Raw genomic sequence first — 71,421 nt, forward strand, 5'->3', positions numbered from 1 at the left:
TTTCTCTTTAATTTGCTCAGCACTACAGCAGCTCTATCCACCAAAGACAGCGGCATATTATATGTCAATTACAATTAGATAGATAGATAGATAGATAGATAGATAGATAGATAGATAGATAGATAGATAGATAGATGGATAGATAGATAGAATACAGTGTTTTTCAAATGATGGAAAGACAATGTCAGACCGATACACATGTTGCACAGCTGTTCCGCCTGTTGTCCTGTCTTTCGCGTTGGTTACAACATACGGGACTCAAAACACACTTGTCTCGGAGGTCCACTCTCATGGTTGAGAAGCACATGAGCACTTCGGGGCACATTGCAGAATGACCTCACTTGCGCATCCTTAATGTTGCCTTCACACGGAATGCGTGCTCAGTTTGGCGTGTCATCTGGGGCATCCCGTAGCACCAGAGTACTGCTTATTTTTCAGTGCCTGTGAGGGTAAAACGGGAACTGTGTTTGAAGCCCCCGGTCTGGCATTCTCACTTCCCCTGCTGGCCTGTCGTCTCTGTGGTGACAATCTTTCTCGTCTCCGGTGACCTGTCTGCTTCCCAGCCACATCAAAAGAGTCACTCCGTAGCCCTCGCCTCCTTTCCCTGTAAACAGACCCGACTCCGGTGCCTAATCGGACTCACATGCTGAGCTGCGCCGTTGTTTTTCGCTGGGTTTGCGGGAGAAACATCGCAAATGTTCACAATACAACAGCGGGGCATGGGGGCGGATTGAGCAAGCGGTCAAATTAAGATGTTTACCAAATTAAACACAGTGAGCTCGAAGATCTGAAGGATTCAAAGAATTGTGGTGTTTAGGGTTCCCTTTTCTCCATGAAATACCAGAAATAAAAAAATGTTAGGTCAACTTTTGAACATTTGGGGGCCCTAAGCAACATCTTACTTGCCCCACATACACTCCACCAGGCAATCAATACTTTAAGCAATGAACACTTTCCATCAGTTTTGACTGATGAAATCTTTTATTAAACAACAAGATAACTAGAGCAAAATTAATATATTACCAAAAAAACATAACCAATAACTATAATAATTCTTTGAACTTCTGAATAAATGCCATTAATTGAAAATAACTGAAAATCTTTTTTTTTTGAGCAGGAAAAATCTTTAGGGTTAGGGGTAGGGTAACTTTTGCCTGAACTATGTACTGAGCTGTGTTGTTTCGTGAAAAGGCAATAAGGAATATTACTGGGAAAAGAAAAAAAAATAATCAGGGGCCGCCTAGTGAATTCAGGGCCCCAAGCATCTGTTTACAGCATTCATAGCAAGAAAGATCCTAGTGCTGGCAGCTGACCATATGACCAAAACCTTGATGTGCTCCTGCTTAAAATGTCATCAAATGCCATAATGAGTCTTCATTTACAATTACATTTATTCATTTAGCCAAGGCTTTTCTCCAAAGCGATGTACATTTCAGAGAAAATACAACGCGTGCATTACATTAGGAGAAAGAGAGACGTAGTTGCATAGGTGTGATTCTTAAATAGCTGGTTTGTTTCTTTCCACCATATGCAGCAATGTTCATCACGCGAGTAGTTGCATAAAGCTCAGAATATCGACGATTCCTAATCACTTTCCTAGTGTTTTTTTTTTTTTTTTGAGATACACGAACATTAACATACAATACAGGAGTGGCTACGTAAAGGTTTATCTGGGCATGATCATAAAGTTATGGTGCATGAACATTTACACTGTACATGAGCTTGAGGGATCATGGGTGAAGTGAGTCTAGAAGAGGTGAGTTTTCAGACCCTTCTAAAATGTGGGCAGAGTTTCAGCAGTTCTGAGTGAGAGGGGGAGATCATTCCACCACAACGGGGCCAGAACTTAGAACCTCTGTGCTTTACCTTTTGTGCGTAGGACCACCAAGTGAGCAGAAGCAAACGAGTGAAGGGGTCTGGTTGGGGTTTAACGGTTGATCAAGTCTTGTGAATAGCTGGGAGCAGTTCTATCGATGCATTTGTAGGCGATAACTTGGGTCTTCAACTCCCAGATTAAGTTTTAGAGCACAAGCATTAGAGACGGAAACGTGACCTTCAGCACACTGACACATCGATTTGAACATATCTCTGTGCACAGTTTCATTTAAAATGAAGAGAAATGCCTGCAAACATGTCTACATCTGGCAAGGTGAGCAGCTGAAGAAATACAAACGTGGCAGCTGGATGGGAGAGACAGTTCTCCTCAAGAAGGGGTCACATGTCACTGGGTACAGATGTTACTTGTTAGTTTTTCTACTTGTGGCGCCCCATGAAAGAGAGATGCGGTCTCCAGGACTGTTTTCAGCATCTCCAAAACTTCTCATTTTCACGAAACACTAGAACCACTGCAATATACGTAGAAGGGGATGTGAATTAGTGCTTTCAAAGTGTACTATTAGCTTTGATGACTGCAGATCCTGTGGATTTAGATCAATGTGCAAGTTTTATTTTTCCACCATAAGACGCGGGGAGTCATTAAAGCAGGACAAAGAAATCAGACTCAGCGTTTTCAGACGCGCATTTGGAAAAAGAAGGCGGTTGGCCGCGTATCAGTGTGACCCTGATCAAATAAACGGGCTTTTAAATTGACCGCAGGAGATGATTCCATGTCCACCTCCACCCTGCACATCCTGCGCCCTGGATATGTTGCCTTCATTAAGTCCATGAATCATGTCATTAGGAGGGGACTTGGTCAATCTGGAGGAAATACCAAGTCAGCCTTAGAATAAGCAGAATTTCCCTGTTCCTCAAAGTATAAAACATCATGTTGACCAAGCGCCTGATGAGACGTTTGTCATTAACTGGCCCCAACGCAATATACTTCTCTTTTTGTTGTTTTAATGCTCCACACGCAAGGAGTGTGGTCTCTATAGCATCTGCGAGTAATTTGCCCCTTCAAATAATTGTGATTTGAAAAGATACAGATTCCATTTCATAACACTGGAGGCTGTTTTCAGAGAAACCTGAACACCGGTATTTAAGTGTTGTGTGTGTGTGCGTGTAAAAGCACTGTGTTTGGAAACAGTAACAGCTGGCTGAGGAATGTTGTGTTCGCACTGTCTGTCTGAACTCGGTCTGGACGCTTGTGTTACTTGTGTTACTAAACCCCCCCCCAACCCCCATTGTTTCCCAGAGTAGCTTGCCAGCTTTGAGTTACAAAAGAAATATGTTTACCCTAAAAAATGCAGCGCTGTTATGTTCTTCACAACAATTTTGCTGATTCCATGTGGAAAAAATGCTGAAAAACGAGGGCTGCAAAATAAGAGTTAGACCTCTAATCATATGCCTGTAAAAATAATACACATTCAGAGGATACAGCATTAAACTGTGACAGATCATGAAACTCCTTCCATGGACGGACTGCTATTTACTACCCTCCTTTCCTAACAGGGTCATTGCTCCTGGCACGACCTTCTGCAAAGTCCTCAGCACAATAAGCTTTTCTAGAGCGCTCATCGGGTACATATGTGGACCAATATGCGACCATATCCTGGTCTCACATCTTCATTCCTTTCAAAAGCTGGTCAAAAAAAGGTGTTGGACAAGGCCTGAAAGGTGTAATATTCTTTATTAAAATGTTCTTTTCACATTGGATTTCCTTCATATCTCACATGTGCATTTATATACAAAATCTGTATTAGAAAATAAGGGAAATGCATGCAGATAGACTTACATTTGAATTCTGGTCACTTCACTGAGACAGTAAAAGCTGCTCACTCCAGTGACCACACACAAGCACATATTCATTTGCAAACCAAATCCTGGCTTGATTTTAAATATGAAAATATTTAACCTTTTACAACAATGTAAAAAAAATGTACTTTTTGAGCAATACATTATATGAATATAAATCACATGAATGAACTATGCAACTCCATGTCACATTCATATAAGTAAGTCAAGAGGAAATATGGAGAAGATACAAAACAAGACAAATAAACATTTTATAAATAAACAGTTTGATCTGAACCCAGGCTGAAGTATTTTACAGCGGCCGGTCCTCAAAGAGTATCTGGGCATAGACTGTTCCTTTGCATGATGACTTTGTCTCAGGAAGCGGTTTGACCAGCTCCAACTCAGCATACGTCAGGCTTTCTTCTGCAATTTTTGGCTGAAGGTGTAAACAAAAAGGCACAATAACAAGGTGGTTAAGGATCTGAAGTGACACATGCTTTAAGCAACACATCAAAAAATTGAGATTGAAATTACCTCTTGTCATGTGTAAGGCACTGCTGGTATTACCGCAGTGTAAACGTGCAAAGCAATCATCACGAATGACAATGTTGACAGCTGATGGATCTGAATTATTACAGCTGATTGCTGTTTTGGTTTGTTCCTTCAGGTATGGATTCTGTTATTGCCAGGAAACTCACCAGAACTACTTTCCTGGGCTGGGTCTTTATTAGTTTGGGTCTTCGCAGCTTGTCTACGGCCAAAGATGAGAAATTAGCAAGTGCATATATGCAGCAAAGCACATTTATATTTCAAACGAAAGATGATTTTTGCTAAAACAATGTATATATTGTTTTGGAATATCGACAGCTGATAGTGTAGTGGTTAAAGTTACTGCCTTTGAATCCGCAGGTCTGAATTCCAGCTGTAGAACCCTTACGCAAGGTCTTTACCCTCTAATTGCTCCAGTAAAAATGACTAAGCTTTGTAAGTAGCTTAACATTACAAGTTGCTTTGGAGAAAAGCATCAGCTAAATGAATAAATGTAAGGTAAGTATATTTAACAGGCAGCCCTGTTGTACAATAAAATAAGGAAAAATAAATGACAGCTGTCCTGAACAAATGTACTATAGAGACTGAGTGTGGTACAGACCATACTGAAGTTGGCACCAGCAAATAAGCAACATTGCTTAACAGGTAAGATATGATAGTGTGCATCACTACAAACTTTGCTATATTTATTAATTTAACAGATGCTTTTGTCCAAAGTCAGAAATAATGATTACTGTGTAGAATACTACATACTATTATGTCATCAATTGTAGATTACTGTGTGGTATCTATATATAACAGTAACATGACACACATACTATGTACAATTTAGAGTCATCAATTCACCTGAACTGCATGCCTTCAGACTGTGGGAAGAAACCAGAGCACCAGGAGGAAACCCAGGTGAAGACAGGGAGAACATGCAAACTTCACACATATGGAGTTGAGCTCAACCCCACATCTGAACCCACAGCCCAGGTGCTGGGAGAGAGCAACGTGACCTACCGTGCCACTGCGCTGCCTTGTGGTGTTAAATATTTCAGTGGATTTTTTACAGTAATTTCAAGGCATATGAAAAATGAGCACTTCTAACACAATGTAGTCCTTATTTCCTTGAATGTGTTCTGAGCACGTCCAATAACACATTTGCATTGTGCTACATCCATCTGTTGTCACAGGGAGAATCAAATACCTTTGGCTGGTATTGCAGGGGGTACCTCTATGTCTCCTACACTCTTCTTCTTCAAGTATTTCTTCTCCTTCTTGGGCAATGCAGGAGACATGCTAACAACACTGGTTACCGTTTCCCCTGAACTGAAAGTGATCATGGTTGAAGGTTGATCATGGTTTCAGTCTATGTTGCTTACACATAGGTTTCAGTCTATGTTGCAGCATTTAACCCCCTGTTGGGTTTACATCGAAAGGCATCTCTGCCCCTGTGGATAATAAATCTGCCGTAGCATTAAATGGGCATGGTGCCGTGATCCGGACCATGAAAGATCCCAGTAGAGGAAAAGCATATTTTAGTCCCTATGAGAACAATTATTTACTTCCATCAGCTGACTAGTCACCAGCCCTCCTTCTCTTTAAATCTAAATAACACACACGTGTACTGCTACGTTCACTGAAGCTTCATTTATTGAAAGAAACCATAAAGAGCTAATGGAATACGTACCTGTTTTGAGGACACTTCACTAAATAGTAACTTGCTGCAAGAAACAAAACGAAACATCACTGTCCATTTATACAAAGTGATGGTGAACCGCAACTTTTAGCACATGGTACTTGTGCACATTTCAACCACATATACAGTTAAACTGATCAAGATGTTTTCATTCCGGGGCGAATAAAGATATAAAATAAGAAGGACCGGTTTGCTCTCTGGCTTGCCCTTTGACACGATTCACAGTGCAGGAACCCACCTTTGGAGCGCTGTCTCTTATGCAGGTACTGACAGGTGATGATCACGGTGAATAGACACATGCAGAGCAGTCCGACGGAGCAGATCAGCACAGCGCACAGGTACACGTCTGGAGCGCAGGGGAGTAAAATCTACATTACAAAGTGTCACCATGCGGCTCTGTCAGAAGCCACCCCCTTATGGTGTCCTATGCGCACAGTAAAATGTGACTGTCGTACAGTGGGCCATCACACACGGTCGCCCAAACCCCGACTCTTTGCTCGCAGCCTGTTTTTTTCCGATAACCAGAACAATACTAAGGGAACCGAGCTGCTGTGTGTCTTCGTATGCAAGGGAAATCTCAGAGTAAAGCGAAAGGCACAAAGTGCTTGTTGAAACTTTCTTTCTGCTTTGAAGGCCTTGACGCCTGCCGTAATTATGGCATGTTCCGGAGCACCCTCTGAGGTCTGGCCTTGCTTCTGGCCTGCAAGGCAGTGGTGCCTCACTGCTTCCAACCGGGTCAAGTTGGGCCCGTGTGACTCAGCAAATCCAGATTGTGCGAGTCGTTCCGACCGCAGCGGCTTGGGCTGGTTGAGACTGAGGTTAGGCCATATAATAGCACATGTGACTATTTCCAAGTCAGTGTCATTCTCAAAGGCTTCAGAGGTGGGGGGGGGGGGGGGGGGGCTCTGGGGGCAGCTTCAGGATCACAGTGGATCGCAAGCGGTCTACAGGTATTGCATGTCTTGCTTGCACGGTGCATTTCTGGCAATCATGCTACATTGCTACTACCTAGCTAGCTAGTTAGCTAGTTAGCTAGCAAGATCTGTGATGTAAATAAATTCTGTGAGGATTTTGGTAGATAGATATCTTCCAGATAAGTATCTTTGGATCCAAAGGTTGCGGGTCCGATCCCCACCTCCGACTGCAGTACCCTTGAGCACGGTACTTACCCTAAAATTGCTCCAGTAAAATTACCCAGCTGTGTAAAGGGCTAAATAATTGTAACCTTAATACTGTAAGTCACTTTGGAGAAAAGCATCAGCTAAGTGAATAAATGTAGATAGATGCATTATTAGAATGTCTACTAATTTTCTGCAAATATTTGTACTTGTTAAGGTGTTGTGTCACTTGCAGGAAGCAGAAGTTTACCCCCCCAGGAAGTGATTTGCCCAGGACTTACCTTGCCTTATTACTATAAGCCAGAACTTACCTTCAAAGAGCTGCCACACACCCTCCTGTGTGTGCGTTGCGGTCCGGACATGCACTAGAAGGGAGAGTGGGGAAAGACCTGATTACATGTGTCACGAGGAGTGAAAAAGAGACTATATTGCAGGTTGCCATTTATGGCACAATAACGCTGAGGTCAGGCTTAAAGACAGACCTCTTCCTGAAGCCCTGGCCCATGGCAGTTGACACCCACAGGGCCGGACAGAAATACCCAAACCACGGGCAGCCGAAGGCGTTGAGGTTGGGCGCTCCGAGGAACACAAACAATGCACAACTACCGACACCGCCTCCCCTGCTCTGCCCTCCCCAGTGTCCACCATCAAAGATATTCCCTGCTTCTGTTCCTGACCCCCCAGAGCGAACAGCTCCAGCTCGGTGAGCAGGGATCAGGGAACTCAGGCTTCCTTCTCGGTGGCTTGGTCTTCCCTTACCGGAAGAACGATTTTCTGAAAGTGCCTGTTGTTTCTTTTCAAACCCAGACCCTACAGTAATTCCACCCAGCCACTGCCATGGTTTGCCTTGGTAAGGGGACTGGAATAAAAATAATTTTTCTCTTCACACAAGTTTGAAGCAAAGGCCTGATACAAAAGCAGTGTTATTTTAATTGGTTTGCGCAATACGGGAAAACGTTATGACACATTTTGATGCTAGTCTATGCAATTGCAGATGCTGGGCCAGAGACTATCTGAGAGCAAACTGAGTATGGGGTGTGTGTCACATGTACAGTTCTGATTCTAAAAGTGCTTAAAGGCCCATCCTTGAACAGGTGGGCATTTCTTCTTGTGTGGGAGAACAAGCAGACAAGCAGATGGTAGACTTAAATTCTTCCTTAAGCCACTGTGGCTCTTCCTCATGTAAGCACACCCATATAAGTAATGCGAAACATTAAATTACCGTCTTTAAAAATACTCTTTGCTACAATAACCCTGCACCCCACATTTTTTCCACATGTCAGCATATTTCAGATGATATTTAAAAACAGTCGTGCTTATTTTTGACCAGCATTAAAAAGAAATGCAAAAATATGCAGCTTAACTATATAGTATAATTCATCCTAATAACAGCATTTACTTCTTTCCACATATAGACAAAAATTTCTCATTGTTTTTAGCAGTAAGACAGTTTCTCTCTGGACTTAAAAATTTATAAACTGTTCCAGGTAAATGTCAGTACTGTAAAAGTTAAACTGAAATTCAGCCTTTTCAACTATGACTCTCTCCCAGCAATAGTAGTTTATTATTAATAATAATAATAATAATAAGAATAATAATAATAAGAAGAAATTTATATGTATACATAATAATAATAATAATAATAAGAATAATAATAAGAAGAAGAAGAAGAAATTTATATGTATACATAATAATAATAAGAATAATAATAATAATAATAATAATAATAATAATAATAATACATTGGCTGCCACAGTGACTGTTATATTCAAAAGGTTCCAGTCTAAGAATCTCAAAGCCATAATTCTAGAAGACTAACCCACTACACTGTACACTGCTGGTCCCTGATAATGCACTTGCCAAGCAGAGGCAAGGGGAGGCCCTGAGTTCTTTCAACATCAACACCAGTGCAAGCAGCCGTCGTCTCGCCGTATTGCACATCCATGTGCTCTCAGGACAGATTGTTTGTGTTAACCATCTGAGCGTGATGGTTAATGACACTGTGGTGGAGAAAACAACTTCTGGGATATGGTGTAACTGAACTTCATTCACTTCCACCAGCTGTTTGTTCTGATCAGGGTTGCAGCAGTCTAGAGCCTGTCTCAGAATTACTGCAAACACAGCTGCCTGGGGTACACTCTGCACAGGACACCATTCTATTGCAGGGTACCCAAACACACAGTCACTCACCCACTCACATGTTATGGGCAATTTAGTATCACAATCCACCTGAACCGCATGTCTTTGAACTGTGGGAGGAAACCAGAGCACCTGGAGGAAACCCATGCAGACACAGGGAGAACATGTAAACTCCACAGATTCAAACCTACAACCAAACACCTCAAGCGCTGTGAGGCAGCAGTGCTGTGTGCTGTGCCCCCACGGCACCCATAATTGACATTCAGGACTATTTATTACACTGATGTTGTAAGTGTGTCTGACGGGTCCCTGCTGTACTATGTGGAACGCAAGCCATTTCCATCCATAGTTGTTGTTAGGGCTCTTCATTAATCATAATACAATAAGGTTTTGTGAAAGATGCTGCTGTTGAGGACACATGGCCTACAGTCATTTCCCACTCAAACTGTAGCAGCCTGATGTATTGATAATCGACCCTCCAGTGGTTCCTCTTTTGCCTGTAGCTCTTATTACCTCTGAGTTCCGTAGCGGCCGTGCCATTCGAGGCAGCCCTCCATCGGTCCTGGTGGTGCCTGATCTCCTGAACCCTGCAGACATACTGGCCTCGGTCCCCCTCGGATGCATTGAGGATGAGTAGGCTGTAGGACTGATCCTGCCTTTCCTCCAGGAGACGGAGTTTGGGCTGGCCGAAGCGTTTGGTATAGTTCCCGTAGTACTTGGCCCGCCGCACATTGAGCTTGACAATGAGCTGCTCTTCACTGCCCACAGCCTTCCCAACGAACATCCAGCGCACCACCAGCACACTGTCGGGGCTTCTCCGTGGGGACACGCGACACGACAGGGTAATGTTTTCGCCATCCATGGCAGTGGCCACGGGCCCTGGGGTAACTGTGACGTTGAGGGCCTTGCACACCTCTGGTGACGAAATACACAGTGTCCGCCGTGGCTTTTCAACACCCGCACAGCCAACTGGGAAGAAAGAACAATGAATCAGTGGTTACACAGCAGTGATACACTTGGATTTACACCCATCTATCAGTTCCACTGAAACCTCCAAAGAGCGGTTGGTGCCAGGCTACCCAATGGGGATCATTATCAGTTCCCATGAAGATGGAAGAAATTTTAGTAGAAACACCCTCCAATGGTGACTTTTTGGGAAAATGTAGGAAAAGACATGAGAATGTTATGGAAATTCTCGGAAATGACGTCAATGGAAATTTGACTGTTGGTGTACAATAGCATGCCTCATTTGTCAACTGAGCCACCCATTTGACCATGGTTCAAGAATGAAGGTAATGAAGCAGCAATGACATTCTTCAGGTGGACCTCATACATCTGCTGCTGTGGAGCCCAGAAAGTAGAAAGAAAATTGTAACCATCTGTTAGGAAACTTGTCCCTGCTTCGGTGGTGTTAATGTGTGTTTTGTTTCATATTCATCCCATTGTGTTCTCCTCTTGTCACTGTGTTTTCCATGCAATGACCACACCACTAGCAGACATTAACAGCCCATGGCCCCATGTAAAGATGAATTTACACAGTGTTGTATATGTTTTTTTCTTTAACTTCAACCATTTGAAGACATCCACACTGAAGAGTCTCAAGATATCCAAGGAAACTCAGAAGAACTTTGATGACAAATAACACACGTAGGTCCCTTTCTGCAGAAGAAACAAGTTGCATCTGAGATTATTACCCATTTTATGATACTTTTAATATGCTTTAAAATTTACATTTTTTTAAGATTCAAAAAGCATTCCAAGCAGGCTGTTCCATTTTTAACCTGTAACTTTGTAACGGTGCTGTCAAAGCAGCTCTTGGCCTAGAGTGTTGATGGGAGCCACAAAAGATTCTCATTTTTGGTGTAGTTCTAAGTTCAGACCTTTCTTTCCTTTCTGTTGATGTAGCCCTTTCTTTACCCTGGTGAGGACAAGATTCCAAGGCACTTCTCCAGATCAAATGTGCTCTTTCAGATCACATTTTACCAGTTGTGTTGACACATCTGGCCAACGGCAGCACTCCCCAGATCCTTAGTTCTCACTCATCTTTGTATTTCGTTCCATCCTCTACCCCAGCAGCCTGGCAGCGACTGACAGATCCGGCTACATTCAGACACATTGTTTACATTCAAATCTTCATTTGTCAGAAAGGTGTTCCTACCTCCAATGAGAGCTTCAATCAGGAGAATTGCGACCACTGCAGGGATTTTCATCTTTCAGACCCACTGACTCCATAAAACCAGTTAAGACCAACAAAGGCGCTCCAGAGTTCTTCTGTTTTTCTCTCTCTCTTTTTCCCTTGTTTCTGTGAAATATGACACGGGGCCCATCTAGTGTAGAGCCAGACACAACCTCTCCCTCCCTGAAACGCCCCTCCCTGAGTACTCTGGAAATGTGGTAAATGTCATTTCCTGTCGTGGAGTGCTCTGGGCTCCAGTGTGGAGCCTCTGAAAGGAACACTACGGTGGCTGGTCTCTGCTTCCACCCTGAGGATGGAGTGCCGAGACCCAACACTCACCCGGTCTCTCCTGCAGGATCACCTCCTTATGTGCCTCTATATCCAACTGTGTGGGAAGTCCTTTTAAAGAAGTAAAAGGACAACTCAGATGCAAATGAAAAAGAATCTAGAGAAACTTTCTGTTCCAATCACTTTAATAGGACAAAACAGCTAAAGTGTCCTTTGACAACTCAAAAAGTCATCGAAGAGTCTCTGTGTTTGCATACTAATAAGGAGATTATACTGTGGCCTGCTGAGTTAATCTACGCAAATATTATTCTTAATATATCCAGTACATTGTATATTAGTATTTCTGTAGTTACCTGATGCATTTATTCAAAGCATTATTGTTGCAAGATGATCAGTACCTTCATCAAGGATAAGACAGCAGGAATGGAGAGAAGATTTGACGGAACAGCCTCCAGGTTACAATGCCATGTCCTTAACATCTATGGCACGTATTGTATAAAACTCTACTCAGTGGGATTATTGTACAATATACCTGGTCAATTATGTAAATGAAAATAAATTGAATGGGCAGAAATTGAGATGTGTTACTTCCCAGAAAAACTATATACTTGGATTTCTTGCTCGTGCTTTTATATTTTTACATTAGATTTTAATATTCTCATCCTTCCAAAAGTAATCTTGAACCTTGGACTGTGAGGAGGAGAATACAGTGGGATTAAAATATTCATCTAAAAAAATTGCACTCAGTATAAACTTGAGCAATAAAGTACAACTGCAGACCATATGTTTTATGCAAAATATAAATGAATTACATCTTTACCCAAACATCACAAGACCCAACCCACATCTGATGCCAAAAAAAAAGTGTACTATATAAGCACAGGGTTGCAGATTCACAAATTACACGTTTGTGGTAAATGATGGGTTGTACTCAGGATGGAAGAGAAAGCGACCAGTTCTGCTGAAACATGTTTTCATTCTACTTGAAAGGATTTACTTACTAAATCTGAGGGACAGTGGGAGGGATGGGCTGACCTGGCCTGCCAGACATACTGGTTGTATCTGAAAGTCTGAAGTTATATGAGGGTAAGTGAATGTATATATATATACATATACAGTATATACTTGATACCATACCAGTGCAGTGCATAACATATTTAAACTGTGAGAGGTTCTGCCCAAATAATGCAACAGTGCCACCATGTGAAAGGAACTTAACATTAAAAACTTTTCTTGACAGTTGAACCCACCCCTCAGAAAACTCTTCCATATATCAGACACTTAACATAATTTATCTTAAAATATGCTTTCCACTCAGTAGAGCTATATAAACCTATCATTACTAAATCAGCTAATAATTAATATTATTAATGCACAACATGCAATAAAAAGGAGATGTTTTCCTTGTTTTTTTTCCACATGTTTATTGGTGAAATTTGCTGCTGTTTCAGCTCTTCTGGAAGTCTCTGCTCAAGCCCGGTTTGGCAAAGCAGGTGGAAAACACACAACGCATGGAAACGATGGAACTAAAAACAGACTTTTATTTGATTGCTGAGCAGGACACAATTGCTTGGCATCGGTGTACCATTCGCCCTCAGATGTTTACGTTACATTTAATCATTCAGCTTCAGCTAAATGAAGATGAGATTGCAAACTGTAACTTTTGGGCGCAAAAGCAGCAGCTCTAACCACTATGCTAAAAGCTACCAAAACAAAAGCAACATGAAACCGAGCTGCTCAGACGGCCCTGTCTTCCACCTCAGCAAGGCTTTCGTCCGAGATGATACCGTTCTCTGATTTCCCTCATCGCCATCCTCTACCGCAGATGCGGTGTCCATGCGCTTAAAGATTTTGAGAAGTGTAAAATAATAATTTAAAAAACACTTTGTCACCACTGTGAAAAAACTGGGTGGGAATTTTATTTGCATCCTTCATTTTGGATGATCTGTCGCACCATCCAGAAGGTCCATAAGTGTGTACACCGTAATGGGTTTGCAGGCACTCGGGAGACTCATGGTTCTGGATTCATGCTTTCAGTGCCCTCCTGCTGAGTTCAGTCTTTTTTTAATGTCCTGGAATTTCTCCTCATCTTTTCTTGTCTGGATGTGTCATGATGGACGTTAGCAAAGAAACCGTTCATGCCTGAAGCAGCTCTCCGTGCTTGGACATGGCCACCATGTCAGGACTTGTCCTCGCAGTCAGCTGGAAGCTTATCGTCCTATAATGACTGAAGAAATTACCAGACATCCCTGTCCCAGGAAGGTCCATATGTGGTCACACATGTTTTACTGGTGTCTCGGAGGTCACGTCCACAGCAGGGGAGGGATGGTCTCTATTTTGACCTTGCACAGTCTTGACTTGCTGCTTTCCTTAGCTGAGTTCCACTAAAGAATATGCAAAAATATGCCTTAACAGAAACGTTGCAATTGTGTTTGAGCCACCTAGTGCTGTTGGGTATAGGAGCTGGATATTTCACATATGAGAAAGTGTGATCTGCAGCCTCAGCCAGTACCCCTATAGATGTCGGCGAAGTTACCGTACAGCATTTCCTCAAGACACCAGTGGTGTTTCAAAATGCATGTCCACAGTGATTCTAACAAACACGCTTACCTCATAAATGAGGGTCTTTTATCTGAATCTGCATCTAAAAGAAGAACAAGAAACTGTCATGACCAGAGGGCTCTGCTTTGCATCTGCAGAAACACATTGAGAAGGGTGGGCATACTTTGCCATCTTTTACAATATCGCTGTGATGTATTTGAGCTCACATTGTAGACAAGGGGAGGCTTACTTTTATTGATTTGGTTTTTCTCCCAAGCCAGTTATTATGTTAAGGTTACAACTTTTTACCAATTTACACAGGTGGGTAATTACCTTACTCAAGGGTACTAGAGCCAGAGGGAAAGATCAAACCTGCAACCTTAGGAGCCAAAGGCAGTAACTCTAACCACTGCACTACCAACTATTCCTAAACCCAAACACACAAACCTTTCTTTTCAGCTGGACTGATAGAAAACACCCGGCAAAGAAACACAAAAACACACCTACCATGGAACTGCTACCGAAACAAATACTGGCAGTGCAAGTCTCACAAACAAAAAATCAGAAGCACACACACACACACACACACACACGACAGTCCGAGGTGTTGTCTTACCTGATAGTTCATTGTCGAGCATGTGCTTTTTAAGCATGTAGAACTTTATGGCAACAAAACATAGAGAGAAAAACACTCCAATCCCCACTCCTATGATGGCATATTTCACTTCTACTGGGGAGAAAGAAGACATGTATTGGAAACACTATAAAACACCTGCCAAACAGGCAATAAATTGTATTTCTTGCATGTTATTGTATTTCTCTAAACTGCCTTTCCAGCTAAATAGATTTGTATTATTTTGTATTTTCAACATACAACATGAATTTATTGAGCATGAAAACATTAAGATTGGGTTGCACGGCACATACAAACCTAATATACCTGGTTCATCTTTGCTATTTGGGTCATCTCCCTGGACTTTAGTTAGTAAGGAATCTGCAAAATATTTATATTAATTAGGAAAAACATTTAAGCTTAAAATAAGTTTAAAAATATTCAAAAAAATTCCAAGATATATAGTACTGTGCAAAAGTCTTAGTCACTTAGATGTTTCACCAAAATATTTGTTTTAGATGGTTATTTAATATGTTCTGCATTAGTGTCAATGGGAGAGAACATATTTTACATTTCCAAGCATTCCTGGCCTAGAGTGTCGAGTCTGAGACCATTTATCCTGAGCGAGGTGACGGCGAACCGGAGCCTGACCCAGCAACACAGGGCGCAAAACTGGAGGACACACCCAGGACGGGACGCCAATCCATCACAAGGCACCCCAAGCAGGACTTGAACCCCAGACCTGCCAGAGAGCAGGACCTGGCCAAACCTGGCACAACCCCACTCGGGACAAGCAGTTGTTGACGATGAGTAGCTACTAAGCTTTGCAGGAAGTTTATTAATTGAGACCATTATTTTTGGAAGCATTCTCACTATACAGAATTTTTCCCCAAGTGCCTAAAACTTTTGCACAGTACTGTATAAAACTAAGGACACATATCAACTAACTACAGTACTTCACAGATTAAGGCATTTGTAGCAGGGTCTTTATTGATTTTCTAGGTAAATGGGGGGTGAAATGTAGTGATGACTATTTGTACACTTGAAATGGTACTACACAGATTGGGTTTTGACTTGATGCTCTATATTGTTATCATTGCTGCCTAAAGAACAGTTTTTGTGCAAGATGGGAAATTCCAGTCCTCAGGGGCTTTCAGTGACTGTAACTAACATTATTATTATTATTATTATTATTATTATTATTGTTGTTGTTGTTGTTGTTGTTGTTATTCACAAAAAAATAAAGTAGAGATTTTAAAATCTATGCTTGCAATCATCTAGAGCAGGTGCACTTGAATAACAGGTGTTCAGCTGGATAAGAATCTCTTGTTTAGGCCAAAACGCACCAATTGCAACCCAATCACACTTTGAAATAAGTCTGCAAGAAAGTAGACAAAGTTAAGGGCTGCACTGTAATTTCCGGCACAGATCAAATTGACAAGATTGAGACGGGAAATGCTATGACCCACCCACAAGGTTGACGAATTAGATTAACCAAGATACCGCTCCGAATTTGAACAAAATCATACGTTTTTAATCTCTGTGCACACACTGACCTACATAACTGCAAAGTGCTGCACATCAAAAGAAGGTGACTAAACTCAATATGACAAATTTAGGAGACTTAGAATCCTTCTCAGCAAGTGTGAAATATATTAATATTTTTTGCTGGACTGTGGTTTGCATTGTCTGTAACTGACAAGTATTAAGCAATCAGCAACAGAACTCAGTCAACTGAAGACTGCAGGCCATTACATTACATTTACAATACGTTATTTTATTTATTTAATAGGCACTTTTCTCCAAAGCGACTTCCAATGAACACTATGCAGTATTATCAGCCCACACACCTTATTCACCAAGGTGACTTACACTGCTAGACACACTACTTACTCTGGGTTACTCAACCAAGTATGTGTTTAGCCCATAAAAACTTATGAATTATGCAGAACCATTTTTGAAAACCTCATGATACAGATTTCAGTGATGCAAACACATTTGTAAGGACAAGTTTGCTTTTTTACAGTATAAGGGACCTAATCACTATGCAATTTCCAACATTTCATATGTTATTTTCTAGCTATTGAAGCAGCAAAAAAATTAAGTAATCACATTTTAATTACACACGAGTTGATTGCAGTTAACTTTTAAAACTTTTATTTTTAGAATGCTGTGGAAGTATAAATAAGATGAAGGGATATGAGCTCAGATTTGCACTTTGATGGTGTATGCACTGTACAGGCATTCAGCAGGTGTGGTTCCACCTAGCACTGGATGTCAATAATCTGTTGATGATAAATAGCGAAATATCGTCATGGGGACCGCTGACCTTACACACACAGATAGCGATTTAGGCACGAGACCCAAAAGCATGAAATAATTTTGGCTCGGTTAATTTTTTGCCATTAAGGCATGTGAAACCTTTGCATTTTTTCAGATAACACCACTACACTCATCCTCAGCTCTACCGCTGAGACGTCCCTAGCAGAACCTGGCATCACCCCTGTATTAATTACAGTTTTCAAAGAAACAAGTAAGACGAGATTCTTACCAATGAGGTAAACGATGGCCACCACTGAAAAAAGTCCCATGCCTTTAATCATTGTTGTATTTTTGGATTGGGTTCTCCACCGTTATGCCAGCATAGTTCCCACTGAAGCTGCACAGTATAGACTAATTCTAGGCTCTGCTCTTAAATGGAGCAATTTCCTGCATCTGAGCCACAGAACAGCAAGCAGCAGATAAGATCAAGGCAGACAGGGCTGCAAAGAGCTTCGCGTTGTCAAATGCACAGTTTAAAGGGCAATCTCTCAACACACACGTCCTAATTAAATGCATATCATAATGCATTGTTTTAAAAGCTATTACGGTTTTGTGTCTCATAAAGTGCGTCCAAGGAACAACTCTGTCAGTGAGTGAGTGCTCAAATTTTTCTAAAATTATTGCATTTCTACAGTAACTGTAATGGAGTGTTGTAAGTAAGGGTTAATTTCACTCAGTTGCCTGTCAACAAGGGGGGTGCGGTGGCATGGTGGGTTTGGCTTGTGCCTGCTGTGTTGGGGGGGCTGGAGTTTGAGCCCCACTTCAGGTGCCTTGCAGTGGACTGGAGTCCCGTCCCTCCTTGGCCCTACACCCTGCATTGCCAGGTAGGCTCCAGATCACTGTGACCCTGCTTGGAACAAGTGGTTGTAGACATTGCCTTGCCTGTCAACAATACCAAAAGCCAGCTTTCATTGTAATATATTCAACACACAAAGCAGCCAGCATGTAAAACGCTGATGAGCTTTTCATTTCTTGTAGAGGTTCATGATAACCAAATTTCATCAAGGGAATAATAGAGGTTTGCCTCTAGCTATTTAAATGAAGCTTCTGGTCACAAAGCCAACTTCTTATCAACTATGCATTTACATTTATTCATTTGGCTGACACTTTCCTCCAAAGCAACTTACAATGTTAAGGTCACAATTATTACACACTTGCAGTCATTTACCCATTTATACAGCTGGGTAATTTCACTGGAGCAATTTAGGGTAAGTACTGTGCTCAAGGGTACTACAACCAGAGGTGGGGATTAAACATGCAACGTTTGGGTCCAAAGGCAGTAGTGCTAACCATTACACTACCAGCTGTCCCTACAACCCCATTTGTGTGTTTCCTAACAAAGACCCCATGTCTGATTGCACAGTGGTGCCCTGTATGGCAAATAAGTTAAGGGCATGATCTAACCCTATTTCAAGTATCCATCCATCCATCCATCCATCCATCCATCCAATATCATCAACCACTTGCTTAATGCAGGGTCATGGTGGTCTAGTAGAGTCTAACCCAAAACAGAAGGTGTGAGACAGGGTATACATTCTATGTTGAAAACCATCATGGAAAACCCAACTGGGGCCCAGTAAGTCTTGTGACCAGCACTGACAAAGCTTGGCTAACACATAGATCAAAAGGGGTTACAGAAGGCTCTTGTGGTCAAAGCTTTTTAAACAACAGGTCCCACACAGACTCTTGATTGCTTCACATTTCTCATGTAGCTTGAAATGTAACAGAAATACAGTCGAACCCCAAAAGTTAGTTCCAGTATTTCCAGTAATTGTCACATATGACTATTCTGATAAAATAAAAATAGTACAAAATATGAACAATTTAAATAATGTTTGGCAAGAAAATCATTTAATTTAACAATCTGTCATAGCAAATAATTTAAATATTATGTAGTTAATTGATAATGTTTGTAAATCAGTGATGTTTCCAATCTTCTAAGAAAGGTTTAAGGTGAGTACATTAGGTGATGTAACAAACTGCAACTCTGCTGCAAGAAAAGCCAGTCTAAGGGTGGCCTATTTGAATCTATTTCTAAAAATCAAGCCTTTTGTTTGTTGTACACCTTTTTTTTTCTCCAACTTAAACGGCTCGTGGTCAAAAACGCAGGTGTTTGTTTGCTTGTTTTGTATATGGACACCACGTGATTCACCAGATGGACTCTAAGAGCCCTCAACTTGTTCTTGAGTCATCATTAGGAGAGCTACACAAAGGAGGAATCAGGGTGAAACCGTGGTTGCTGTGGGCAGAAGTGGTGGGAGGGGGATGTGAAATTCACAACTGTCCTTCCCTTGGCTGTTCCAACTTGCATTGTTTCCCCCGTCGATAGCTTTGTCTCCGCATTAGTAGCAGAGGGCTCTCAATGTGTGGCTCCCTGAGTTATTCTCAGGCACTCTCTCCGTGTGCTGAGGAGGGGTAGGAAGGTGGTCACGTGGTCCAGCTGCCTGGCACGGTTCCTCGATACTTTGCAGATAAACGGAGCTGCTGCACAGACAGGCAAAGGGTCCCAAAATAGCAGAAGGCTGATCTATGAGGGCAGGCAGGAAAGATAAGGAAAGGAAAACATTAGCACATGATTCTGGGCTGGACAGGCAGTACGAAACAGAACAGTGGTTGACAGATGGGCCGCTTCGTTGGGAGGAGGGCTTCATCAGAATAAAACAAAACAAAATGCACAATTAGACAATTTCACCTTTCCACACTGAGGTGCACACATGTCCAAAAATACCACTTTTTCAGCTTTTTCAAAATTTGCACAAAAATAAATATCAAAATTATTTCAGATTTAACGCTATGGCAAGAGGTATTCAACACGAATCCATGTTCACAACGTGGTTTTGGAAGAGGGTTTGCAAAAACCTCGACAGAGCCATAGAAGACTTGGCGATTACAGATAAAATAATGCAGCACCAGTTATCATTACTGGGTGAAAAGAATCAGTGGCTGTTAAAAATCATCAGTGGATGTAGAGTTACCCCGATCCTTTAACACCAGGCTTAGCGCTGAAACTGAGTGGCCATATTTAGGGTAACGTGACAACACATGAGAGACTGAGTCTGGCAGCTTGTTTTGATTCCCTTAAAAAACATCAGTTGTCCAAGGGACTTGAGCTTTCAAGGGTCCGTTGGGTGAATTCTGCTGTGAATTTTCCAGAAAATGTCCAGTAGACGTTCACAGCTCAGTAATAATGATCCTTCTCAATGATTTGACAGGGAACTAACAATGCAAAACACTCAAGCGTATTGCAGCCAAGCAATGCACCCACCATGCGACAGGCTCCATGTATGTGATGTGGTGTTTATGGCCCATGCTTGTATAAACACTGTAAAGCATCTGTACTCACAGAGCACCATTAAGCAGGTTTTGTAAGCAATCTTGTGATATATAGAATTGCAAGAACAGTTATCCAGCATCTGATTTCCTAGAATAACTTCTCCCTGGCTTCTCCCTCACTGCACTTGTGACCGTGGCTCTTGGCCCCAGAACTAGATCGTGTGATGTCTGTCACTATGGCTAGGAGAGGATTATCTTACGTTGTACACAAACTCGTCTAAGAGTAGTAGTTGGGATTTTTTACCGTCCACTGAACAATAACACTGGAGATCCAAGGGCCCACTGGGTTGCTAGTGATGAGAAATTGGAGTTTTTTTGGGGACAATGAAGTAGCTGGAGTGCAGCTGTAAAATGGGCTGGAGAAGAATTAAAACACTGGGGTTCCATACAAGAAAAACCAGTAGCCTTTACTTTTTGAGGAGGTTCAGGTCTTTTGAAGAATACAGGTCACTGTTGCAGATGTTCCACCTGTCTGTGGTACCAGGTGCAGTCTTCTGTGCAGTTTTATGTTGGGACAGGAGATTTGTAGAGGTCATGCCAACAGACTGAATGAACTCATCTGGAAGCATGGCTCAGTCCTGGGAACTAAGCGGCACTCTCTGCAGGACGTAATATTGAGAAGGAACCTAAACAATCTCCTTTGGAGAAACTGCACACTCAAAACTCCTATCCATTATGGAGAGTGACTCTCACCCTCTGCATGCCAGCCCAATGTTTTTGTTAGTTATTGATGGAAAGAAGAATAAAATCAGTAAATACACCCATCAACGTCTCATACCGGGGTCACCGTAAGACCCCAGGGTGTCACAAAAGCAGGCCACCATAGCTTAGTTTGAAGAAAGCGAGACCACACTGTGACACTCAGCTACTTTGGTGTCCTCAGGTCACCCTTGCTGACCGTCTCCGACCTGACAGTTGACTTTGCCAAGTTTGTCCTTCACTCTGGCACACGGGAGACAGAGAGAGGTCCTGAAAAAGTGTCTGGTTAAGTGAAGTCCCAGCTGTTTCAGCGCGGTTCGAGAACTTGGAACGACAGGCACGCCACCGGCAGTATGTAGCGCTTCAGCCAGCAGAACGGAATCAGCTGCTGTTACCACGGACGTAAAGCGGAGAATGATGATCGACCCCCTCCGTTGCTTTCCAGCCCATGTGTGGGTGTCCATCATTAGCAACAGGCTCGACTCCACGACAGCCAGAGCCTCTTGAGAAGGTGCCTGCTGGACCTATGTCCTATTATAGCACTGTCATCCTGCAGAATAAGGTGATGTGGTTCCTGCTTGACATGAAAGCCTTTTGGAAATACTGTACCACCATCAGGCCACTTCGAAGGCCCTCTCCGAACATTATGAGGCTCTTCCTCAAAGGTAAGTGCATTCAGATGATAAAATAAAAATACACTCAAATTTGTTACCAGCTTTCAATTGTCCTAAGTGCTGATGCACTAATATACATCTAAAGCTAACAGATTAATTTTAAAGTAATATGGAAGTTTTGCAGAAGTGCCTGTTGAATTTATTAAGAGAAAGTATATTTTTTATTGGGTTCTCTGAAAATAGTTTCCAGACTTTTGTTGACAAAAACTCATGCATTGTAAAAGAATACTTCAGCTGAAATTAAAAAAAAAAAAAAACAAAAAAATGTGTGTATTGTGACTAAAGAAATTCATTCACCCTACATAGATTTAATATTTAAAAAAAATTCTTTATAACATTTTCTTTTTAAAATTTACTAAACATTTTTCCTATGATTTTTTTCACTTTCCTGTAGAAAAAAAAGTGCTTAAATGTTTATTTCCCTGATACGTGCGACCTGGGCCTGCTGGATTCGTCCCAGGGGGTCTGTCATGTGACCATGTGGCTGAGATATGGATGATGTGACCAGTGGAGACGGACAGGCCATTACAACATGAAATACAAGGGGACAGAAATAGCACTACATTATAAGTGCACTTGGGCCCTGTGTGAAAAATGCTCACTAGTTAAAGCAAGGTCAACAATATGATTCGAAGTTCATGTTCATAAATATTCTGCCAGTGAACCATTCTTATGCACACCATGAAACTTGGAAACAGCTCATATTTATTTCTGCACCTTTCGGAATGAGGCAGAACACGGTAGTGCCAAGGTGTCACTTTGAGTTCTGTCTTGAATTTGCACCTCCTGGGTGACGAAATTCTCATAGTCGCCTATAAAAAAGTTTCGCAGTTTATTCAGGCTCAGCTGAAAACATAAAAAGAAGAAATAAATCAGATCAAAACGCACCATCACCCCACTTCTGTTTTGGTCTGAAAACGCTTACAACTGGCATGTTCGACAGTGAGCATGAATTATTATTAGCCATTCCATCATAATAAATGATGGTATTCAGATGACATTAATTAGCATAGTTGAAGTCCTCTGCTAAAATGAGTGGGTGACACTTGGGTGGGTGATGCAATGGGTTATTTTTAAGCGTGGGCACCTGTTCTCCAAAACACAAATGAGTCATGGGCTCAAATGCAGGACCCAGCAGACCACCATCGGCAGCCTGTCAGAGGCAAAGGATGTTTCCTTTGGTCGCCTGTGCGCTTCTGGATTGTCCTTATAGTCTGTGTCGGTGCTAAGAAGGTAACATGGCCATTCTGCCCGGGTTGGTTAAAAATATCCCATGAGTATCATCTTAGTTTCATCCACCGTTCGCTGGGTACTAAGCGTGAGGCATCGGCGTGCTCTGTGTCTCCGCATCTCCGTGTCTACCATTCCTCCAACATTTCCCTGCCTTTTTTCTCATCAAGCTGGAAAGGTCTGACCGCTTCTCTTCACCTTTCGTTTCCACATTATCGGCTGTTGTCCCAATTTTAACTAACAGAACAAATCCAACTTTCAAATGTCCTCTCAGCTCTTCTCTTGCTTGGTTGACAGAGACAGGAGCTCATTGCTGACTAATTCCTTGAAAAGGGTTCCTACACAGAATGGAATACGCCATAAAAAGGTAAGCGATATATACAAAAATTCATTAGAATGCTGTTAACTTTACGGTGCTGATTTTTTTTTTTTTTTTTTTTTATCTCTACTGTGAACGGAAGGTTTACAAATTGAACAATAAAAATATTTGCATGCTCTTCTGTACAAGAGTTCTCAATGGATGGATCAAAACAAGGAAAGTGGGATTCAGAATATGTTTTTTTATTACCAAACTGGTGGCTGTAACCATCATTTCAGGCCTTGCCTAAATGCTCCTGGGAATTCCTCTACGTTGCTGTTGAATTTTCAGTATCTGTCTAATTCTGGCATTAACTCATTTGACTATTATATTGATAGAGACAGGTGTCAGTCACCTTCCTCAACAAAACATTTACTGTCAGGGAGATTGTGAGAATGATGGCTACTGTACTATTCATCTTAACCTGGTATAAATAAACCTGGCACGAAGGCAGATGCAGGGAAATTGCCTAAACCGAGACGGGTGTCGAATTATTATGAGCATTGGAAATTTTCTTAAAGGTTGCCAAGTTTTCTTGAAGACTGAGCACATTTTTTATTTATGCCCTTTTCTTTTATTAGGGATATTTGCCTGTATCAGCACAACATGGTGAGAAAACGCACGTACTTCAGTATTTGGGTTTTTGCAAGAATTGTTCTGCGCAAAATAAAATACCTAGAAAGAAACTGTCATACTGCATTGTATTGTAAATATTTCCCTGAAGAAAATTAAGGATTTTATAAATTGTCATGCTTTAGAAATGTGAGAGAGGGTAGAGCACTTTCTTGGTGATTGGTGGCAAAGTTTTCATAAGCTATCAAACTGCTTTCTCTTCTATTCTTGGCTTCAGCAAAGAGATTTTGGCACTGAGATAAAATTAACTGCACGCGATGCTATATTTCGCCTGCATTCTCGAAAGTAAGAGAGCCTTGCAAAAGGCTGCTGTACTTTGTCCGAATTTTTTTCTGTCTTAACACTTGGTTTGGTCACTTACTGTATTGATAAGTTCTCATCTAAATGTCACGGGTCACTCCTCGACAGAACAAAACCTGTCCATATTTTCCACTGTAATTTTTACGTGTCATTTGGAGTTTTTTCGTCCAACACTAAATCAGAGAAACAAGGAAATAAAAAGCTTTCTAAAAATATCCAGGCGTCAGAAAACAGACGGATTTCGTAACGTAACCAGTTTCTGCAGAAGATATTTCTTTCGTAAGTTGGTGTAGCATTTCGACAACTGACCTGAAGACTGGATGGCAGCCAGTTACTGCCAGTCACAAACAAATAAACAGGGGAAACATTGCATTTACAGCCACTAAACATATGACAGCTGTACTTTCTTACTGACAGGTGATCTTCACAGCATAAAGGGATTTATGTTTGTGCTTCCATATTTGTAGTACCATGGTAGTTCATTTGTGCACGATGTTTTTTAAAAAAATTATGTTCACCGCTGGAATATATCACCATATATTGGGGTGAAGGACTTGGCGTGGATGACTTGGCTTGCTTTTAGGAGACTAATTTCTTTCATAGTGCCCGTTCGCTGTACATGTCCACCATTGTTGCAAACGGCACTTGTGATCAGCGTGCAAGAAGTGATCAAGTTCAAAACTGGTTTCTAAGGTCTTCGGGCAGAATCTTGATTACATCCTTCCAGTTAGCACAGGGTGGGGTAAACACACAAGTTTCCTCACTCCTGTACGATTTAAGGGTCAGGAGCAGGTTGTCAGAAGACAGAGGTCTTTTCCGAGGGCATGTCAGACTGTGGAAAGTGGGGTTACATCTGAGGTGCAAGGGTCAATCATGCTCGGGCCCTTACAAGCACCCTGTGATTCTTCCATGTTTGTCATGTTTGACAGGAAGACTGCTGCTCTAACCTAAAATTAGATAGTGTCTGACATGAAGCATTTTGTGATAAGCAGCAGAATTGACCACTTGTTAGTCATTGGAGGGTCTGCTTAACCTCTCTTTAGCAAGATTCATATTATTTTCAAAGGTTTTCACTTAACAAACTTTCTTAAGATATATTTAATAAAATCATTTAAATTTTGCACAAAGTGCACTCATAAATATACTTTGCCATTTCACCTTTGTTAATATTATTGACATGTTTTTTGCCTTTGCTTCCCTTCCAGGAAAGAAATGAGATCATGTCACCTTTTGGAAGGTGATTTAGCTGAAGTCAAGACAGCATAGAGGAATGCATCGTGGAGACAGACTGGAACAGCTGGTCCCACGCAAGGGAAAAGTGCTCAAAATGAGCTGCCTTAACAAGCGTCATGGGGTCAACAGAGGGAATAAGCGTGGGTCCTACAAATACACAGAGGGCTTCAAGGACACGTCTAGCGTTGGTAGTCTCATGGATGAGACGGACCGAGAAGTCAGCAGCCTCACCGACCGTGCCTTCAAGAGTCTGTGCATTGACGAGGAGCCCATCTACAGCGACTCTGAGGTCATCTCCTCCCCCAGTGGACGCAAGCAAGCTTTCACAGAGGATACCCAGAGCAAGGAGGTGGGTGGAGTAACGTTCAGTCATTCATTTGTGAACACTGCCAAGCAGGAGCACATCAGCTGGAATGACCATGTCCATCATCTGAACAATGGTGCTATTGAATCTGGCTGGTTGCAGAACAGGGGCAAGTCCAAAGTTTCCTCTCTGGTTAAAGCTTTCACTACAATGAGGAATGACATCAAAGGAGGTCTTATTGCAGATCGTGACATGAGTGAAAGTGTCACTGGTCGTAAACAAACTGATGCAAACTTTGACTCATGGGACAAGACTGCCCTCTTAAGCATCCAAAGAGAGTTGTCTGAATTCTCCACAGTACCAGATCCTCAGAACTTCAAAATGGGAAATTCATCAACTAAAGGGAGATCTGGTACCTCTAAAGCCCAGAAAACAAACAAAGATTTGACATTTCCTTCTTCAAAATCCTCAAAAAATAAAAGTCGCAAGCCCAGCAAGCATAAGAAGCTGAACTCCAATAACTTCTTCCTCCACAGTGAATTCAGCCCATTCCAGGCATGGAGGGAATGTTGCAGATTCCCGTTTGAACAACAGAACATGTCTAACCTGTCATCAGCAAACGACTTCCCAGAATGGTACGACTCTCCTCTCTACAAGGAGTTAACTGCAGCAACCAGATTGACCCAGACTGGGGACAGCAAGAAACACAGAAAATCCACTGACAACGTTTCCCTTCCTGCACTAACTTTTCCTAAAAATCTACACAAAGCCTTAGATGCAGAAAAGCCATGCTCTTCTCCAGAAGAGCAACAGAAAATTGTTGAACTTGAAAAGCAGGTTCTTTCTTCGAAAGAGCTAAACAAAACTTTAATAAGTGAAAATAGCTGCACTTCTCCAAAAGACCCACCTAATGCTATAGGGCTTGTAGAGCAAAACCTTTCCCCTAATGACCTGGACATAGCTTTGACTGTTGAGAAGGGAAGTGGATCAGAAGCGGGAGCACCCTGTCCCCCGTGGAGAAGGAACAGAAGCCATGTGAGAAAAGCTCCCATCACCACTCATTCAAGCACAGTCCCCCCCAGCCATCCGCAGTCAAGGACCGGTGAAGAGGCATTGGCCACCACAAGTCAGGACCCTACAACAGCAGATGAGTCGACATCAGGGAACATTACTCCGTTCAGCATCTCTCAGCTACTGACACCCATCATCTATGTGGGACAGAAAGTGGAAAGTTCTGGAAAACCAAAAGAGATGCTTTCTCCATCTGAACTCATGCTCCCAGAACTGCCTGAGTCAGAGATTAGACCCACCCCTGAGGTCAAACTCACTGACAGCTATAAAGCTATTGCCTCCAGTTTGCTTTTTAACATCAAAGACAACCGGAAACGGGTGAAAAGTACGTACAGCCCTCAAAAATTTAAAGGCCTGAATCCAAAAGATCCCCGTAGACTGCTGCCTGTGCAGGAAACCACCGGTCCCAAAAACGTTCTGGCTATTTCAGAGGCTTCAATTGCTGTGGTCAGCGCAGCTGCACATCCAAAAGCAGGACACGTCAAATCTGTTAGCAGTCATGCTCTGGAACCAAAGAGTGAGCGCACTGGTGATCGTAAAAAACTCGCTGACACCCGTATATCAGATGACTATTTGACATTAACCTCACCCCGAAGTGTAAAAGAAGCTGCCGGTTGCAGAAGCTTCCCTGGTGGGATGCAGGAAGATGCAGGCCGAGCACATCTTGCTGAGGTTCTGAATGCCAGATCACTTCCAACATCAAACGAGCCATCCAAACTAAGGGTGGGTTACTTGGCATTTGACCCACCCCGAACAGCCAGGCAATCAGGGAAACAAACTGAAAATGTCCCTCTAAAATTCATTGCCCCTCAACACTTTGCTGTTGCAAAACACAAAAAAGCACATGTAGGAAGAAAGGGACCCCTTATGAATGGAATAATCTCTGTCAAAGGACCAGAACATTCTGGTGAAGAAGTGAGACAATCAAAACAGGGCTTGCATGTAAACAGACATGGAATGATTATCAACAGAGGGGTACATGCTATGAGAGATGAGGACAACATTAAAACAGCGGGAGACCGAGAGGTCATTTCATCAGAACCCAAAGACATTTGCTTGCTTTCATTAGCAGAACAAGAAGAAGACAATGGATTTGTGAGAACCGGAGACCAGGAACCAAAAAGTAAAGTAGAAGCTAGTGAAGACATGGAGAAAGTAAAAAAAGAATTAAATAATGGCAAAGAGACTAGAAAGGAAGTCGGAGCTGAACACGTATTTTCAGCAAGGCAAAATCAGTATATTAAGAATGAAAGGTATGCAATGCAGGATGATGAGGTTGAAGAGGCAAGTACCCCAGAGCCTACAGCTAAAGGAGAAAATATTAAAATTACAACATCAGTTCAGGAGTACCAAAAAGCCAAAAGGGGTGTGGTCTCACAGAGGGTGAACAAACAAGCTGCGTGTGATGAACTGGCCCATTTGGATGTGCAACATGAAGCGGAAGGGGATGTACCTAGAAAAACAGAAGAAAGACTTCCTAGAAGCGATGTAGCCTCAGCAAACGGACAGAGGTATACTGGAAAGCATGGACCATTATCGAACGGGTGCATGCTTGACAGAGGTGGAGAGCTGGAGAATGAGGAAGTTAAACATGCTAAACTTGGCACATTTTCAGCTAAAGAGGCTAGCCATTTACTTGGAATAGAAAGAGAAGTATTTGCAACAAAAGGATATGGCACTAATGAGCAGAAATGTACGCAGAATGAACAAAGCAGAATTCATGATGCAGACCTGACTGAACAAGTTCTTGTTCGAACACCAAAAGACAAATGTGGTGAAAGTGATGATGCTAGAATAAATGGTCTTATCAAACAAAATGTACTTGCATCAACGGAAAGAAATCATGTCAATCAGGCAGCACTTGAAACCACAATAAGACCTGCTGGTAAGGTTCAGGACAAAGGTGGTGTCAATCCTATAAATGGAAAATATCTTACTGGAAAGGATAAGTGTGCTGTTGAAGGCAAAGAGCATGAGAAAAAAAGCAATAATGTTGACAGGGTAATGATGGCGAGAGGAAGCGTTAAGCAGAAAGTGCTATCATATATGAAAGAGAATATCCATGATAAATGCCAGAAGCTTGCTCCAAAGGGGAAAGAACTGTCGAGAAACTCTATACCCTCTACAGGTATATTAGAAGCAGTCAGACATGAAAAATTTCCAACAAAACAGAAAGAGCTCCTAAGAGATGAATATCTAGGGAAAATTCCACAAGACGGCAGTCTGACAGTTAGAGAGAGTGAACTGGATGAATGTGATCTGGTGACTATGAAAGAAAAAGTAGGTAGTACTTGGAAAGAAAACGCATCCAAAGGAAATGCAGAATGGGAGAAATTAGCTGTTCAAGAGAGAGATGGGGTCAGTATTAAAAAATATGTAGCCGAAGAGAAAGTTCACACCACAACTGAGGTTTCTGCAGCTGATGGACGTGCTGCTGCTGCTGTTCCTGCTGCTGCTGATGATGATGATTATCATCACCATGATCATGTAGTGAAGGAGACAGACAAGAAGGTACAAGAGAATGATGAGCAAATACAGGAGGGAAATGACCATAAGGGCCAAAATAGGCTTTCAGGTGTCACATTGCCTCTGCAGATAGACAATACAGTTGATGAGCACACAACTAAAGTCATGGGGCCTTCCATACCTCAAGAGAATTCACATCAGTGTGAGAATTTTCAATTACCAGGGCAAAATTTACTTCCTAAAGAGACTAAGAATGCCTCGGGTAAAGACAGGAAAGAACTGGAAAAGATGGAGTTGCAGTGTTACTCTAACATTAACCAAGAAAGTGAGCGGGAGGATAAAGACAGGCTGGTGACTTCACCGCAAACAGATGGGAGTGCTTCCTGGACTGAAGGAAGTGAGCGGTCTCCTAGTGAGATGGATGAAGGTGGCTGGGTGCGTTGCTTGATTGACTGCGCAAAAGTCCAGTCGCAGTCCCTGCAATCCAGCACTCCCTTGTCCCCAGTGGGGAAGCTCACCTTATTTAAAGTGAAAGACAACACTTTCCGAAATTCTCCCATCACAAAGACTGTGAAGCTAACGTTTCATCATTCGTTTCCAGAGGACTTTAGCCTGGGATCTCCGAGGGAGAGTCTGAGCGGGTCCGAGAGAGGTGAGGACGAGCGAGGTCTCACCAAAGGCACCACAGGAGCTTCTGTTCCTCGCAGCACCAGCCCAGATACACGGTCTAATGGAATGTACACACCTGGTACATTGAGGGGACGTCGAAGGAGCCACATCCAGCACACTTCCATTCCGGAGGAAGACGAAAGCCGTTCATTTGCAAGCGGTCAGTTGGAGGACATGGAGAGTTGTGCCTTGAGTGGGTCAGGCACAGAAGAGGCGGCCATTAGTGCTGCACCAGCAGAGGACACTGCATTTTCCAAAGAACCCAGTGAGCGGTCAGGATCAGCCTGTAGCGCCAATGACTCCCAGTCGCTGATCAAACCGCCAGCAGTTCCGCCCAAGACAGAGAAAGCACTACGGCGTGCTCAGAAGCTCACCAGCAGAAGAATGAGGAAGGAAGAAGCCCAAAGCAAAGCACAGGAAAGTAGCCGGTCTGATCTTAATCCCAGCCATGCGGCTCAGAACACAGCGTCACCACCCAGCAAATCCCTGGTTGCCCAACAAACTGCACCGGCTCCAGAGCCGGCACCCATTCCCAGTGCAGAGCCCCAGATTATTCCACCTCCTGCTGCGGACATCAGCGTGCCATCGTATGCGATAACTCAAAGGAAACTCTTGCAAGACCCAGATTCAGGTCAGTACTTTGTGGTCGACATGCCTGTCCAAGTGAAAACAAAGACTTTCTTTGACCCGGAACTGGGGACTTACGTACAGCTTCCCGTGCAATCGCCTAAGGAGGCCTCGTCGACCGTAGCAGAGGCGGCAGCAGCTCCTTACATGCTCTGTCACGGATTCGTGCCCATACCGGTCTCGTCATTGCCGCAGCAGGGGCCAACCGCCAAGGCTCTGGGACCGGTGCTTTTCCCAGACACTCTTGAAAAGCAGGAAGATAGCGGCACCTTGAGGCAGGACCCCAGTAAGTGGGTAGACTGCAAAGATGCTGAGAATGATATTGATCTGAACATAACACATGTCCCTGCATCTGAGAAGTGCTCATACAGTGAAGAAAAGGACAGCATCGGCTCTGAGTACATGGACGTTGTGTCACTGGGTGAGCCGGATAACTGTTCAGTAGAAAGCAGCTGAATTCAACCAATTGTTTTAGAAATGCACTGTTTTTTACAATATTTTGCAGGCATAGTGAAACACACTGAAATGGATATGATAGCGTTTATGATAGGTTTATATATATATATATTCACATAAGTGGAGAGAGTATTGCTATCATTAAATCTTGTTTATAAATGGAGATGTTATAACACAGACTGCTATTAAAGTTGAAACTTCAGTGTTTTGTTAAGGAGATAAAAAAATGCATTTTCCTTTAGTGTATGTAAAGCTTGTTACAATTAAGGGTGTTTAACTTTTTTAACAGAATTATGTTTTTAATTAACACCTACATAAAGCAGGGCTATTTATTTAAATGTTTTGTGCTAAATTAATTGTGTAAACCATTCCAATAAAAAACAAATTTCAGACCATAAATAAGACATTTTGGCATTATTTAATTTCTGCGACCTTTTTAGAAAAATATGGGTGTGAATAACAACAAGCAGTTACAGTAAAGGTTCAAACTTGTCTTGCTGACTGGTGCTGCTCTACACTTTCTTGCTTAACACTTCCAAAGAACAGCTGTAACTGCTATTGAAACAAAAAAAAAAATTTGGAACATTGGCTCCCTCTAGAGCAACCAATTAGAGACACATACAGTATTACTGTATGTACTTATATCCTTGGGATCCCATCAAATAGCATAAATTTCCATATTAGAGCAGAAATTAGAAAGTCAGGTTTTTAGGTTTGTTTGGAATGCAGGGAGAGGTCCCACCAAAAAAAAGTTAGCATGTTTTAATTATATGAAACTCTTCAAAACCCGATAAGAAAATTAGGTACATAACTGCAAAGTTTTTGCTGTCTGGATATAATCTGGGCTTATTTTAATAGAAGACCATACTTATTTTGTACAAGCAGGTCTGCAAAGATGCTTAATATGCAACAGTTTTTAAATTGTCACAACAATTGTTTTGTTTAAAGATGTTTAAATGCAATTTATTACTCCTGCAAAATTGTGACTTTATATATTATATGCCCTAATGAATTTAAGAAGGTGATTAGCAAAGAAGTGAGATTGAAATATAACTTTTGGTATTTTTTGAGTTTATTACAGTATGCTGATGGACATGGGCTAACGCTATCCTAGTTTATGACTTGTTGATTACATTTCAGCTGTTAAAGCATTTACCCATGAATCCAGAGAACCCCCCCCACCCACCCACACACACACACACACACACACACACACACACACACACACACACACTCAGTCTGAAAGCACTTATCCTGAGCAGGTTCACAGTGAACCAGAGCCTAACCTGGCAGCACAGAGTGCAAGGCTGGAGGGGGAGAGGACACACCCTGGGCGGGACACCAGTCCATCACAAGGCACCCCAAGTGGGACTCAAGCCCCAGATCCACCCGAATAGCAGGCACATGCCAAACCCTCTGCGCCACCACACCCCCTACTGCAGAGAACCCCATGGAACATAAATGATTACAAGAAGCCTGACTAGAGTCTGCAGTTCAAGTCACATGCGCTAATCATTGGGCAATATTTCATTTTCTTAGTAATTAATAAATTATTTCCAAATACTTAGCGACTTAGAGACTGCATTTCAGTGTTTGAATACCTTCAATAATTTGCAGTTACATTAACGAAAATAGTTGTACATTTGAGATGAATGCAATTTCACTGTAATCACAAGGAATAATAATAACTGATTCGGTAACAATAATTGATTTTGAAATCGTGCAAGGGCCTAATTTTGAGCTTTAATGGCACTACACGTCAAAAGAAGGTCTGACTTCCAACAGTTTTTATTCAACAAAGCAGTACAATGTCCATCTGAATTGACAGGAGACATTTCTGTGAGACATTTCTTAAGCTGATAATAATAATTGTACACATATTTACATTGGTCCACAATGGGGTGTCTTGGCTAATGGCAAGCACAGCTGACAGCCACCATGTTTTCATATTGCTTGAGGACTACGTTTTCATCGTCATCGAAGTACAACAGACTGATGGAGTGCAGCTTGTCCGGCACACAGCACGGGGTTTCCACACCTGTCGTCAGCTTCAGCGCATTCACAATAGACTGAACGGTGGCATGGTTTGTAGCCCCAAACCCCTCCCCGAGTGGGAATGGGCAGGTCCCGCTGCAGTAATATGCATCATAACCCCGAGGGGAGATGATCCACCCTGACCAACCAATCTTGTCGAAATCCACGTAGAGAGGGTGCTGTCGACAGGTCACAGAGCGACCTCTGGAATACCACGGTGCGGCTCGAGTGTTGCGGCTCTTGGTTCTCCCCCTTGACACCACTGAGTTCACCTCTCCAGCTGCCTCCGCTGCGGAACGTCTTCTCTGTCCTAAGAAGACAGGTGTAAAACATTAGGCTTGACCTCTCCTTGTAGGGTGGAGTTTTGGAAGCTTTTTCTACATTTTTTCTAGGTACCTTCATACCAGATTCCATTCGCCCCGATCTGAGATACTGACACTAAACTCACCTGTAAGTACTTTTAACATCTTACACGAGGAAACCCACCCATTCATCCATTTTCACAATGTGTTTATCCAATACACAGTCCTGGTGACAAGCAAAACCTTAGTTACAATAATTACTGGTCCTGCCTTAAACAATGCTTAATTTCACCCAGTCGTTATATTTTGATATGATTACCTATCTACTGAAGCTGAATGCAAATGATAGATGTATGGAAAACACATGCAGGTGAACATGGTTTCTGTTACCAATACATAGGAAAAAATGATAACCATGAAATGGCAACTGGTCTGTTTTTGACGTTCTTCTGCCCTCCTCCGAGAAAATAACCAAGTAAGAGTTTTTCTCTTCAAGCTTTAGATCCACAGCTGGAGTGTCATAATCCAGAAAATTTTCTGAAGGCAAGGTGATGACCACCAGGAAGCCTTTATTCTCATCACTGTTCTGAATCCACTTAGAGACCTGTGGGAGGGATGAAGAAAAAAAAAAGGAAACAAATGTTCAAATATTTTTTAGTCATCACCTGGAACATGTCTTGCAAGTGATGCAATGCAAATGTAGGGTGGTATGGTGGCACAGTGAGTAGTGCTGCTGTCTCACAGTGCCTTGGTGGTGCGAGAGGATATGGGTTTGATCGTTGCTCAGTCTGTGTGGGATCTGCATGGTCTCCCCCTGTCTGTGTGGGTTTCCTCTGGCTGCTCTGGTTTCCTCCCAAAGTCTGAAGACATTCTGTTTGGCTTTCCCTCATAGTGTGTGAGTGCCAGGGAGAGTGTGTTCCACTGATGTATGGATGAGTGACCCATTGTAAGTAGTGTATCTAGCAGTGTAAGTCACCATGGTGAATAAGGTGTGTGGGCTGATAACACTACATAGTGTTCATTGGAAGTTGCTTTGGAGAAAAGTATCTGCTACATAAATCAATGTAAATGTAGACACAGCCAGCAGTGTAGCTGCTGCCTTTGGATTCAAAGAGTGCAGGTTCAATTCCCATCTCCTACTGTAGTACCCTTGAGCAAGGTACTCAACCCTAAATTGCTCTCATAAAAGTACACCCAGCTGTACAAATGGGTGAGTAATTGTAACTCTGACACTGTAAGTACCTTTTGGAGAAAAGCAACAGATAAATGTAAATGATGCAGAGAAAGTAAATTAGTGCTGAATGGTGTCAATCACCTGCACACCCACTTTCTCAATGAAGACCAATAAAGAACTACATTTATGGCCAGTCTCACAACCATTGTGACTGATTTTCCGCTGATCCTTTTATTTTCTGCAAAAACCAAGTTACTAGAGTCTTACCGTGTTAGTAACATCAAACACATGCCACCCCTGGGTGTACAAAGACAAGAACCGAGAAGTTACCAAGCTGCCTCTCCATGGATTAACCTTGTTATCCAGCAGCTCGTAAATACTGATCTGAAATGGAAAGAGAAATAACAGGAAAAAGAAAAATCAATAACACCTTGGAACTGAAGGTTAGGTACAGGCAACACTGTAAAAGCCATAGTGGATAATAACCTTCTTTTAATATTGTTATGTTGCTGCGACACAGTGCTGCTACTTCATAATAAATAATAATAATAGAGAAATAAATGAAATTATTACTATTAATAAACAATGAATAATAGGATTAATGAATGACCTGAAGCTGCACTTCTATGCGAAACGAGGAAGAAGAAGAGCCGTGACACACCTCACCTGCGTTACTTACTTTGTACAAGTGTCCTCTGTGCGATTTCCTGGACAAGAAGAACTTGTGTCGGGATCTGAACATGCGGAATTCCGCTTTTATCATCTTCTCGTTCTTTCCGAACGAGGACAGGTTGAAGAAGTGGACGTTCCGAGTGGACCGTACTGCTGGATAGGTGACAGTATTAAAAATAATAATAATAATAATTATAATAATAATGTGCGGGACAGTTAGGTTTGTCCAGGTTTACGTACCCGCCGCTCTGTCCTCGAAACTCCGCACCACGTTTCCTTCCAGGAACTTGCGCTCCTTGGTGACCCCGTTGCGATCCGCCACCGCGTTGTACAGGTCCATCATGAACTGGGGTGGCTTTCTGTGCGGGGGCGCGTTCTGCTCCGGCTCTCCGATCTGCAGCATCTCGTGGAGCTTCCTGAGCGCCTGCGACGTGACCACGGGGTCGGCGTCCGTGTGCCGCATCACCTGGGTGGAGACGCCGAGCGGAGAGCCGGCCCAGGGTGCGAGGGAGAGGGCGCAGCACAGCCAGAGGCGGCCCGGCAGCAGCATGGCAGCACAGTGCTCAAGACGACAGAGCGCCGCATATACACACACACACACACACACACACACACACACACACACGCACACGCACGCACACACACTCTTTCCGCAAATTGACACACACCTGAGTGAGCGCGGATGCGCGGCCTTTAAACCTTCATAAATCTGTCAACTTCGCATGTATGAGAGATGGAGATAAAGCCCATGTCTGATGACGTCATAAATGGGGGGGGGGGGGGGGGGTGACCCCCCAGTTTGCCAAAGTGACTCATCGCTTAATAGTTTAACTGCAAAAAAAATTCCTGTTCCTGCCCTGTATTACGTTCAGAACACACTCCTAGTTCAAACAACATGTATTCGATGTATTCCATACATTTTTGTGTGTTTAATGTGGCATATAATATTATTGGTTTCTTGAATTAATTTTAATACTCTGTTACGTTGCTGTGAGACACTGTTGCTGCAGTTGTAAATAATAATAATAATAATAAGAAGAAGAAGAAGAAGAAGAAGAAGAATTCTATTAACAACAACAATAATAAATAAATGCATTATTACTATTATTAACAACAACAGTAACAATACACACACACACACACATTCTCAGAACCGCTTGTCCCATAGGGGGTCGCGGGGACCCGGAGCCTACCCGGCAACACAGGGCGTAGGGCCGGAGGGGGAGGGGACACACCGAGGACGGGACGCCAGTCCGTCGCAAGGCACCCCAAGCGGGACTCGAACCCCAGACCCACCGGAGAGCAGGACTGTGGTCCAACCCACTGCGCCACCGCACCCCCCCACAGTAACAATAATAATTCTTAAATTAATTTTTCTCTTATTGCAGTTTTTAGTTTAATCAAAAAGATATAAAACGAAATTTAACATGAAGAACACAAACATCTCAAGATCATTAACCTGTTTTTTTTTTTTTTTCAGAAAACTGCATTCATCTGAAACCTTTTTTCAAGGGAAGTTGCAGTGTCAGATAATCAACTTCCCAATGATTTACCAGTTTATACAGTAGGGTATTCTTGCTGTATCAGTTCAGGGTAAGAACCTTAATCACAAAGGAGTGGGACCATTTCAACCTGGTTTGTAAAGTCTGAGATGGGAAAATTGCTTTTGTCAAGCTAAGCATGTACGGACATTTCTTTTCCTGAGGCCTTGCATGAAGCATCGAATGTATATTTCTACAGTATCTATGTATGTATGTATGTAAGTATGTACAGCACCAGGGGGGAAACTGATTACCAATTAAATGCCTAAGAGCATACAGTAGAACAGTTTTTAGAAAAAAATTCTTACGGGACAAACAAAAGTATTTATGACATCTGTGAACATTATTTTTCAACCAAATTTAATGTGTTTTATCAGTATTCCAGCTGTCCCCCAACTGAAAGTACAGCAAACAAACTGACAGAGCGCTGACGCAAATGAGAAGGGATTTACTTGCTGGGACCCCTCCAACATCAAGTCTTTGTGGCTGCCTTGGAGGACCAGCAAGGAGATTAATGGCTGAATGATATCAGATCCAATGATCTGTTCAGTCTCAGCTAAACAAACGGCAGCTTATCTTTAATTGCGTTCATCATGGGTGTGAAAAACACATTAAAGCATCATTGGGCTGATTGCATTTTTCACTTAGAGTATCAATCAATTATTGGCTCGAGCCAGAATGGGCACACAAGTATTGGATTGTTGCTCATTTCAGAGCAGGGACAAAGTTCAGTTCGGACCACAAAGTCAACTAGAGAATTTAAACTTCAGTGGCTGACAACCATTACCATAACAGACATTTTCATTTCATACAATTTGATCTCCTGTGGGCTCCATTTCCATGTATTATAGTATCTGGGTCCATATGACAAAACTGCTACAACAATATATCAAAATGTATATCCTTTTTCAAAGCAAAAAGACATGCAGCAAAAGGGCATTTCACCAACAGAAGGACACAGAAGGACACTTGACTCACAAAGTACAGCCACATACACAAAGCATCAATAGCTTGCACATACAATGGAAGGGGAGCGTTTTTTTTTTTCTAAACAGATAAAATAGTGGTTTATGGAGCAGATAAGAGACAAGGAGGAGAGAAATGGATCCAAAACAGGTGAGTTTTGAGACCCTTCAATATCCGAAGGGCCCGAGCTCATTCCACCACATCAGAGCCAAAACTGCAAACCTTTGTGCTTTTCATTTTTAAACTCTCGTGTGTGGGACCACCAAGTGGGCAGAGGTGGATGATTACAGCAGCCTGGTTTTGGTATAGTGAATGACCAGGTCTTGTAGCGATCAGGGAGTAGATCCATTTATGGTTTTGTAGACTGTAACCAGACTCTTGAGTTTGATGCGGGCAGCTACAGGAAGCCAACAAAGAGAAATGAGGAGGGGAATACATTGAAACACTTTGGCAAGTCAAACCCAGGTCGTACCGTGGTATTCTGTATGAGCTGAAGAGGTGTGATGGCAGAGGCTAGAAGACCAGACAGGAGAGAGATGCAGTATTCAAAGCGAAATGTTACCATGTCCTCGACCAGAAGATTTGTGGAGTTTGTTGTGAGATAGGAGTGAATCCTGTGGATGTTATGCAGGTTGTATCTGCAGGAAAGAGATGTAGTTTTGATATGTTGAGAGAAGGACAAGCTTGAGTTAATCATTACTCTCTTCAGGCTTTTAGCTGAAGATGTAGGTAAAATGAGCAAGTTGTCCAGTTCGATAGAGAGTTCTAGACAGGAGGATGGGCCAGCTGGGAGAAAAAGGATTTTGGCTTTGGAGAGGTTGGGTTGTAGGTGGTCATCAGCCATCCGGTCAGAGGTGTCCAAGAGATAGGCAATGATACAAGAGGAAATGTCTGTAGGCACAGGGGAAGAGGGACGACAAGCTGGATATCGTCATTAGAAAGTGGTAGGAGAATCCATGAGAAGCAACGACAGAGCTGAGGGGAGAGATATAGATGGAGAAGAGTAGGGGGCCCAGTCCAGAGCCCTGAGGAACACCAGTTCAGAGAAACTGAGGGGAAGACAGGGTACCATGCCTGGCCACCGGGTAAGATCTATGCTTGTAAGTTATGCTACACAGCGCCTCTACTAGTACAGCGTTTGTGTGCCTTGCAGCATGAAAGGCACAGTTTATCATCTGGTGAACTTTATGTGTTTGTATTATCAACATTTATGAGCCAAATGATCAAAATGTCACCATCCAGGATACCCTGTTTCTTGGTTAGTGATCCTCCCCTCTTCTCATTCAACAAGCAGTTATTGATAATGAAGGATTTTATATTAGAAGAAAAGCTTGAAATAATGTTTGTTACAAATACTGTAATATGTGTTGCTGTTTTCCTATTCTAACATTTTAATTATTTCAGGTGCCATATTTTTCATCTGGGAAAGGATTTTTTCCAAAGAAAACGTTAACTCACACACACATTCTCAGAACCGCTTGTCCCATACAGGGTCGCGGAGCCCACCCAGCAACAGAGGGCGCAAGGCCGGAGGGGGAGGGGACACACCCAGGACGGGACGCCAGTCCGTCACAAGGCACCCCAAGTGGGACTCGAACCCCAGACCCACCGGAGAGCAGGACTGTGGTCCAACCCCCTCAATGTTAACTCGACCCCAGTCAAAATATGAATTTGCTTAACAAGGTGATTTCATGAAATAAAGAAAATCCATTATGTGAAGGTAACATTTGACACACAAAATGTTCTTAAAATGATGAACACCTGTATCAGTAGTTTCAGGGCTTTTAAAAAGTTTGCAGAGTCCAATTCAATCAATTCACAACTAATTCACAGCAAATAAATTAGCTCAATCAGAAGGATGGACACACACAGACACAGTATGCAGGGGATTCACCACAAACAGTCCTGATGTGCAATGGTTAACCAAGATTCAGTCTAGTTTTCTCAGTTCAATATAATGTTCTATAAAGATAAAAGCAGTAGTAATAATACTTATCATTACTACAAAATAGCCATAAATACTGCAATGTTCTGCAACCAGTGACAAAATGATCGATTTCTTATTCATGCAAACTGAACGATTATAGTTATTAATTTGCCTTCTGCAAAGCCACTTATATTGTTGTGTTTGTACTTTAAACTGCTTAAAATTATGTAGCTATTAATGTAACAGTATAACTTATACTGTAGCTACTTTTCCAGCTTTATAAGGAAAATGCTTTTATTTATTGCTATTCTATATGCTTCCTGGAGACCAGTAAAAGCAGGCCATCTTTTGCCTATGAAGCTGCTAGTACCACGGGGTTGTCCAATGTGCGTCAGCTGGGGCTGGGGGTAAAAAGCCCCTTCAATGAGGTGTTTGCACTCAACGTGTGCCAACTGGCGATAAAGAGAGAATCGGACTCCCTAAGAGCACATGTGTACTCTTCTTGAATATGAATCAGCAGTCTGTAGTGCGGCACACATACAAACGAACACCTCTTTAGTGTGTTTTCTGTATCAGTGTAGAGTGTATTCACATGTATTCGTTTAAATGACACTTTTCTCCAACATAAATGATACAATTAATTTTACAGTTGTGCAATACAATTTCTCCATGCTGGATTGTAAATCAAAAAATAGACTTGTAATAAAGCACTATTGCAACAGATGATGTGAACTTTCGTGACGTGTGAATACGATGCTTCAAGCGATTTTTTGTTTCTGTTTTTTTTTTTTTTTTAAATCAGAAATGGTTGCAAGTCCATGTTCATAAGTGCTTCTGGTTGTATCATGTCATGTGTGAGCATTTATATGGGAATGGAGGTGTTTTCCTTTTTCTCTTCTGTCAAAGTGGTCAAAGTGAGAGAAACTTGTGAAAATGTTTGCAAAATTACTTGCACATCTGGGCATGCTGAGTGCATGCATGCAACTGATGAATACCGAAAATTAATGTTACATGTTTAATTAATAATAAGACATTAACATAAAACAATTCTATATATACTCATGAGGTTTCTGAGATGGCATTGAACATCTGTTGAATTAAAAACTGCTTAATCAGGTTTAAAATCAATTTGACCTGAGTTTAAAATATCTTAAAATGCAAAATTTCTATCAGCAACAGTAAACAAGTTTATTGTTTTATTTGTCTGGTGTAAAGAAAAGCTGTGAATGTGCCAGGGGTTCTTTCACAAAACAGGCCCCCCAAATGACTTGGATAAGTAATAAACAGGTTAACAAATGACAGGATTATCGTGGAGAAACCATCTGATCCTTCTCTACTGTTGGACTATCCTGATTGACTGATTTGCTTACAGAAGTGATCTGGTGAACTAAACACTCCCACAGTGTGAACTATCCCCCAATGCAGCACTTTTTCTAGCCTGACTGCAGGAACTGTGATTGTATTTTAAATTAAAAGAGAATTACAGCAAAAAAGACATGCTAACAAGTAAAGCTGTATTAATTTCAGTGAGTAACCAAGAAAAGACCTAAGACAAGGCCACATAACCACATATATGAGCGGATTTTACCAACAGAAAAGATGATAAGAATGTTTTCCATTTTTTTTATTCTGTAAACCTTTCAGTAATACGGTATCAAACAACACAAATGACCCCACTGTAAAAAGGGGCGGAGCAGTGCATGGGGCAACTGTTATTGTAGTGGTTAGTGCTGCTGCCTTTGGCTCCTAAGGTTATAGGTTTGATCCCTAACTCTAGTACCCTTGATCAAGGTACTTACCATAGAACTGCTCCAGTAAAGTTGCTTGAGTTTGTAATAACTGGTACCTTCATATTGTAAGTCTGTTTGGATAAAAGTGTCTCCTAAACATAAATATCACTTAATGTATGACACTGTAACTCAAGTTAGATAAAGGATTCAGCAAAATGAATAAGAAAAAATGGAATTCACTGCTGTCTAGGCAAGGTTGGGAATTTCAAGTCAACATTTTCTTTGATGAATATTCTAAGGATTTTTAAAATGTATTTTAACATTTTTATTGGTAAAGGTTTTCTTGTTTTAGTTCTATTGAAGAACAACTTTAAAAAGCCTCAGACTCCTGCATGCCCCCCTGCTGGTCGAACAACGTGAACGCAATAGATCTGCATCGTGATCTCTCTGTCCACGGGTTCTCAGTGTGACAGTTTTTCTTTATGGGAAGTGTAAGAAAGTCCACAGGAGGGTCAGCTATACTAGGTGGGTTACTTACATTTATTCATTTAGTTAACCTTAAAGGAACTTAAAATTGTAAGCCCCCTACACAATTTGACCCCTTTATGCAGGTTATTATGCCCCTTTATCCCCCCTATTGTTCCTTTATTGGGGCAATTTTGGAAAAGCACTTTGCTCAGACTACCATTGCAGCAGGTGAGAATTGATCTAGTGACCTTTAGATGAAATGGCAACAGCTTGAGCAAATTTACTACCAGAGCCCTTTAACTGTGCAAGGGTTGTTAGCTGCTGAATGTTTCTGTGAGGCGGACAAAAAAGTATCAGCTGCCCTTTAAGTAAATGCTTGGCGAGACAGCAGAGCTATTATTATTATTATTATTATTAGTAGTAGTAGTAGTAGTAGTAGTAGTAGTAGTATTGTTAATGCAATAAGGTAAGCTGATGTTTTTTTATATATATATATATATATATATATATATATATATATATATTGACAGATAACTTATTTCATCAGGGGTCTCACCTAGTAGCTGCAAAAGGGACTACTGTTTAGAAAAATTGTTTAATTATTGGTTTTAATTAGATTTCAGGGTGATTTGAATATTTTTTGATATTCAGCAGTGTTTTGGAGTGTTTTTGTTATTTTCAGTTAATTTATGTATTTTTGGTTGGTCTGTAAATATGTTGCTTTAATTTAATACTGCTGGTAGATACAGAAATAAATCCTTTGAAGTCTGACAGTCTTTGGATTATGTCATTATACATATAGAATAGATAATAACACACACACCCACCCACACACACATTTTCTGAACCGCTTGTCCCAGACAGGGTTGTGGGGAGCCGGAACCTAACCCGGCAACTCAGGGTGTAAGGGACACACCCAGGACGGGACGCCAGTCCGCCACAAGGCACCCCAAGCAGGACTAGAACCCCAGACCCACCGGAGAGCAGGACCCGGTCCAACCCGCTGCACCACCGCACCCCCTTAGATAATAATATATAATGGATATTAACTGAATAGGCTCTTTGTGATCAAAATATATGCTACGTTTTCTGGAACTTATTAATTTCCTAAATCACGAAATATGTGTATTTACTTAAGAAAAGAAAATAATTTTTGCATAATATAGCTCCACTAACATGATTTTTAAATTTTTCCGTCACTGAAAAAGCTGCAACCTGCTATAAAGATTTGATTGAAGAGTTAAATATCACGAATAGGTGTTAGAATGCCTCTGTCTTCTTTTTCCTTCACATACAATACATGAAACGACATTTTAAATGTAAGCTCATTTCAAGTGTAAATTCTGTGCAGGAAAAATCAAGACAATAGAAAGGCAAAAAGAGTGAAGCAACAATGATGTAGATTATGTTTCAAGCAGATGCACATTGCATTTGTGTTTTGAGAACAAAAACTGACCAAAAAGAGGATTGCTCCCGAAATTATCAAGTTGTATAAATAAATCTTGAAAATATTTCTGCTTTTCGTAACTCTTTTGGTTTAGCAACTAAACAGTGCAGGCTCACTCATACAAGGCAGTATCTAAACTTTCAACGAACGTTGTTTCGAATATTCATTGAGGCCTTACTGAAGGAGATATACGCAAGAGAACTAGACAAATTTAAAATCAGTACAGTACAGCATTTACTGTATAAATAACTTCAGCAAAAAACTAGCACACTTTCTCAAAAAAAGTCAGAATATTCAGAAAATAATAGACACTAGATGGTGCACATTGTCCTTGTAATGTAGTGGCTCTTTCCCTAGTGAGCTCAAGTCCTGCAGGGCCTTCAAGGTCTGACTTGGTGCAAAATTTGAGGCATAAGATATCAAACAGCTCCAGTTTATGATAAAGTTTACTGATATTATAATCTATGGTAATAATATAACTATTATATGTTACATATTATTAGATATTTATATTTTCATCATCACAAGCTTCCAATAAATCATAGAAAATTTTTTGGTAAATCAGTGTTTTCACTGTGAAACATTCCATTTTTGGCCAAAATTCACACGAATTTCGCCTTCAGTCCAAACTGTTTAGTCATAATTATTCCATACAATCCAGGCACAAATAGACACATGCATCATGCAGTGTGCGGTATATTTTTCTCTCTTCCCGTCATTCAGTGCGCAAATTCCCTCGCAGAACCGCGGGACGCGCTGAATTGTGTTGCGCGAACGGCGCCTCTTGGCGGGCCCTTTGTTCGCTCAGAAGACACACCTGCCCGCAGCCTCGCGCACCGCTAACAAAAGCCGAGGAAGGAAGCTGGGAGCCCGATCCTTCGCCGCCGTGCGACAATCCCATGAGAAGGGTGAGCGGAGCGCCGGCGCTGACTGGGCCCCCCAGGAACGCACCACGGCCCTCGCTCGCGCCCTTAATTGGAGCCGCGCTCTGGAGACGCGCTGTTTGTTCACCTTCAGCATTTCCTGCCATACAAACAACGGCGAGAATAACACCGGCGGTTAGATGTGGAGTCACCAGCATTGAAAAAAGAGCATGAAGTCACAGGCGCTGCGCTGAAATAGCAACGGGGCCTTGAGGAAAGTGCCAAGTGTGCAAGCAACACCATGACATCTAATGCACTAACAATGTATACTGCTTTACACCACACATTTACACTTAGTCATTCAGCTGACACTTTTCTCCAATTTTACTGGAGCAATTTTGGGTAAATACCTTGCTCAAGGGTATTGCAGACAGAGGTGGGGATGAAACCAACGACCTTTGGGTCCGAAGACAGTAGCGCTGACCACCTACCCAAACCAGACCACTCTTTGTTTAAACAAAAGCGCAAGCAATTCTGTGATGAGAATTTATTCAACAGTAGGAGTAGTGATTAGGGATGCGATCACTCACACACCATCTGAAACCACTTGTCCCATATGGGGTTGCGGAGAACCGGAGCCCAACCCGGCAACACAGGCCAAAAGGCTGGAGAGGGAGGGGACACACCCGGGACGGGACGCCAGCCCATCGCAAGGCACCCCAAGTGGGACTCAAACCCCAGACCCACCCGAGAGCAGGACCCAGTCCAACCCACTGCACCACCACACCCCCCATAGGGCTGCCATCCTAAACTCAGAATACCCAGATTTGAATTCCACCTCCTGTGGCAGTAGCCTTGATCAAGGTACCTACCTTGAACTGATACAGTAAATATGACCCAGCTGTCAAACCACCGTAAAAAGCTTACCACTGTAAGTTACTATAGTAAAAAGCATTGACTCAATAAATAAATGTACACAGGCAAGGCACAATACTAGAATATTTCCCATTGCTGGGCTAAATGAACAGACAGGTCTCTAAAACCTACCGCATTAAAACATCCCCAAGCAGGTGGTGTCACCTGCTAGCATTTGATTAAAGACCTGTTTGCTCTGTTCCTGTCCGCAGCGGCCCATTTTAAAGTGCTTTCAGCGCATTAACTGCGAATTGGCCGAAAGCGCGTCTCCAAACCGCACGCAAAATGAACCTAATTAGGGCTGCCCTGGGGCCCGAAATCAATTGTCCGAACCGAGGGCTGTGAGCCCGCGTTCAACAGCCTGCTGGGACGGTACATTGACGTCACCTCTTTAAATGTGACCGTTAAGATGAGACCACAGAGAGTCGATGCGGAGGGTGATTGTGGTTTCATAATTCATTTTTGAAAAATTCCTTTTTTTTTCTATGAGGTGTTTCCTTGCAGTCTGCATTCCCAGGGAGGACACGATTTTGGAGTAGCGCCTCTTCTCGGAAAATTCTGCGCTGCAAACCCGAAACCCCGAGAAGCAAAACTTTGCTTCGGACCCTGGAGCAGAAGGAATATATAAACTGCCTTGAAAGCTATTGCTTTTCACACATTCACTCAGCCAAGCGGGATACGAAGACAGTGATGTACAGGGTGCTAAATGATGTCCGCCAGCCCACCCCTTCTATGGCCTCCAACATCAGTGGCTCTACAAGAGTCCTTATTGACAGTACCATGGTGATACATCATTTTTGCACCCAAGGTCATTTTCCCTGCCTTTTCCCGGTACAGTTTCCTTTCTGAGTAATACAATTTATATCTATGTTTGATGATTTTATGAATATAATGTGAGATAATTATCCCCCCATACAATAATGATTGTCATGAGATTTTATCCCCAGTATGAATGTATATAAATTGGTTATATCTAGATACAGTGACCCTAACTTTGTGCTCTTCAGTGTGAAAAATGGTAACTTTTGTAGAGCAGGAGCTTTATGTTTTTTAATGTAAAGGTGAAAACAATTATAGTCCATCCTCAGAGAAATGGACTGTTGTGCACCTGCAGTGTCTCTTGTTCTGAAAATCTGTAAGATTGAATATATAATATATGCAGCATGATCACGTATACACTATGTTTTATTTGACTTTTTTATTTAGCTGGCACTTTTCTCCAAAGCAATTTACAATTATATATCCATTTGTGTAGCTGAGTAATTGCTAGCGGAACAATTTAGGCTAAACAACTTACTCAAGGGTACTACAACTGGAGATAGGATTTGAACCTATAACCTAGGGTGCAAAAGTGGCAGTTCTAACTGCTGCACTATCAGCTAGCCTCTTGTGTAAAAATGTACTTTTAAATATACTTTTGTACACATGCACAAAAGTTTGTATGTTGCTGACAAAAAAAAAAAAAAAAACGCTACTAATAATTTTTTTTTAAAAATGACTCAAATTAAAAAACAATGGATCACAAGCGCTATGAAACACATAAATAAGAGCCTGTTTTGCAGATTCATGGGGAAAGAGTTGCAATGGGTAGTGTAGGGCTTGAAGCTGCTCCCTTTCAACCGAAGGTTGTAGGTTCAGTAAACTTGTTCATCTCTGTGAATGGTTAAATAATTGTCAGTTCCTTTGGAGAAATGCATCAGCTAAATGAATAAATGTAAGGAGGAATGGAGCGTGGTTCATGTGTGAGGGTTATTCCGATTAGCTATGGATAATATGAGTTGCGATGTGCCACCACAAATGACTCTTCTCAAGACACCTTCTGCAAATGTTTCTGCACGCACACACATGTCTGTACACATACTTTTGAATGCATGTTTTTATACATAAATTGTTCTTAATACCTTTTTGTCTGTTTTAATGTTAATTTTTAAATTTTTTTCATTTTTCTTTTCCCAGAATAAAGCAAAATATTTTATCCAGCTTGTTTATCTGTTGCTCCCAAAACCTGTTGCTCTACATCAGTAGGCAAACTGGACAGCAGCTGGAGCAGAGCTACGTGACTCATCATTGCTTTGACTACTTCAACATCTGTGTGTTCATTGCAAAGAAACTGGGAGTCCTTTGTGGCCTCATACTAGGTTACGCGACCACGTACATAACCAACCGTGGCTTGTTTGTATTTGTCTGAAGCTACGCAGCACTACATATCTTCTGTTTCATCCTAAGAGTGCTGATGGCGTGAGATCTGATGGCTCTAATTATATATTGGTAATTTTTTTTTTTGGGGCGCCTTATGTACCACTGCAGACATGACATAATTTAGACTTGATATATTAGTTTGCTGTATTTTATTGTGTCTTATTGTTGTTATATTAATTATGTTGACCATTATTATACATTTCTCATTATAAATTGCTCTACTTTGAATGGTGCTTTATATGACCTCAAGTCAATTCAATCATTGCTAAAGTAGTAATTTTCACTGCCTTCATCCTTTCCTAAATTTGTATTTATGTGGAAATCTGCTCTTGGTTACGTGAATAAACTGCCAGTTTCCACATCTGGACATGACCCTAACAGTTGACTCTAAAGGATGGCTCACATCTGGAAAACCCTCAAAAACCTCCCAAAGCCCAAGAGTCCACTTTTGTTGAAGCAGAGCTTCCAAAGCCGTAGAGACAGTACCTGTTGTGCACTGGTAGTGCCAGCAGTGTTTCCCATGCCCTGGACAGTTGGGTCCATCAAAGCTTGCCATGTTTGGGTACTAGCTACTCAGGCGGATTCGAGAGAGCCACTTCTCCAGGCATCTGGAAAGCAAACACAAGTGCAGCAATTTGGATGGACAGGGTGGCGTAATGCGAAACAAACCATGTTGTTCTTCTCAAATGGGCCATCGTCCGCAGAGCCCCTCGGGCCGAGCTCGCCCGTGCCAGCTGCTCCGCTGCAGCCACATTAGGAGGTCATGTTTTCAAAATACCTCCCCTATTTCCACACCCTTCAATCACATGCCGAGGTATGATGGAAACAGGATGATGGAGTGGTTTCAAGGTGCTTTTTTAGTCTTTAAATCTGCTTCTCATTGTATTCAGCCAGAGCTGCATATTCATAGCGGGTCCAGAGTCTGAAAAGACTTGGAAGGGATGTACTTTTGCATTTGAGTCTTTTCACATGATTGCTCTTCCAGAGGTGAAACCGAATTCTGCAGTTCTGCCCCAACAGAGGCTTGTGACTAAAGCACAAAATGCTCTTGCTCAACCAGTCTTGGACCGATCGCTGGTGACACCATCCATTAAAACAACCCAGTGCCATGAAGCAGCTCATTCAGAGATGCTCACTAATGAACGTTCAAAGCCCCTAGAGGGAAGGCCTCAGCAGTGTTCTGTCTCCACGACTGATGGCAAGTTCATTGAAAATGTGCACAAAACAAGCTTTTTTTAGTCTCTACTGGTAATATTATATTTACCTGACACTTTCTCAAAAGAAATGTCCAGTGTTTCCCCATTTGTTACAGATGGGCCATTTTTACTGTCTTAATTCAATTTAATTCAATTTAATGTGGTTAAGGGTTCTACAGTAAGAGTGGAGACTTGAACCCAGGAAGGTGGAGAGCAAGGCAATGGCATCAAGCACAGCACTTCCTGCTGTACTGAAATAATTGAATAATTTAAATCTCACTGCATTTGGTTCAGGAAGCAGTGGTATCGCTCAGCTGGGAGCATCCGGTGCCACATTTTTATTTTTTTTTAAAAAAAGTAATTATCATTAATTTTCATACTAAACACTTTATTTGGGAATGCCTACATACATTATAAATACATTAATTTCTCACCATCTCTTAGGAGCACATTTGAAGTTTATGCATTGATGTGCCTATTTGGGACACGTGCTCTTGGCCAAATCCCTATGCCTGCAGTCCTCCTGAGGTTAACATGCCCAGTATATGCTGCGTGAAGGACCAGGCCCCGCTTTTGTGCTGTGAGTCGTGATCACTCAGGACATGTGACCGACGAGCGTTTTGTTGACAGAGTGAAAGTCTCACCCCGAGGCACCCTCTGAAGCAAATAAAAGCACGCTGACTCAAGGGGGTTAGAAATTGCTCCAGTCAAAACAGTGCAAAACCATGTCTGTATTCGCTCTGCACATCACCGCGTCTCCGCCATGCATCACGTCAACACCTCGCGCTGTTGGAAAACCCTGTGGTATGTGGGCCCGTCTCTCCCCAGGCCACCCTGCTACCTCCCAGCAAGCTGCGTGCTTCCGTTTCACTTGGAAATTAAATCCCGGTCCGGCTCCAATCCAGCAGGGTATTAGTTAACGTGTAAGCTGCTGCTATGAGAACAGAACACACTTGTTCACACACTTCGCTGAGTCACACGCCAGCTTCTGGATTCCTGATGCAAAAGGCTGTTGCTGGATGTTGATGCCGCCTGCAGGTGACTGCACCGGCCAGATGTGGAGCCGCAGGCACATCTAGCAGACCCCACCATATAGCCAGATCACAGAATGCACCTCCCCGCTATGCTTGGGATGCGGGCCCCTGTGTGAGGTGATAATGAGGACTGGGGCGCTTTCATGTGGACCTGCAGGTGCAGTGAGATGAAGCAGGGCTTGATGAGTCATTCTCCACCATGTGATCATCATAGACGCTGAAGCCAGCCATGAATGTTAAACATCCCTCTTCCGATTGTGGCCCCCATTGGTGCTTGTGCAGCGTTACTATACCGTACCTTATTTTGAGGCCTTTATTAATCTTTATGAAGTGCATTCGGGTGCCAGAATCCACCCTCTGACTGAGATGGATTGACCATGTGCCCTGTGGGAGAGTTCTGCTCACTAGTGTGTTTTACCAAGCCCCATCTCTGAGACCCAAAAGCAGTGATTTATGAGAATCTCAGAACCATGTTTATTTAAATAGTTATTCAAGCAAGTCCAGGCAAAGTATCTTTTTAAGTGCATGCTCTCAGAATGCCAGTGCCCCTGTAAAAAACATAGAAATATATTTTGGTTTTGTGGTACATTAGCAAATACAACATGAAATACTTATGGGTTCATTTGATGCTAATAGCATATAGCGGGGAAAGAATGATGTTTTCAACAATAAATGGGTGCACACTGTCATGTACAGTGGATGATGGGATGAACCTGCACCTTCCCATTGTGTGTACAGATGCTAAATGCCTGGTTGGAGAGTAGAGAGTGGGTGGCCTTTCTCTTCTCATTCGTCAGCAGCCCTGTCAATCAATCAGTGTGAACCAATGGCATCGGAGGATGGGATTGTTGCTGTTTGCCACTGAGCCAATGTCGACTCATGGAGCAAGGAAAGAGCCACACCAATACATGACGTTGGCATGAATTGGGTGTCAGTAAGATTGTGGATGGGCAGTGGTCAGGTTCTGGTCAGGCTGTGGTCAGGCTGCACTCAGGTAGTGGTCAAACTGCAGGTGGCATCTGAGATGTTCCCTTGCTAATGCTTCACTCTTTCTTTTTCCACTTCCTGAGGATGGTTGGAAGGACCCATATGCCAGACCAGGTAAACCACAGGAATCCCGGTGCTTTTACACACACCCTTTTTTAACGCTCCCTCCCCTTATCCTGGGATGCCGTCGGGTGTTACAGCAGGATCTCGTCAGTCACACCTCATCACTCGCTGGGCCCCGTGCTCTGGAGCCCTGTCACCAGCCCTCTGGGTGGACCTTGGGATTTATTGACTGACAGGCGGACGGGTGACAGCAGGGGTACTGGGGGGAGCGGACAAGAGGACAGAGAAAACACACGGTGCAAATCTACTCGGAGGGAAGGAAATGAAGGCCATCACTGGGAGTGGAGAACAAGAGCACCAGCAACCTGCGCACTTCAGAACTTCTCACACATGCATCAGTTCAGGGGGAAAAAACTCTAATTCCACAAATCTCCGATCATCTGTCAGTTTATTGTTCCAGACCTTGAGTTCACATTTCTCTGCTACAGGCACATGAAGGGAAAAAACTGCATATTGATCATAAACAGGGAGCTGCACTTTATTGCAAAACTGAAATTGTGGGAAAAATAATTAGAAAATGCATAAGTTACTATTATATTAAAGGACCCTGTTAAACAGAATTAATAAGTAATACAAAAATAATATAATAATAATGATAATGATAGTAATACATACATGCATACAAGATCAGGAAGGTAAAAGATGAGAAATTCCATTTGTCCCCTTTCAGCATATAGTGTTATTTGTATACATTTATTCTCACACTGCTATCTGCAGTCACCTGCCTGCTTTCTCCAAAGGAATTTATAGTGTTAAGCTACTTACAGTGAGTTGTCTGTTTAAACAGCTGGGTAATTTTTACTGTATCAGTTCAGGGTTAATACCATAGTATAGTACTAACTATAGTACCACCACCAGCAGACTCCTTAACAGTTTCTTCCCTGAGGCTGTCAGATACTCAACACCCTGCTGCCTCCAAACACTCACCTGGCACAGTCAAACGACTTACCCGGTATGACTGAAAACCACTGCACACCTTCGCTTTACAAAGCTGCATCAGACTCTTTTTATTATAATAATGATAATAATACTTATTGCTGCTACACTACAAAACAGTTTACAGTTTACATTTCCCTTTAAATTTACAGTTATTCATTTATCAGACTCTTTTCTCCAAAGTGGGGGGTGTGGTGGTGCAGTGGATTGGACCTTGTCTTGCTCTCCGGTGGGTCTGGGGTTCGAGTCCTGCTTGGGGTCCCTTGTGACGGACTGGCGTCCCGTCCTGGGTGTGTCCCCTCCCCCTCCGGCCTTCTGCCCTGTGTTGCCGGGTTAGGCTCCGGCTCCCCGCGACCCTGTATGGGACAAGCGGTTCGGACGATATATGTATGTTTTCTCCAAAGCGACGTACATCTCAGAGAAAATACAAATTGTACATTACATTAGAAGAAAGAGAGACATAGTTGCAGACGTGAGATTCTTAACTAAACTTAGTTTGTTTCTTTCCACTTTATGCATAGTGAATAGTATCCATATGAATAGTTGCACAAAACTCAGGACAGACGAATCCTGATCACCTTCCTACAAATTCAACCCGCAACCCATGTCCTGTGTATTTACTGTCTTGAGTATCTACTGTTCTTTTCTGTATATTTATTGTCCTGCACTCATCTCACACTGTTGTACATTCTCATTTTATGTAATCTTGCGTGCTGTTCTGTGTCGCACCATGGTCCCGGAGAAACGACATTCCATTCCACTGTACACAAGCTATATAGAGGAATTACAATAACAATCCACTTGACTTGATAGTGAAGAGAAACACAGCAGAAACAGGAGTCAGGGTCTGGGCAGCACTGCTACTGCACTGCCAACCCCACAGGTTTCTGGCTGTCTCAACCTCCACAGTTATTTTCACACATTTTCTGAACAACTTGTCCTATTTTGGGTTGTGGGGAGCCAGAGCCTAACCCAACAACACAAGGCGTAAGGCTGGATGGGGAGGGGACACACCCAGAATGGGACACCAGTCCATCACAAGGCACCCCAAGCAGGACTCGAACCCCAGACCCACTGGAAAGCAGGACCCTAGTCCAACCCACTGCACCACTGCGCACCCCTGACCTCCACAGTTATTCGCATATAATTTAATAAACAATTTTTTGTCTTAATGACCATCTCACTGACCCACGTCTTTAAAAACGTCTCTTTCAGGTTCATTGAAATATACAGGGTACTGTAACATATACTGTAATATACACTGTAACATGAGGCACTTAAACAAACTGAAGTGTGTATATCTAATACACATAGAGCATGTTAAATTAACAAGGAAGTTGTCACAAAGCACTTTGCCATTACTACTCTGCGAGGAATAAAAAAAGCAGAAAAAGGTCATTTGTCAGTGCAGGAAAGCCAGTCCCAGGCCACTGGAAGGAGGGTGACCGAAGCAAGATGTCTAAACCGTAATATCCATAAAAGTACAAACTCTGCACTTATTAGTGAAGAGATTCTCCTCTCGTTGACAGATATACTGTGCAGGTATCCACACTGATTTATCACCATGTAGCCGCAATCTCCGGCAGCCGCTCAGATGGGCGTTCCCAGCCCCCTCCATATCCACCCCAGCTGCGCAGGGATGTTGTGGTACATGTGGCAAGGCTGCAGAGGTGGGGCTGGTCGGGGGGGGGGGTTGGCATGCTGCTGAAAACGACCCTACAGCACCTCACATGATGAATGACCCAAGTCTGCATCTCACATTGTAAATGTTTGACTTGGATGATGCGCATACCCAGAAGCCCCTTCCCCAGCTGCGGCCACGTAGCGCTCACCAGGTCGGGGCTTCATCTGCCAGCAGCTCTCCGCTGAATCAGTAACAGGCGGTAGCGCAGACCCCGTCCCAGAGCATTGGGTGTAACAGAGGGTTGAAAATACACACACCTCCAATACCACCTCTGAAGGGGTTATTGGGGTCTCACCTGTCCCTCTTACCCAAGGAGACCCATTCACTGTAACAATGTGTACCTGTCCCTTGTTGCTACGGAGACAGTTTTAGAGAGGAGCAGTTATGGACTTTACTATGGTAGTTCAGTATAACTGAGAGATCCCCTTCCGCAGACTGAAGAAAGGATCAGTTAGTACCATAACCATAAAAAACCAGCTCCGTGTCTGCGAAATAAATCAGTGTAAGTGTAGCTCAACCGCTTTTGCACTTCAACACCTGCACGAAGTACTAATAGTATATACTGCATAATACAACACATGGACAAGTGCTGACAGTATCTCACAGGGCTGGTCATGTTCTGTTTCAGAAGTTTCAAAAAGAGGTGCACATTTTTCAGAATTCATTAGACGTATGATGCTGATGCAGGTCAACTGCTAACTTTTCCACTGTAAGTCAGAATATTTGTGGAGGAAGCATCTGGTATTAATACGTGTTCTTGAATGAAGCGAATTGCGCAGATGTTTCGCCGATGTTTCGACGCTGGCCCTGCGCTCACACGTGCTGTGCTGGAAGAGAACGTCCGCTAAATGAAACGTAAAGAAAATAAGACATCCGATTCGAAGAGCGAAACCTTCACATGAGGTATTGCTCATGTGTGGGAAGTGTGTACGGCACATGTGTTTTCCGGCCTTTCACTCAGACATGTCATCCATACTTTTCCTTTTCACTGTTAATTGTTAACCTTTATTTTGGAGACTCCTTTATCTAAGGTGATTTGCAACATTCGAGAATCAACTTTGCACCAATTTACCCCTTAATACAGCTGGGTGGGGAAACTATTAATTCACTAAGTGCTATGATCGAGGGTACTAGAGCAGGAGCGGGATTCAAACCAGGAACCTTCTCATTACAATGCAAAGACACTTACAGCTCCGCTACTTGCTGCCAAATCATTGAAACTTTCTTTTTTAGATTTTAGATGAAGAACCGATTGAAGTGATAGCTGTTCTGGTGTTTGGCATCGAGGTTGGATGGCATTAGTTTCCCATCCATTTAATGTTCAAGGCTTTCAACATCATCAGCGCTAACGGCCTTGTATAAATCAAGCCCTTAGTCAGGAACAAGGGACGCTGAACAATAGCCACACTGAGTATGTCTGCATATTCAATATAGTTCTGGCAGCTTTATGACCTTTTATGCTGCGAGGGTCTTTGTGTACTGCAGTCATAGGAAATCCACTCTTTCTGTTTGACACGAACCCCTTTCAATTTTTTCAGTCATTTTATCAGGTAACAGTATCTGGCCATTTGCCCCATAGTAGGTGACGCCTATATTTCCATTCTGCGCTGTCTAGATTGAGAATATATGCCTGTAAATCACTTCTGTGAATTATATAAGCGTCTGATTAATAATAAGCTTTGTAGTAACAATGCGGTGACAGACTGTTCATGAGATGAAAAGTCAGATTGTCTTTAGCTGTAGGAAGGTTCACCCGTTCAGTTTCCTTTGTACGCAGCACGTATAATGAAGTAGCCCACTGTTAAGCCTTGTGAAATTCATCTTAACGATATTTTGTAATGAGGATTTTTTTATTCCCTCCTGTCTTTGTTTACAGTCTGATTAACTTTGACTCTTTATTTTGTGTCTTGTTCTACAAGATGGAAACCTGCCCGTCTACTGAGGATTTCCTGTTGTTTTCTTTAATAAATAGGCAGACGAAAACAATCAGCCTCAGTAATTGCTCCTCTCCTGTGAGGCTTCTGATGAAGATCTCGTTGGTGTCTGAGTGGAAGGCAGCTGCTCGGCATCACAGCCGGACCTCATGCGCCAAAAGGTCCCACAGCCTTTCTGGATGGGATGTTTTGGGTACCTTTTTTTGACCACAGCTTCTTTAACATCACATCGTTGTACAGCACCAGGAAAAACTGTGAGTTCGCCTACAAGAAACTGTTTTGTTCCCACAAGGCATTTTGTTAACAAGTTCCATCAGGAACACCAGCCGATGTCTTCCCAGCTCTTCCGTCCAGTCTTTCCCATGCCAGCATTTCCAATTTCCATTGAATATGTGTACTCAAACTTTTGACTGGTGCTGTGTATCGCACCCGTTCCTTCCTTAACACAGGCCTTTGTCCAAAGTAACTTCCACACACGGCAGCTATGCAGTCATTGCTTCGATTAACCAAATCGGAGTAAGTGTCCATCTCGTCAATTCTCTGTTTTAGATATTCCATGTCATCCTGTGGGCACGAGTACCATTTTACCATTTCCACGGAAAGGTGGGGACCCCTCAGCAAGCCTCATGCGACCACCCATTATTTGTGTACAGGTCCACTGAGTCCCATTGCTAATATTTTTTGTTCTCTCCAGTACCTGACAAGTTGTTAAACTCCTGGCAGGTTGAAAGACCTGAACTGCTCCAGTAAATATCCAACTATAAATTTCAGTCAAATTTAAATTCCCTTAAAGCGCCCATACTTGGCAATGAAATAATGCAGCATTTTAATCTTTACGGCCTCGCTGCAGTCCATGAGGTTTAATTTTCTCTCTATTGTCTAATTATGAGCTTTCTGTGCAGATCTCAAAGCAATAAATATTTTAAGAGACCCATAGCTGCATGAACTGCAGATGTTACCCTAGTATTGTTTACTGGGGAAGGACAAGAATTGTGCGCCGCTTTCTATTCTGTTTCTCCAGCTTTTTGATCGGCCTCCCAGCTTGTGCAGTTTTCTCACCCATCTTGTCCTTGGAAAGGGGGCAAAATAAATTTGACAAAGGATCCAGTTGGATCTTAGTTCACCTGGGGTGGGTGCATGCCAAGGAGAGCTCTTGTTTATAGACTCATTTATTTATACATCTATAATCATGACTGGATCAACCCCAGTAAAATGCAGCAGAGGCCTCGTGTTTTCCATAGCAGCAGTATAAACTTCGTTTGCCGGGTGGTCAAGCAGCCCGCTTACTGATTCATCATGAAGGGGCTCTGGATGGGAACATTTGTGTGTAACAGTGGCCTTGGGTTCAGGTGTCCTCACGGGCAAAAGATTGCTGCTATTTGGAGGGAAGTGCCACATGAAGGCCACTCAACCGTCTGAAAATGTGTCTGCTCTGGGGGGTCAGGAACCTGTGCCCCTCTCCCCGTGCGCTTTTGTTCAAGAAGCTGACGCGGCTGCAATTTCTGTCCATGAGAAAACTTGTTCCCACGGGGCGTGATCATTAGCCAGGCCGGTTTCAAAGCCAAGCTGATTATCACCTCTGCACGGTCATTAACGGCTTCAGCACGGCGCTGGCACGGGTCGAGCTGCGGCGAAGGTATCGAAACACGCCGAACTGCTTAAATTATCCCATCATACCAACACCTTGAGCTTTTAGCTCAGTGAAAATCAGGGCAAGGGTGAAATGCTGCTTAAAGCAGCCTGGGCTGTGAAACCAGGGGTGAGATGCGTTAAAGTAAAAAGGATGGACAGACGCTCCGAAAGGGTTGGTCTGATTACACTGTTGAACAGGCTACTTTAACTTCTGCTGTTTTCATAAATATCCGGTAGTATAAATGGTTAAAAAGGAAACCGACGTCAGAAAGGAACACACGTGAAAAGCATGTCATTTACTGTATTCTGTTCAAACAGGTAACACTATAGCGTCTGTTCCTCTAACGTAATCCCTGACATGTTAGTATTGTTGTTCTGCGGTTCTGGTTTTTGGAAATGCGCCCCATTACTCTCTGCTGGCCTGCTGTAAAAACACACTTCACAGTGATTGCTTCTGCACCGAAACTATAGTTTTCCTGTGCGTTATATATTTATGGTGCCCATGAGACCGATTAACATTTAAAATTGGGTGTATTTATTCGCCTTTGTGAGAATATGGAGAGGTTTTTTTGTGTATGTTCACCCTTTGCCGTTTTCTTCAAGTGGGGTCCCAGCCCCCCCCCCCAGTCACAATGCTGACATCAGGTGATATCGGTTAGCAGCCACCTCTTTTCTCGAGCTGAATTAGCGTGACCTGACATTGTCGGAGGGTTGACCCGCGGCTGAGGTGCGTTACGGAGTGCCGGAAGTGGGGATGCTGAGTCGAGCTCCTAAATCCACAGGTCAGACACCGTGTTGAGGCTCCCTGGCGTAGCCACAACCTTTTGGAACTTTAGGGCGCAAACACTTCCATGAGGGCCTCACACTGCCATCCTCTCACGTGAGAGTTTTTCCCTGTCAAAAGCAGTTTGCTAGAACTTATGATCAGCTTTAAAACGCCTTCAGGACCAATTTCCCTTTCGTATGCCGGCTGTTTAACGAGGCAGCTAACCTTCAAGATTTTCGCATCGGTCGACTTTGATGCAGAAGAGCAGATCCTTCGCTGTTGCTCCACCTGTTGGTCAGTAAGAAATGACCCAAAGGAAAGAGTCTTTTACTCAGCTGCTTCTCACTCAAAAGAAAGCAAAGTCGGTCATCGTCATCCTCACCCCGGTGCAGCATCGTCAGCCGTTGCGACACCTGTCGGTTAGCAGAGGTCCTTGCTGGTAAGGCGCTACCCACACCGTCCCAGGTTGACTTTCGCCTTCCGCACAGTGCATCGCGGTGCTTGCCTGTCTCCTGTTTATAATTAGAAACATGCCTCACAGGGCTGCCAGGAAACAGGCATTCCTCCTGTGCTGTTAAAACACAAAAGGAGGAAGGCCAGAGCACTTGGCAGCCACCCACTGCAATTGCAGTGCGGCATTTTACTGTATCGACTCACTTCACTGCACACGGGGGTGTGTCATGGCTGCGGGGGGATCCACAGCTCTTAGGAAGCCACCCCCCCACCACCACCACCGAATGATTAGCCAGCATGGTGAATGTGGATGTTGACCGCATTCTTCAGACACTGGTGTGCCTGGTCAGCACAATGGTGGCAGGAATGTAATAGTTATTTATGAGGCCGTGAGTCACTGCGATACAATTGTTATAATGCGCATTCATTGGCTCATTCGCTCACGGGGGACATGTTTTCATCATTGCACATCCACGCCGTGCGGGGAACGCGTTTAGGTTATTTATTTTTATTCTTTTCGCCGACACTTTTTCTCCAGGGCAGCTTGCAATATTCAGTTTTGTACACAGAATTACTTGTAATAATTTGAACATCTATGCAGCAAGGTGATTTTTACAGGACCAGTTCAGGGTAAGTACCGTGATAAAAGGTGTTACAGCAGAAGTGCGTTTTAAACCAGGGTCCTTCAAGTGCAAGGCAACAGCTCTAACTACCACGCCACCTTCTGAGCCACTATAAGGACAAGTAGCCTGCAGAAGTTTGCAGAGCACAACTTGCTCTGTAATTTACCCTGTGAACTTCAAAAACCAAGTCTTGGGTCCGTTTTTGAAACTGACCTGATCCCGGACCCCGAGGTGAAGGCTCTGCTGTCCAGAAGCCTTGCTGGGAATCTCACTCGCTCCTTGCTGTAAGGCTCCTCAGAGACCCGGCCCTGCTTTTCCCGCTTCAGTGAGACAGTCCTTTTGGAAGTCCAGAGAACCTGGGCTCAAGGGAAAACGAGGTCTTATTATAAATCCCACCGAGTTGGAGATTTTCAAGAGGGAAAACATTGCATTCCAAAGCATTTTAATCAGTAATAGCGAAATATTGCATCGCTCAAGAAGAGGAGTAAATGTAATGATAAAAAAATAAAAGCCTTTTTGACCGTTCTGCAAAGCAATACAGATGTTCTGAGATTTTGAGTCAATGGCCTTGTTCCTTTGATCTGCTTTGAAGGAAACCTTCCAGGAGGCTGATAATACCGGGGTGCAGCAGGGAAAAGTATGATGAACGTGTCTCCATGAGAATACGGCGCATAAACACAACACAGTTGTTAGTGTTCCAGTAACAATGTGGTTATTGTGTCATGAGAGCCAGAGGAACAACAAGCATTTTTTTCCCCAATTCCCTCGAGTTTCAGGGAAAAATGCTGTACGAAAGTGAGCTGAAGAGGAATGTGGACATTAATTTGATTCTGCTCCAATGCGGACACACCACAAAGCTTAATAATTTTCTCCCTAATGGCGACTAATCAACTCAGATGATTAAACCAAATTAAAGCATCTGTAGTTCCAAACATTCAAAGAAACAACCCGCAGGATTTAAATTGAGTAAATCAACTTGTGCCACAATCAGTCGCAGGCAAAGATCCCAAAGGGTGTAAAAGGGAAGGAAGCTGAAGTGCCCCCAGTGTCCCCGGTCAACCCTGCACTGCATAATGTTAGTGCTTGACTTCCTCTGTAGTCCGTCCAAAGGAGGCCTGGCACTTCTGAGCACTTTTCCTTCAAAAATTCGCTTTAAAAAGCAGGCCAGGAAGGGCGGGTACGGAGTGGACGTTTTTCATGAGCGGGATGCCCTTTGCGCCCACGGTGGGCCGCTGCCAGGACCACTTCACACCCTCCCTGCCAACACCTTCCAGGGCGCCAGTCAGCGGAAGCGCTGCAAAGAATTGCAGCTAAACCTGTCGGAAAGCACACAGGCTGAGGACTCATTAAGGCACAACTTTTACCCAGCATGTATTGCCAAAGCAAGTTTTCCCACAATGCTGGACAATGTGAAACGAACTTGCCTGTATTTATAACTTTTCCTATGTGCAGTGCGTACAGTACTTGTGCGATGTTGCTCGTACCCAGTACCAAGCTATGTGCCCTATTCCCCCCCATGCTCATTTTCACCAGGGACTGTGCTTCCAGAAACTGTCAGTTCTTCTGTTTTGCTTAGGATCCTCCCTGTCCAGAACAAACAGGGATATTCAAGGTGACCTCTCAGGGCAGAAGTGACCCCCAGGGGCTCATGTTCAACCAAATATGGCAAATTCAAAGAAGGGAAAACATTTAGACGAGAGGTATAAGCCCTGTCGCTGCATGCCACTGATATTCGGTGCCAATTCCTACTCAGCCCCAAGAGGTCAAAGGAATCCATGGGCTACGCACTGCAACAGAAGGCCGTCTCCTAGGACCGGCGGCCGGGGACATCCCCATCCTCTCTGTGGGAGCCTGCACATAACAGATCGCACATAAGCGCCGTGGCGGCAGAGAAAAATAGCCTCCCCTGTAGGAGAACAGGGCCTCTCCCCTCAGCAGGGGTTCTCGATGAATAGGAGCAGCCGCCATGCGAATTCTGTAAATAGTGGGTCAGGGGGAGCAAAAGGGAGGGGTGGGCGGGCTGACAGGGTCTCGCCGGCTTGGCCCCCTACCCCCAGCTCTGTTCCGCGCGGACTGTCCGGGCTGGGACAGGTGGCAGCCGATTCGCTGTGTTTGCTTTGGACCTCTTTTCCAGACCGTGGGTCTCTGCAGATCTGCAGTGGGGATTTCCTTAAGGCCACTTCCAATAACATTCAACAATGCCCCTGCCTCAGGAGGGGCCCGACCGCAGTGCCAAGGTACAGAGCCTCCCCCCACAACACAATTACCCCTTTGGAAGTCCAGTAAAAACCCCTCCCGAGGATTGCCGGAGCGGACTGTAAAATCTGGAGCACAATGCGCGGGAAGCCATTGCTCATGTTTCAGCTGGTGTTTTTCAGGGGTCTGCTGCAGCCCACGAGGCGCTCCATAACCCCATCACTCCATAGTTACTGGGGAACGTATTTTAAAGAAGCGCAGGCTTTCTCACTTTTATGTAGAGAGAACTGAAATTTTAGTTTTGGTTTATGAGAATATAATAAAGGAGTGCTGTAATATGGCAGGAAATTTCATTCAAAAGTCATAATATATGGAAAAGTAAAGATGTACAGTACTTCTTCTGGGCCAGGGTACTGAAAGTACTCCACACACTGCGTAAGCACAGATACATGATGATGAAATTTAAAACATTTATTGAAGTATGGTTTGCTTTGGAACTTGTACATATATATAGTTACATGGATCTCTTCCCATATATATAGTGCATCTGTTTCTTATTTAGATGGTTGCTGCTGGACCTCTGTGAATTCCCATTTCTACCCCAATAGGCCTTGAATCTGAACAAGGTTGCTCAGTAAATGTTTGATTTTACATTAAGGGTGATTTATTGCATTAATATCTCTCTCAGCATTGGCACATCTCCTTGTAACCAAACACAAAACAGTTTGGCCCAAGATATTTTCAGTTAATCCAACTAGGACTCTAAACTGGTACTCAGAACTTACACATAACTGCTGTGAATTAATTTTTCTTAACTAAAATATCTGTATTCAACCCAAACTCTGGCTCCCAAGCAATACACAGTATAGAATACATGTATAAATATATTGCAATACGATATAATCCCAAACAGAGGCATTCTACATCTGCAGTGTGTAACTTTTTACATGTGACTTAAACATATGATGGACGTTCAAGACGTGTCAGTTATTGTAATTAATCTGAGCTCAAGTCATGACATCTGTGATGAAGTACTGCCTTTTGGAGTGTCTCTGCTTGAGCTTGAGTTGTATGAGAAACAATCTCCAAACAGTATGATTCCATACCTTAAAGGTGCCTTTTATTCTCGGATTCTGAAGAATCGATTCTACAGCAGATGTCCGTGGGTTTAATTGGTTGATTGGTTGCTGGTGCACCAAAGCTCTTGCAGCCTGAATGCAAAGTCTGCTGAAGGAGTGGCGTCATCCCCTGGAGTCAAAGCAATAGTTCACTTAGCTCCCTTAGCAGGGATCTGGGTCTTTAGCTTGCTGAGCTAATCCAAACCCTCACCCCGGGGTCCTAAAAAGATGGGTTTCATCCCTTGCTTGGGCCAAACACATTACACTGAAGACTTGTTGCATATACAAAAGGGGCCCTTAAAAAAATCCCAAACCTGAAAAAATCTTGAGACCATGTGTGACAGAACTCTAGAATATTTGCTGCCTGCCTGTTATATTTCAGCTTCCATGGAATTTCTCGTTTTATCACATGCCTTGTTTATTTACACACTGGATTGGAATTTCCGTCAGAGTCGGTCATCCATACGCACTGCTCTAAGAGGTGGTCTATAAAGTTGGGCGCTCAACTAATGACAAAACCTGAATGTGGCTAGTTCAGCAACCCAGGCTTGGCATCAGAGCTCCGGCACGCTGGATGTTCAGCAGTAGATGTGTCCAGGTGCTATTTGTGGAGAAGAGTTATCATCAAGTAGATCATGCAGCAGTTTGGAAGAGTTCTGAGAAGGTGGTTTTAACACATCAACTAAACAAGCAGTTTCCATAGCTTTATGGGGGACCCAAGAGATGCTATGAACTGTCTTCTGTAGAGCGGGAATCAGTGGGCATCAGTGAGTCTCGAAAAGTATGAGCTGTTGAACTGCACAGATGGACCTCAGCAACGGAACATTTGCTGCTCGGGAGAGTTTTGAACACCAGTCGCAAGGTAGCGTGCTCCATGTTTAAAAAAGAAGAGCCTGGAGGGCAATCCATACTACCTTCCTTTGCGTTGCCCCTAAACTCTGTGTCAGAAACCAGTGATGTGTGGTGAGAGGGGTCAGCGTGGGTCGGGCATCACACGTAGAAAATGTCAGAGTGTATATTGTATGTTACAAATTTCGTGTGCAGCGAAGACATGCTTTCGGGAAAAGTGACTCTTTTCACAAACAGGGGATTCAGATTTATTGGTGCGTAGAGAGTTTGAAAACTCCACGGAGAAGGTCACTAAAAATATGCATTGACTCTGATGCATTTGAAATGAACCAGTAATGAAGTGAAATGTGGATCTGTTTCTTTTAAAAACTGTCGGTGTGATGAAAATAAAATTAAAATAATTATGATGTACCTGTGTATTCCATGGAAGTAATTTGTTTTTGTAGCTTGCTCCAAGTATTTTATTAGTTTCTAAAGGTCATGCTACATTGCTGTGTAATAGGGCCCAGTTGAAAGTCTGCGCCAGAGCTGTATTAGGCTGCTGCGAACCATTTAGAGGGACTGTAAATCCCGCCGGGTATTAATTAGCAGAAGCGTCACACTTTGTCATTGCTAAGGCTTGAGCTGCAGCAGTGCACACACTCGTTTCTATCTCATGGTCCAATGGAGGTTCCTGTATTTGTGCAGGTTCCTGTCTCCTGCTGTCACCATGCCGCCCGTCGCCATTGTTTTTCCTTCGCGTCTCTGGTGCGCTAGCCTTGTCGTGGAGTAACAAGAGGCAGACACCCACCCCCTGTTTACAGCTCGCATCGGTCCATCCCAGGGGAAAGGCCTTTCCTCCATAAACATTCATCAGCACGGACGACGGTAAGCACCACGTCGCGGTGCCGTTCCCATGTCGCCGCGAGAATTCCTTGTCCTCGACTTTCCATACTTTAAAGAGGGCTTTTGTTACAGAAGAAAAGCCTCTTAGTCGCGCTTTAACAATGCTCTGGCTGGCCTCGCTGGCTGGGTGCGAAATGGAGCCGGAACATCTGCAAAAGAACCCAGGTCAAAAATACCACTAGTCTATTTCAGAGGAAATGTTTGGTACCGATATAATGGACGGAAGGGAAGGTGAAACACCCCTCTGTCTCTGATTTACCTGGGATACGTGTCGCCATAAACATCCCATTAATATTTTGTCAGAAAGGATGAATCGAACCCTACTCAGAAAAAACTCATGCTTCCAGTTTTAGGTAAGCAGTTATACATAGTGAGCAGAATGGCACAGAGTTCAGACCTTGATGTCCAATATCTTACAGCTCTAGAGTCATGCCTCTGCCTCTAAATGGAGTCTCTGTGGTCTTCTCATTGAGGATCCCTCTATCTCAGATAGCTGTTAGAACAGGAGTGTCTGCAGTCTCCGCTATGACATGGGTCCATTGATGGATCTGAGACAACATGGACTCAGCATAACTTATTGAGCAATTTTTCCATTTTATTGCATCTCTTTTACGTCTCCATCATAAAGCTGATGGTTGAGAGCAAGGTGAATGAGAATTTACATAGCCCAACTCACACTGACATTTATGTTCATTCATTTTGTAGTTGCTTTTCTCCAACACAGCACACAACTTGCTTTGAGACATAATTTAGTATTATATTGCATATGTACATGCAGAGATTTTGTACACTGTGACAGTGTTACCCCTGGTGACCACATATACCAAATGCCTCCAGAAAGTTCATTCCACCAGTTGTGTCCTCTTGAAAAGTATGTTCCCAGTGGCACTGTGACTGAGTCCATGCGTCTGGTTCGTGGTGAGCTTATTTTTTCTTTCCTCTAACTTTTTCAAGCATTGCCCTCTTTTGAGACAATCCAATCTTCTCATGACATGTCGAGTGTATGATAACCTCAATCTTATCATTTTTTATCATATCACGTCAGGGCTCTGCCCGCTCTATCTGACTTAGTACTTAAAAAATCTCAAAACTATTGTCTTCTTCTTGTGGTGTAAATATTCACCCAGAAAGTTTGTTGACTAAACATGCTACATCAGCTGGCAGCATAGTGGTTGCAGTTGCTGCCTTTGGACCCGAAGGTCGCAGGTTTAAATCTCCGTTCCAGCTGTAGTAGCCTTGAGCAAGCTACTTATTCTAAATTCCTCCAGTAAAATTAGCTGGCTGTATAAATTGGTAAATAGATTAACATTGTAAATTGCTTTGGAGAAATGGGTAGGCTGAATGAATAAATTTAAAAAAATCATTTCATTATACAGTACACTCTATCATTCAAACCTTTCCCAACACTGAGACTGCAGTTCATGTGGTGATCAGTAGCATGACTGGAATAGAGACTGCAGGTGCAGGAGAGCATTAACTTCATATGTACAACCTAATGAGCTGGTTGATTAGAAAATATCTGGTTCAAAGCCAACAAAGGATGCAGCTGTTTTCCTCTGAAAGGGATGTTTGAGGTAATTTAATATTTTAACATTCAGTCATTTCTGCTATTTACAGTTCAGTGGGTTCATATTAGTTTATTCATTTTATACATGTTTAGGTGTACGCTCTAGTCTTCCTCTAATTGCTGTGCAATTTCATTCCTCCTGGAAACATACAGCTCTGCTGTTGAAGTGCTTGCTGATGATGGATTTTTAACCATTGTGGTGAGGAGTAAAGTAAATATTTCACAATTCACATTCTACATTTCTGGCTTGTGCTAATTATGATGTCACACAGAGTCGATTCACACTCAGGAGGTTTCTGGAAGGCTTCAGAACATGTGTACGTCTATGTAGAGACTCGTTGTGCTGTTTAAGAATCACCATATAACTGCCATCACATCAAGTCATTGTGCAAAACACTTCCTGTAGTGTATGTATTTCAGGATGTAAATACTTCATTGAGTTGACACTGAACCAAGAAAAAAATCTTTTTGATTAATTTCTTATGTATTTCTTATTTCTTATTTCTTTTTTATTTTCATATATATATCATAAAACAATATATTTTCAATGAGGAAGGATGAGCAAAGCTAAGAATGAACAGCTGTCCACCTTCAGCACATTATGAAATGCTGTAACATGACCTGCGGAGAACCATCAGTACTATATGGTGCATATTTACATTTATTCGTTTACGTTAAATCATTTACACACTTTTCTCCAAAGCCAGTTGCAACATTAATCTGCCTGCAATTATTTAGTCATTTACACAGCTGAGTAAATTTTTTGTAGTGAAGAAATTTAGAGTAAGTACCTTGCTCAAGGGATACTATGGCAGTAGGTTTTATTAAAAACCACAGTCATTGGACCTGAAGGTGGGGGTAATATCCACTACGCTACAAGCTGACCCTCTATAGCCTAACAAATTTTGTCATTCGTGTCAGTGCCAAAGTTTGGAAATCCAGACATTTGTTAATAAACCAGAGGATTGAAAAAAAAAACAAAAACAAATTTCTAACAACAAAATGTTATTGTTGGCTTTTCAGCCCTACTTTGTTATCGCTGTGTCCGATTTTCTCCATTCATAAATTGTAACGCTGGCGTCTAGTAATAAATCGAAGGACTGAGAAGACAACAGGAAAGCAGGCAGGCCATCTGAGAGTCAGTCTCATGACTCCTCTAAATCATAAACACGAAATGTTCAGCAGTTTCATTACGGTCCCATCAGACCTTTGACCTTGGTTGTTTTGCTTTCTTCTGGACGTCTGGAGAAGTACAAGGCTACCAGTTTAGCGCTACAGTGAAGCTAACATGCTAGTATGCTCCCGTTCTGTGGGCCCAGTGCACTCCATCGATTCCACTGATTATTTACTTCCACAGATCAACTCTGTAATCATGAACAACAAATACTGAACATCATGGTCAATTTGTGTTGCCTGTTTTCTTTTTCCACCTCTACTAGTCGCATAAATTACATCATAAAATTAATTGGATAAATTTAAGCTTTGAATTGCGCACACACACACATATATATAGTTTTCAATTTTTTCTTGGTGTACCAGCCTCATCTAGTTCATTATAGGAAATATAAGGAAAAATAATTATCAGAGAGACAGACTATCTGACCCAAATTGGGAAAACTCTCAATAAATCAGTGTTTCGGTGTAAAGGACGCTCTTCGATGCGGTACGTGGTCGACCCTCGGATTTTTGTTGTTTCAGTTTTGTACATGCTTATTTATGAAACAGAGCTGCCTTTACTAAATGTCTTCAAGTTTAAACATTTACTTAAAACTTTTTATTCATATACAGGATGGAGAAGTTTGCAAAAGTCTCATGTGTTTTCAATCTCCGATGAAAATATTGCTCAAATGGAGATTCTAAGATAGAAACAGAACTCAGCTATTGAAAATACATAACCTATAAAGCAGTGAAAATAAATTTAATGAAGTTGTTGAGAGAAACCTGCAAGCCAGCAGTGAAAGATCTCTATTAAAGTTTTGTCAGGACCTTTTTCAGAAGTTGCTGAAGTTATAGATGTAAATACCATGTTAAATAAATAGTCTAGCATTCATAACTATGCAAGGAGGGCAGGGAAATGTGAAATGTGGTCAGTGGTTCTACTTCTCAGTCCCGTGTTCTCTTTGAGGGCCATCTATTTAAGCAGGTAGTTAAAGAGAAGCGGATCATTTGTGTGAAAAATTGCAGTGATCCGTGGTACGCGGTTCTGCCTTTTTGGCAGGTTACTTTTGCAAGAAAGGGAGGTAGAGCAATCGAGGTGCATCAATCTCCTTTGGCTTAAAGACACACGCAAAAATGCACAGAAGATCAGGGAGTTTGGCAGACATGTTTCATGTCCCCCTTGTGGAATACATCAACCTCCATCAGATAAGACCTTGGCCTGCCTCTGATGTTAACTATTCCCCGCGCTCCGCTGCACTCACATAACTCATATGGCAAGAGGAAAATGGAGCACATTTTCCCCTCGAAAATACCTTTATCCCACTTGCTGGACACACAGGAGAATGAGGGTGAGAATATATGGCTTTCATGGTTGTCTTTTACGTTCAGACCCCATGAGTTATTTTTATAATCCAAATAGAAAATGGATACATGCCTCAGAAGTGCATCAATAAAATGCTCTGCTGCACAGCACTGTAAATCATAAATAAATTGAGACAATGTATTATTATTATTATTATTATTATTATTTCATTTGTTGGAGAAGGTAGCTTCTTGGTCTCGAGTCATGGAGATATGTGGTGACTACGCTAGATGTTCTTCTCTGTGGCTTTGTGTTGTTGGTTGGACTGGGTCTTTGTGTACAGCCGTTGTAATATATGCATGGGGTATAACATCTTGTCCTGTGTATCTTAAATGCTGTTATTATTATTATTATTATTATTTTTATTATTGTAGAAGCTTTGATTGAGCCAGAATGGAGCCCAGGGAACTGGAGATTTTGAGAGTTTTCCAGATGTGAGCTATCTTAGTTAATGTAATATCAGAGTAGAAAACTATCACTCATATAGCCAAGGACAGATTTTCATTTTAATTAGAAACAAAATGCAGTACAAACAAATACTTTAACAATCACTGAACTGAGTTTAGGTGCAGGGATATGAGTTAACTGTCAAACAGGTTGTGAAATTTTTAATAATCAAAAATCTTTCTCTAAGAAAGGCCATAATAATGATTCTTATTTGAATATTTTTTTTTTGTGCTACAAACTTTCTAGCTTTATTTAATATAATCTAACATGCATATGTTTTTTTCTACATTTTTATTTGATGATGTAATATTTAATTTATTACCAAGCCATCAATCTCTATTTTCATTCGTCCAAGTTTTAAATTTCTCATTATCTCACTTTTCTTCTCAGTTTATCCTTGGTTATACTTCTTTCTTTTGGGGATATTTACTCAGCTGGTTTTGGAGAAGCTCTCTATGAGAGAGGGCTCCTGCTAGTCCGAAAGCTTCAATTTGTTACGCTGTTTGAGCTGGGCACATAGTCAAATATCCTCGCATGAGTCTTGTTATTATTAGTTTTCGCACCTCCAAAGCAGCTCGGACTTATCTCTACATCCTCCAGCTGAACATAGCCATGTTCTCCTCTCTGTTCAAGCAGCTGCATCAGAGCATCACATGGGAGTAATAGCTTTTATAACAGTAGCCAGGGTGGCAAGGCTGGACAGGTCAGTCCTTTACTTTGGCTTCATTGGAGTCTGGAGCGTCGTAATGAGACACCGAAGAGGCGTCCACTCTCTCTGGGGTCACGTAAGCTTGACAAGGAAAGGGGCCAAATTGTCTCTCTTCAGGTGTTTTCCTGAATGCACAATGGCTTATTCTCATAACAAGACGCACACTGTGAAGAAACCCCCAGCTTCCTCGATGAGGGGCAAGGGTTTTAGACCTCAGACCAAAGGGTCGGACCATCTGCAAAATGCATCTAGTAAACTGACGAGCACTCGGAGACAAGAAGAAGACGTCCAATAGGCAGCTATGCAGTATGTCTAAAAGCAACCATGAAAAAGAGATTGAAATCATTTGTTTTTAAAATTAGGATATTTCCCTCTTTAATATAAGTGATGCACAATAGATGTTAGAAATTTTGTTACAGTATGTGTTTTCCTGCACTTCCGTCCAAACTATGAAATTAACTGTTTTCAACCCAACACAGTTCGCATAATTCGGTTTTACTTGTTTTCCATATTTCAGATGACTTTGAATAACATCATGTGGAGTTTTCATAGCTGTCTCTTATGCTTTTGCCTGTTGCCACCATGACCCTGACCAGGATGAGCAGTTATAAAAGGGATGGATAGAAGTTTAATACCATCCTCTTTGGTGCAATAGGTTACCCCTATGAAAGGGGAACTGGTAATTCCAGATATATGAGATAAGGGCTGATTTGCACTGAGTTCTTCTTATATGTATATATATATGATCTGATAAGGTATCTGACCTCCCCCTGCAGGTCTCCTTTGAGCAGGGGAGGTCATTTAAATCTGTCTCCGACTCGGCTGTTTTTATGCATGGGTTGTATTAGAGCGCACCACCGGAGATAAATCACGATCTCTTGTTCCAGAAATACCTTGACATTTCAACATTTGAAAGAGAAAGAGGCTGTGATGTATGTTGTTCAAATGCAAGATTCGGGAAATGTGCTGAGGAGTAATGAATTGCTGCAGCAGCCCCGGAAGAGGAGGGAATGAGCAGTTCTTATACTCATCATTCATCACATCTTCCCAAATTTCCAGAATAGATCAACAAAAGTATTAACTGCAATATTTTCAGCCATTCTGTTTTTCTGGTTTAAGATTAAAGGAAAATGTGACATATGATTAATTTAATTTTCATATTATTTCATAATTCCTCATGGATTTCACGTAACGCTGCACTGCTTTCATTATCTTCTAATGTTCAGTATTAGTTAAAGTAGGTAAACAATATCTTTGCTAAATATACTATTGCAAAACAACGTTCACCTGTTATTTTAACATCTTGCTTTGTTACATTGTCATACTTACCATGCTTGATTTGCGTTTATGCGTTTATAAAAATGATAAAAATGTAAATACTTTATTATAATCATCAGACAAACATGTCTTTCATTCCCTTAAAAATATACGCTCTGATATTATCTACTCCCAGAGAGTTTTCTCGCTGAACTTTTTTTTAATATCGTAACATCAACCAAGTGTCATATTGAACTGTTCCTGAAGTGAACTGTAAGAATGCAGGATTAATCGCCGCAAAATATTTAAATAAATCTAATTTTAGCAAATAATATGTAACTATAGCAGAACTATGAATATCAGATGTTTGAATGTGTCTGACTTTTCAGATGTTTATTCAGTTGTTTTAGATGAAGTGCCTGTGTGAAGCATTAGCATAGATTCATTTAAATGTTTGCTTTGGCATTTTTACCTTATGTGGCCACAATTTAAATTAAATTTACATTTATTCATTTAACAGGCACTTTTCTCCAAAGCGACGCACATCTCAAAGAAAAATACAAAGAGTGCACTACATCAACAGAAGGATTTCATTTTGATTCATTTTTGAGTCCTTTTAAAATGTTTCTCTCGTTAAAAGAGATTTTCACTAGCAAATGTTTTTAGAAAGTCCATCCTTGACTTGAATTATTTTTTTTTTTTCCAAATCTGGCTTGCACATTTTTTTGACAATTTCAGAAGTTAGAGTTTTAAATAAAATGTGCAGGAAATGTACATTGTAATGTTTTTTTGTACTGCAGTCCATTGTGTTTTGTGTGAGTTCATTTGTTTGCTACTGCCATATCCTAGCATACATTCTCACCGTGTAATTTGTGTAAGTAATTTGTTGTTTTGCATTTGTGCAGCTGACCATTCATTTTATTTATTCATTTATTTATTTGTGGTTTCTCGGAGGTCTTGGAAATCCAAACTTTGTCACATATTGTAGCCTGCTTCCTCTCAGCCCTATCTTCCTCTCTAGTCCCTCTCTGCCCTCTAACGTCCAGACCAGCACACCCCAGTTCCACCCCACGGCTATCAGATGTCCTCTGTGCCAAAAGGACCAAAC

General features: G+C 42.4%; 4 protein-coding genes across 10 annotated transcripts; 1 reads left to right on the forward strand and 3 right to left on the reverse strand.

Moving 5' to 3' along the window:
• Positions 1-3,920: 3,920 nt before the first annotated feature.
• vstm4b (V-set and transmembrane domain containing 4b) lies at positions 3,921-11,451 on the reverse strand. The gene is made up of 8 exons (XM_018726438.1): positions 11,324-11,451; positions 9,679-10,134; positions 7,338-7,391; positions 6,147-6,254; positions 5,900-5,933; positions 5,417-5,538; positions 4,374-4,426; positions 3,921-4,111 (listed from the first exon to the last, which is right to left on the reverse strand). The coding sequence occupies exons 1-8, from the start codon at positions 11,373-11,375 to the stop codon at positions 3,986-3,988; spliced, it is 1,005 nt and encodes a 334-aa protein (XP_018581954.1). The 5' UTR covers positions 11,376-11,451; the 3' UTR covers positions 3,921-3,985.
• Positions 11,452-13,299: 1,848 nt separating this feature from the next.
• On the reverse strand, positions 13,300-17,487 carry LOC108918840 (transmembrane protein 273-like). 3 transcript variants are annotated; one of them, XM_018726441.2, is made up of 5 exons: positions 17,335-17,487; positions 15,111-15,164; positions 14,787-14,897; positions 14,240-14,273; positions 13,300-14,013 (listed from the first exon to the last, which is right to left on the reverse strand). In XM_018726441.2, exons 1-5 carry the CDS (start codon positions 17,384-17,386, stop codon positions 13,962-13,964), a joined length of 303 nt encoding a protein of 100 aa, XP_018581957.1. In that variant the 5' UTR covers positions 17,387-17,487; the 3' UTR covers positions 13,300-13,961. The 3 variants fall into 3 exon arrangements, with proteins under 3 accessions (XP_018581957.1, XP_018581956.1, XP_018581955.1); XM_018726440.2 differs by having other exon boundaries at positions 14,787-14,900; XM_018726439.2 differs by having other exon boundaries at positions 15,102-15,164.
• Positions 17,488-21,673: 4,186 nt separating this feature from the next.
• Positions 21,674-31,545, forward strand: LOC108918820 (uncharacterized). Of its 4 annotated transcripts, XM_018726398.2 has the most exons (4): positions 21,674-21,802; positions 22,206-23,219; positions 23,339-23,408; positions 25,538-31,545. In XM_018726398.2, exon 4 carries the CDS (start codon positions 25,603-25,605, stop codon positions 31,156-31,158), a length of 5,556 nt encoding a protein of 1,851 aa, XP_018581914.2. In that variant the 5' UTR covers positions 21,674-21,802; positions 22,206-23,219; positions 23,339-23,408; positions 25,538-25,602; the 3' UTR covers positions 31,159-31,545. The 4 variants fall into 4 exon arrangements, with proteins under 4 accessions (XP_018581914.2, XP_018581912.2, XP_018581915.2 ...); XM_018726396.2 differs by having other exon boundaries at positions 22,206-23,408; XM_018726399.2 differs by lacking the exon at positions 22,206-23,219.
• Positions 31,546-32,974: 1,429 nt separating this feature from the next.
• Positions 32,975-35,957, reverse strand: LOC108918880 (bone morphogenetic protein 2). 2 transcript variants are annotated; one of them, XM_018726487.1, is made up of 5 exons: positions 35,581-35,957; positions 35,348-35,490; positions 34,936-35,052; positions 33,909-34,098; positions 32,975-33,502 (listed from the first exon to the last, which is right to left on the reverse strand). In XM_018726487.1, exons 1-5 carry the CDS (start codon positions 35,888-35,890, stop codon positions 33,069-33,071), a joined length of 1,194 nt encoding a protein of 397 aa, XP_018582003.1. In that variant the 5' UTR covers positions 35,891-35,957; the 3' UTR covers positions 32,975-33,068. The 2 variants fall into 2 exon arrangements, with proteins under 2 accessions (XP_018582003.1, XP_018582002.1); XM_018726486.1 differs by having other exon boundaries at positions 35,348-35,493.
• Between the last annotated feature and the right edge of the window lie 35,464 nt (positions 35,958-71,421).

Source organism: Scleropages formosus, chromosome 24 (genome assembly GCF_900964775.1).
Source record: "Scleropages formosus chromosome 24, fSclFor1.1, whole genome shotgun sequence".
Lineage (NCBI taxonomy): Eukaryota > Metazoa > Chordata > Actinopteri > Osteoglossiformes > Osteoglossidae > Scleropages > Scleropages formosus.

Excerpts from the sequence above, each read along its gene's own strand:
- vstm4b (XM_018726438.1), bottom strand. The coding sequence starts at position 11,375 with ATGAAAATCCCTGCAGTGGTCGCAATTCTCCTGATTGAAGCTCTCATT. Across the intron at positions 4,427-5,416 it reads CCCTGCAATACCAGCCAAAG|ACAAGCTGCGAAGACCCAAA; the intron begins GTATTTGATTCT and ends CTTTGGCCGTAG. Across the intron at positions 4,112-4,373 it reads AGCCCAGGAAAGTAGTTCTG|CCAAAAATTGCAGAAGAAAG; the intron begins GTGAGTTTCCTG and ends TTACACCTTCAG.
- LOC108918840 (XM_018726439.2), bottom strand. The coding sequence starts at position 17,386 with ATGATTAAAGGCATGGGACTTTTTTCAGTGGTGGCCATCGTTTACCTC. Across the intron at positions 14,898-15,101 it reads AGATGAACCAGGTATATTAG|AAGTGAAATATGCCATCATA; the intron begins GTTTGTATGTGC and ends TCTCCCCAGTAG. Across the intron at positions 14,014-14,239 it reads AAAAGACCCTCATTTATGAG|TGGAACTCAGCTAAGGAAAG; the intron begins GTAAGCGTGTTT and ends CATATTCTTTAG.
- LOC108918820 (XM_018726396.2), top strand. The coding sequence starts at position 25,603 with ATGCATCGTGGAGACAGACTGGAACAGCTGGTCCCACGCAAGGGAAAA.
- LOC108918880 (XM_018726486.1), bottom strand. The coding sequence starts at position 35,890 with ATGCTGCTGCCGGGCCGCCTCTGGCTGTGCTGCGCCCTCTCCCTCGCA. Across the intron at positions 35,053-35,347 it reads ACAGAGGACACTTGTACAAA|ATCAGTATTTACGAGCTGCT; the intron begins GTAAGTAACGCA and ends TTTCCATTTCAG. Across the intron at positions 34,099-34,935 it reads TGTTTGATGTTACTAACACG|GTCTCTAAGTGGATTCAGAA; the intron begins GTAAGACTCTAG and ends TCCCTCCCACAG.